The following is a 72,089-nucleotide window of genomic DNA, read 5'->3' as shown; positions in this document are numbered from 1 at the left end:
TCGAAATAGGGATGCCAGGCACAGCTGCAGACAGGGTCACAGGGCGGACTCAACAGCAAGCCGCTCCCTTAAAGGGCCCCTCCCAGACACAGTTGCACTAAACAACACAAGATACACAGAGCTGACAACTGGTTGCAGACCCTGTGCCTGCAGCATAGATCCCCAGCTGCCGCAGAAGCAGCCAGAAGCCCTGGGCTAAGGGCTGCTGCCCACGGTGACCATAGAGCCCCGCAGGGGCTGGAGAGAGAGCATCTCTCAACCCCCCAGCTGATGGCCACCATGGAGGACCCAGCAATTTCGACGTTGCGGGACGCGGATCGTCTACACGGTCCCTACTTCGACGTTGAACGTTGAAGTAGGGCGCTATTCCTATCTCCTCATGAGGTTAGCGACTTCGACGTCTCGCCGCCTAACGTCGAAGTTAACTTCGAAATAGCGCCCAACGCGTGTACTCGCGACGGGCGCTATTTCGAAGTTGGTGCCGCTACTTCGAAGTAGCGTGCACGTGTAGACGCAGCTTATGTGTGCTCTGTATGTCCCTCTCTGTTCGTGTTCCACAGAGAAGGTGAGTCAGTTACTGACCACAGCTGTCCAATCTGCTTTTTAACTCAAGCACCAGACACTCAAGAGTGAAGTCCTGGTCCCATTGAAGAGCAAGTCAAAACTCCCAACAACATCAATGAGGTCAGCATTTCATTATGTGCTTAGCCTTGTAGGTCCCTGAAAGTGGTCATCACACTACGACAGCAGAATAATGCTTTGCCACTTGAGTAAATGGCTAGCTGAGCTATAAGGTTGAGGACAATCAGGTCCATCATCTCCACAAAAAGCATTACTATCAAAAGAAGTAAAACCTAACTCAACAAACATTTCGGAAGCCCTGTTTGCTGCCATTTCTTAATCTTCCTGACCACAAGAAGCAGCTTAGTCTACTAAAAGCGCTCCATGTTACAGTCTTGTCATTGCACAAGATCAGACTCTTTCCTCCAAGATCATTGCTACAACATATTACTGAATATTTGTCTGTTTGCTGATGTTCTACATTTTTCTGACATGAAGTTTCTTAACATGTCTTTTAAATTGCCTTTATACTCACAATGTTGATGCATATTTTATTTCCTAGAGAGGTTACTGTAAGTAGCTTGTGAAAAAGATGAGATGAAAGCTTTCTTTCCTGCCAATCCAGCTTGCAAGGCTCTGTTTGTCACCTGCAGATAAAAGCTCAAAGATGTTGTTTAGCGATAGTCTAAGAAGTAAAGACTCACCTTAAGACAAAGGCAGGAAAAAATATTTTCAGAGTACCTATCTAATTTGGGGCTCTCCAGCTCTAGCAACTGAAAGGCCTTCCCCATGGGCAAATTTGCACTGAGTTACTTGAAGCCACTTCCTTAAATCAGCGACAAGTCCGAACCCAGTGATTATTTCCCTCCCTTGATATTTTTATGATAGATGAGCTAGGGACAATGCTAGAAACACACTTTTAAATGCTGTTTGTAGACCTTCTGGGCAGCCGTTCAATCGACAGAGGACAGGGCAGTCTGGCCGCTCTCTGTTGACTGAATTTCTGTCGCCACAACTCTGTTGACAGACGTTACTGTCAACAGATGCTTCTAGTGTAGACATAGCCAGAGAGTTTATTGTTATCATCAGTCGACCACAGTGGCAAAAAGAAAACCGCTACTCAGTATCAAAGAAGCCTATTACCAGGAATCTTTGGTGACCAGCAATATTCCAGGTCCTTGAGTATTAATCCATCACAGAGATGGACAGCTTGCATCACTCTACCATTCTAGGAAACCAGATCCTTATAAAAAAGCCTTTGAGGAGCAGGAAGCTAGAGCTGAGAAGACATCTCTCCCTCAGCCACCCACCTCCAACCTTAGTGGATGATCTGAAACAGTTTTAGTAGCTGTCAAGAGACTTGCAGATCCCTCCTGATGAGGCTGTGTTTCAGAGACTCTCTGTTCCTTTTTTAAATTGTTTGCAGGATAGATACCATTGTTGGTTTATTCATTTGTTTGAATAAAAAGCTGCTAAAAATTTTGAAAATTATCATTCTACTTCCAAACAAGGAAGCTGAGGAACCCTACTTTTAACTGTTGTTGGGGCTTTTCAGTTAGGGAGCATGATAATTTGGATACTAAAAGGCAGACAAAGAGTTCATTTTTTTTCATAGTAGTCCACTCGAAAAGACAATCTGGCATGGAAGAGAAAGATCAGAACACTGGAAAAAGGAGAAAGCTGCAAGACACAATATGGCACGAGAAGTTTGACAGCATTTGAAAGTGTGTTTCTAGCTTTGTCCCTAGCTCATCTCTCTTAAAATATCAAGGGAGGGAAATAATCACTGGGTTCGGAATTGTTGCTGATTTAAGTAAGTGGCTTCAAGTAACTCAGTGCAAATTTGCCCATGGGGAAGGCCTTTCAGTTGCTAGAGCTGGAGGGCCCCAAATTAGATAGGTACTCTGAAAATATTTTTTCCTGCCTTTGTCTTAAGGTAAGTCTTTAGACTATTGCTGAACAACATCTTTGAGCTTTTATCTGCAGGTGACAAACAGAGCCTTGCAAGCTGGATTGGCAGGAAAGAAACTTTCATCTCATCATTTTCACAAGCTACTTACAGTAACCTCTCTAGGAAATAAAATATGCATCAACATTGTGAGTATAAAGGCAATTTAAAAGACATGTTAAGAAACTTCATGTCAGAAAAATGTAGAACATCAGCAAACAGACAAATATTCAGTAACATGTTGTAGCAATGATCTTGGAGGAAAGAGTCCGTTCTTGTGCAATGACAAGACTGTAACATGGAGCGCTTTTAGTAGACTAAGCTGCTTCTTGTGGTCAGGAAGATTAAGAAATGGCAGCAAACAGGGCTTCCGAAATGTTTGTTGAGTTAGGTTTTACTTCTTTTGATAGTAATGCTTTTTGTGGAGATGATGGACCTGACTGTCCTCAGCCTTATAGCTCAGCTAGCCATTTACTCAAGTGGCAAAGCATTATTCTGCTGTCGTAGTGTGATGACCACTTTCAGGGACCTACAAGGCTAAGCACATAATGAAATGCTGACCTCATTGATGTTGTTGGGAGTTTTGACTTGCTCTTCAATGGGACCAGGACTTCACTCTTGAGTATCTGGTACTTGAGTTAAAAAGCAGATTGGACAGCTGTGGTCAGTAACAGACTCACCTTCTCTGTGGAACAGGAACAGAGAGGGACATACAGAGCACACATATTGAGCTGTTGGCTTTAGCGGCAGCACATTGTGGAAGCTACAAGAATAGAAATAGTAAATAAAAATAGTACTTCAGGGGCTATTAAACAATACATTGCATTGAACTGTACATGTCTATTTTTTATTTAGGGGACATGGTTTACGATTTCTGTTACCAAACTTTTAAATATACTTTCTGCCCATATAGAAAGCATGCAATGAAAATTTGTGTTCACTTGCTAATAGGAACGTCTATAAATAACCTACTAATGAAAGTTTCCATAACCTTCTCCATTGAAAACACAGCAAGAGAAGCATTGTTGGGTCAAGACAATGCTCTCGTTTACACTAATAGAGTCCTGCACATGCACAAAATTTATGTCCACTAGTGTGCAAGTGGTTTGCACAGCCCTGGAGAAGAGATGCAGATCACTGGGGGGGGGCGGGGTGCAAGCCATTTGCACACACTTGCACGACCAGGGGCAGTAACTGGTGAGCCGGGTGCCCAGGGCCAGCGGTGGGGGAGGGGGTCAGTGCAGCTGTGCTGGAGGAGCTGCCAGCATGTGGCAGTTGCCCTTGGGAGCAGTGGCCTGACAGTTTCCAGGAGAGCCCAGCTGCTTCGAAGATACCCATTTATATCACAACGATCTGCACCCACGGATATAAATTTTGTATTTGTGCAGGACTGTATGTACTAGCACTGCACGTGGAGCATGGCCCAGTGAGGCTGTGGAGATACGGCGTCTTCAGCCCACAAGGAGTTAACCCTTCGCCAGCCAGAACAGGGTGAGCGCACTCTGTTACCTGCTTTTCACTCATGCACTCACACATGAATCCTGTGCGCCACTTGCTGGTCCAGTAGTCACTGTAATCATTAATCCATCATTTAAGGAAATCTGCAGGTCGTATGGTCTTACTGTTTCAAGACGGGCGGTAGCTGTGAATTCCCTGAAGGTCTCAGATACTGCAAGACAAAATGTTTGTCCATACAAATTTAGCAGCTGCAAACAGTCTCCATATCACTAGTAACAGAGAGGGAGCCGGGCTGGTCTACACACTATCAAAACAAAAAGCAGTCAAGTAGCACTGTAAAGACGAGCAAATAAACTATTTTGCGAGTCTTTAACATGCTACTTGACTGCTTTTTGTCTCCATATTACTGTTGACTTTAGGGCTTCCTTCATCTTTTCGTAGCCCTGCTCCCTTGGCAGCTTTTGAAGATGCACATTGTGATTCATTTCTGCAGATAGGTTTTGAAAGCCAATGTCCATAGCCAGCAGCTCATGGTAAGAGACCTTCTGTTGAGCTTGTCTTCCTCGTTAATCCCATTGAAAGCACATATTTCTCTGTACTCAGCCCCTGTATTGGCCACCACCATTTTCCTCCTCTGCAAAGCAATTTATGAACTCTAGCTGAGTCACACAGTTTGCGATCAGCATTTGTTTCTATTGCTTTTACTCTTTGGTGCAACATATTACATATATTCTTGGTGTCGACTTTTTGTTATGTGTGTGCAGCACCCAGAACAGCGGGAATCCTGCGTAGTACCTTAATAAACGCATTTTATATTAATAATGTCATATTGAACGGTGCTCAAGGCTACCATGAAGAGCTCTTTGGATTCAAAACCAGACTTGGATCAAGCCGATGGCTACACTAAGTGCCCTTTCTTCAGACACAGTGAAAGGTGCAATTTTGGCCTTCTGAATAGCAAGGGAGCCATAAACAACGGAAGGTACTATTCAAGGTTATGGGTTATGTGGCAAGGCTTAATCAGAATTAACCCATGTGGCCAGAAGGAGGGTTGCTGATTGAAAATTCAGGGGCTAAGTGTTTGGCATACTGTGTATGAGAGGCTGAAAAGCTATCACAGAAGACGCTGTCTCTTAAAAGAAGGGGCCCTTGGGAGGAATCAGACAGCTTTTGGGGCACAGAACTTGCTGGAGAGAGAGAGCGCGTGAGAGAGAGAGAGACAGGCAGAGAGAGAGACTTGGGGATTTCTCTGCATGCTGACTGGTTGGTGGTATTTGTTTCTCCTATGTTGGTTGTAAATAAACGGGATTGCGCGATAGGAATACTTGACTCATACCACCACTTTCTCTTCCTAATAGAAACATTCTTGCAAGGCTCCAGATACTGCTTAACTGATCAGCCCAAGAGTGGCTGAGGACAGACTTCAATGGGCCTGGGGGTGGCGCCCCCCCCACCCAGAAGGGGCAAGGTCACAAGCAAAAGGGTTGGGGCTACCCTCCCTATGCAGCTTTTCAGCACCGCCAGGCATGCACCTCCCAGAGCCTGGGGCTCTGGCTGTTGCCAATGCCTTTTAAATCTCCGGGCCCTAAGTCAGCTGAGCTTCCCCTCCCCACACGCACACTCACCCAGCGGCCCTGAGTATAGAGTGTATTTGCTAGCTTGGCAACATTTCATTTGTTTGCTGCTGCGCAGAGCCGGAACATGTGCTACACAATAGCATAGTTCACTTTTTTTTGGCTGCCCCGCATCCGGCTCCAGCCCAGTGTGTTCTGGTTTTGGAGAGAAATGCCGGGAAAATGCAATGTGTTTCATTGAACACTTAGGCCTTGTTACCTAATGCCCTTGACCCTGGTGAGAACCATGTGGTCCCCTTTATTCAAAATACCTTGAATCTAATCACAAAAGTGCTTCAAATGGTTTACATGCCAGCCAAATGCTGCTTGAGTCATACTTGCTTTCAACTGTGGGGCTAACTGCAGGGTTAGTCTGAACCATTGCATTCTGTACTGGCTCAGTGCCTGCGAGGGTGTCACCAATACGATTCAGACTCACATTGCTGTGATAGCCATCCTGCTCCTGCTCCTGCTCCTGCTTCTGCTCCGCAGCGCTCTCGTTCCCTTCCAAAATCTCCTACAATCCACCGTCTCTGGAAACTGAGACAACAGCAGCTCTTGGTTGGGCCCACAGGGGCAAGTCAAGTGAAATGGTTCGGATGCGGCTAGCAGGGATGAAGGGTACCTGTGTGGGAGCACAGGCATAGTGGGCGTGCACGGCAATATTGGCACTTAAGCCTCGGATTTGTTAATTGTTTTGTGAGTGACAAAACTGTAATGCCCTAGTTCTTCCTCTCTAGAGGAAACTGGAAACTGGAAACCAAGAAACTGGAAAAGAGCATAAGTATATGACCCTTCCTGCCACCAACAGCTTTTCCCAGACGAGTTAACTCAGTTGTCAGCTGGGGGATAAAATATGATTGGTTGTGAACTAGAGTGCACTAATTCATACCTTGAGCATTGTCAGTCACACGACTGAAGACTGACTGCTGTCTACGCAAGTTGGCATTAATTAGAATCATAGACTCATGGAATCATAGAATTCTAGGGCTGGAAGGGTCCTGATGAGGACCTGAGTTAGTTAGTTGCTGGATTTTATACATAGCTTATTGTTCTCACATATTTAGTTAATTTAAAAAAAGAGAGAGAAAGAAGAACGAGCATGGAGACTTCCCTCCTCTTGTCAGTTTCATTTCACTTGTAGCCAGTTGGCTGACGCAGCTGATGGGAAAAGAAGAAGAAGAAAAAGAAGAAAAATGAAACAACAGGGAATTACAACAGGCAAACGCAACTACTGAAAAACCAATATAACATGGTGCTAGTCGGCTTTAAGAAATGCTTAAAGCACTGGAACCGTATGCATGCTTCTGACGGGCACTCTGAATGTGCCCAATGCCTCGGAGAGGCACATATATATATACTGCAGCACTGCTCTGACTGTAAAAGTTTAACAGCCAGAGCGAGGAAGGACGGGGCGTTCAGCCTGAAAATGCTCCTGTTTGATCAAGCCCTCCAGCCCCTCTCAGAGCCACTATCGTCGGACAGTGTCCTTTCTGTCAGGGATGCTCCCCCCTCCTCCGCTGGGACCCCAGACTCACTCAAAACTATCCCCTGTGTGCTTCTTGTCCACAGTGAGCATGGGGATAAGCCGGGCACTTTCGGCTCACAAGCTGAGCCCAAGTCTGCTGCTACCGTAAAATCTGAAAGCCACTCCCCTGTTCTCCCCTTCCACTGGCCTCAAAACAGCAGGTTCAAAGTTTTGGTTTGAGGGTTTGTTGAACCTCCCACACTCTCCAGTGCACAGCTATCAACTTTTTCACCACCACCCACATCTCTTTTACCATCAGTGGACATCAATCACTACGGACAGATGGGTGCTAGACGTCATCGCCCAGAGATACGCTATCCCTCTACTGTCCATTCCTGCAACATCCCCACCTTACCTGCCCCTCTCAGGGCCCACTCCCACAAGAACTTACTACGCATTCAATTTAGGCCTGTCCATCAAGCCAGTTTTCTATCTACCTTGCAGTCCGTGTATCCAAGCCTCATTTCCTTAGCTTATGAGAAAGAATGTTTTGGGAGACTACCAAAAACTTTGCTAAAGTCAAGGTATATCATATACACGGACTACCCCATGTCCATAGAGCCTGTTACCTTGTCACAGATGCTGATCAGATTGGTCGGGCACGACTTGCCCTTGGTGATTCTATGTTGACTACTTTTGATCACTTTCCCCTCTTCCAAGTGCTCCAGAATGGATTCCTTGAGGATCCCCTCCATGATTTTTCCGGGGACTGAGGTGACGCTAACAGATCTATAGTTCCCTGGTTTGTCCTTCTTTCCTTTTTTAATGATGGGGCACTCCATTTGCCTTATTCCATTCTTCTGAGACCTCTCCCAATCACCACGGATTTTCAAAGATAATAGCCCTGCAATGATATCTACCAATTCCCTCAGTACCCTGGGATGCATTAAATCCGGACTCATGGGTTTGTGTGCGTCTCGGCTTTCTAAACAACTCTAGCCCGTTCTTTCCTCACCGAGGGCTGCCAATCTCCTTCCCATACTGCATTGCCTAGTGCCGTAGTCAGGGTGCTGAGCTTGCCCGTGAAGACTGAGGTAAAAAAAAGCATTGAGTGCTTCAAGCCTTTCCCACATCATCTGTCACCACATTACCTTCCTCATCCAGTTAAGGCCCCACACCCTCTCTGACAACCCTCTTATTGTTAACATACCTGTAGAAAACCTTCCTGTTGCCTTTCACATTCTTTGCCAGCTGCAGTTCCAATTGTGCTTTTGCTTTCCTGGCAACCCCCCAGCATTCTCCAGCCATATATTTATACTCCTCCTTAGTCATCTGTCCAAGTTTCCACTTCTTATATGCATCCTTTCTGAGTTTAGTCTTGCCAAGGATTTCCCTTGTAAGCCAAGCTGGTTGCCCAGCATAGTTGCCTTTCTTATTGTGCAGTAGATTGGTTTGTTCCTGTGCCTTCATCAGACCTATTTAAAATACTGCCAGTTCTCCTGAACTCCTTTCCCCTTCATATTATCTTCCCAGGGGATCCGGCCCATCATTTGTCTCAGGGAGTTGAAGTCTACTCTTCTAAAATCAAGGGTCTGTATTTTACTGCTCTGCCTTTTGTCAGAATCCTGAAATCCACCATCTCATGGCTGGTGCAGCCCAAGTTGCCACCCACTTCAATTGCTCCTACTAGTTCTTCCCTGTTTGTGAGCAGCGGGTCAAGCTGCACATGTCCTCTGGTCGGTTCCTTCAGCACTTGTACCAGGAAGTTCTCCAAAAACTTCCTTGATTAGCTGTGTGCTCTTGTATGGATTTGGCAATAAATGTCTGGGTGATTATAGTTGCTTATTTCTATGTCACTAATCTTCCTGCTCACAGATGCTTTCTACACTTGGCCCTCAGAGGACAACACTACCAATATCGAGGCCTGCCCTTCAGGCTTTCAGCTGTCTTCACTGTAGTCACCAAGGACCTTGCTCCAGTAGCTGCACACCTCAGATAGGAAAGCGTTACCATACTCCTATACCTTGCTGACCGCCTCCTTTGAGGAATAGCTCAAGACATCACCAGCGCCATGGTCCAATCCACAAAACATCTGCTACTATCCATGGGATTCTTATCAACATTTCCAGGTCAACCTAGGAACCATTGAATTCATAGGCGCGTGGCTCGACTTTACAACTGTTCGAGCATCTCTCCCTACACAGTGTCAGAAGGCTATAAAGGGCTTTATATCAGCTTACCATCACCCCATGGTTTCTGTGCTTATACGCCTTCACCACCTTGCCCACATGGAAGCCACCACTTACCTTGTCCCCAGTGCTCAGCTACATTTTCACTGCCTGCAGCATTGGCTGGTGTCAATGTATATCCCTGGCAGATGTCATATTCACAGTCGAGCAGCAGTACCTTGAAAGGTAATTTACTCCTTATGCTGATGGACCCAAGAACAGACCATTCTAGTGGAGGTCCTGTTTCAGCACAACCAACCAGCCTATCAAATTACAATGGATACTTTGCTTCTTGGCTGGGGCGCACATTGCCAACAACATCACACCCAATGTGGAAGGACCAGGCATGGGGAGAGTTTAACAGATCAACCTCCTTGAGGTAAGTGCTGTTTTCAATGCCTGCAAGCATTTTCTGATGTACATTCCAAACAAGACTACCTGGATTCTCACAGACAGATTCTCATGATGATGTTCTGTATCTATCATCAGGGAGGGGCCTGGTCCCAATCTGTTTGTGCAGTTGCAGAGCTTTGGAACTGGTGTATTGGTCACAATGTCATCCTCATGGCATCATAACTAGTGGAGAGGAGCAAAACACATTCCTAGATGTTCTAAGCTGCCACTTTTCCCTGGACCACAAGTGGGAGCTGCACCATGAAGTGACCCAACACCTCTTCCAGATGTAGGGCCAGACTCTTTGCAATACAGGATAATTCCAAGTGCAGTCAGTCCTACTTGAGAGCAGGCGAAGGACACAAATTTGTAGCAGATGCCTTTCTCCCCTCCTGGAATACTCACCTGCTGTTTGTCTTTCCACCCATTCCTCTGATAGACAGAGTCCTCAGGAAAATCCAGAGGGATGGGGCACAAGCCATCCTCATTGCTCCAGCAACGGCTAGACAAATCTGGTTTCCTTTATTCTCTGTCTCATCGTCCTTCTTACTTGCTTCCCAGACATCTGGATCTACTCTCCCTGAACAACAGTTCCATGGTGCACCCCAGGCTGCATACCTTCCATATGATGGCTTTGTATCCCTGTGGATCTATTGGGGTGTACAGGGAGGAGTAGCACCTTTGGTGTGGGGATTTGTCATGTCTCTTCGGGGCAGTTTGTGCACCTTTGGTCCCCACTTGGCACCCAGCTCTCACCTGTGGCTCCAAGAAGCTGTCGCATGCAGCGGCCACACCCCGATAAACCGCTTCGACAGGCGGGCTAAAGCAGGTAATGGTAGCCAGCAGGTCTGAAACCTGCGGTGAGATAGGGAATTGCCTATCCCAGGATGCAAAGTTGGCCCTGGCGGACTGGGCAGATGAGATCAACAGCAAGATCCAACGACCAGGAAGGCGGTTTTGCAATGCTCTGTGGAGAGTGAAGTGCACGACAAGGCATCAAAGATGGCATAGCCATCCACTGCAGCCTAGGAAGTCCCAGCCATGATGACTTTTTGTACCACTCCAACCAGGCTTCTGAGGTCGAGACAGTGGAACTGCCCCCATGCAACAGCTTTTCCCCTTTACACATTTTCCCACACTGGTTCTTTGCACATTCTCATTGACGTCATCATCAGACCACAGACTACCTACCACTATACTCTGTGGATCCCAGAGCTCACATGCCACTACTCCCAGCAGTGAGAGATGTGCTCTTACAGAGCAGATGAAAAGCAAACCAAAAAATTTACCTTTCCAAGTGAAAGCGCTTCCCCTTGTCCTGGTGCTCTGAAAGGGGCATGCAAGCCACAGAAGCTCCCCTACCTATGATCCTCGACTATGTCATTTACCTAAAAAATAGTAAGAGAGAGCTAGCTATGCTAGTCTATATAGTATCAAAACAAAAAAGCAGTCCAGTAGCACTTTAAAGACTAACAAAATAATTTATTAGGTGGTGAGCTTTCATGGGGACAGACACGCTTCTTCAGATCATAGCCAGAACAGAACAGAATAGGAATAAGGGGATTTTGAAGTTGACAGGGTCCTTTCGAAAAGGACTCCCATCTGGATGAGCTGCGTAGCAGCAAAAAGCGGCAATTTCGAAGAGCCACAGCTGGCAGCATGCTAATGAGATGCTGAATATGCATGTCAGTGCCTCAATCGTAATCTTCAAAGTGGCCACGTGCATGGACATTTCAAAGACGTGTCCTTGTGTAGACACAGCCATAATATTCTTCTCAAATGGAATGAATGGGTCTGTCTGTCTACTATCAGGGAAACTTAACGTCAAGGCCACTAATGGCTTACTAACGATGGGATAGAAGCATGCATTGCACAATACATCATTTGCCACAATTTATACATCACATTTCTCTGTGGACATGGTAAGCTATAAACAATTGTCTGCTTTTCAGGGGCAGAGTGGGTTGGAAAACAGGGGAAGCTGCCAGGTGTCCTGGCCAGGTGTCCTTGGGGTGTCTTGCAGTAGGAGAAAAAAAATGTTCAGCCATTGCTGGAGCAATCCTTCCCAATGATCAAGCCGCATTTTGGGGATAGTGGGGAAGGGTTTCAATTAGCCGCACACAAATCTGACCAACAAACTGTTGATGAAACATGGTCCAGTCGGAGAGAGGCAATATACAACTGTGTCAAATCAGTCTTTGAAACATGTTAAATGCTCTAAAAAAGACTGGATAGATGAAAATGCTGCCATTCTTGAAGAAAAACACAAGGCACATCATAAGGAACCCATCACAAAGCACAAGACATCAACTTCGACATGCAAGATCTGTTCTTCAGCGAGAATCCAGGCAGTATGCAAACAACAATTGGGGTGATCTATGGTCTAATATTCAAAAGGCATCTGATTTGGTTGACCTGAAAACTTTGCATGATAGACTGAAGAAAGCACTCGGAGCAAACATTACCAAAGTCACCCCAATGAAGCCTTTAAATGGACAGGTGATCGGAGACAAAAAGCAGCAGATGTCCAGATGGGTGGAGCACTACTCAAGCACATAGACTAGCACGGCTTACTCTCTGTTACTGCTCAAGTGTGTATTCCCACAAGTGTGCAATTAAAAACTGACCTTGACAGCCTTAACCCAACTCTTTTTCAGCTTCTGGATGCAATCTCTCCAATGTAAAAGCACAAGGAAATGACAGAATCCCAGCTGAAGTGCTGAAGCAAACAAGGCTGTGCTCATCCCCTTCCTCTACGATTTACTCCTAAACTGGTGGTGGGTGGGAGATGTCCCAAATGACATGAAGCAGGCAAACATTATCACTCTCCATAAAAACAGAGGCAACAAAGTTGAGTGCATCAACTACACAGGCATCTCTTTATTGATCATCAAAGGAAAAGCATTTGCCCATGTCATTCTCAAACGTCTGCAAAAACTCGCAGATCGAGTTTATCCAGAAACACAAGGTGGCTTCAGGGCTGGCAGGTCAAAAATGGGCATGATTTTCCTTTCTTCCACAACTACAGGAAAAATGCAAAGAACACTGTTAGTCATATCATTTGTGGGCTTAACAAAGGCGTTTGATAAAGTTAGTAGATCAGAACAATATTAACCAAAATTAGTTGCCAACCAACCCTACTCAAGCTCATAACATCCTTTCATGAAAACATGAAAGCAACAGTACGCTATGATGGATCTACATCGGAACCTGCAATATTCTTCTCAGCAAGTTAAAGGAATGTGGATTGTATGAATGGATGGTAAGGTGGGTAGAAAGCTGGCTAGAAGGTCGGGCCCAGCAGGTAGTGATCAACAGCTCTATGTCAGGATGGCGGTCGGTTTCTAGTGGAGTGCACCAAGGTTCGGTTCTGGGTCCTGTTCTGTTCTGTTCAACATATTTATCAGTGACCTGGATGAGGGATGGATTGCACCCTCAGCAACTTTGCAGATGACACTACGCTAGGGGGAGAGGTAGATACGCTGGAGGGTAGGGACAGGGTCCAGACTGACTTAGACAAATTGGAAGACCGGGCCGCAAGAAATCTGATGAGGTTCAATAAGGACAAGTGCAGAGTCCTGCACTTGGGCTGGCAGCATCCCAAGCATTGTTACAGGCTGGGGTCCAACTGGCTCAGTAGTAGATCTGCAGAAAAGGACCTGGGAGTTGTAGCAGATGAGAAGCTAGACATGAGTCAACAGTGTGCCATTGTAGCCAAGAAAGCTAATGGTGTACTTGGCTGCATCAAGTGGAGCATTGCCAGTAGATCCAGAGAAGTGATTATGCCTTTTTATTCAGCTTTGGTGAGGCCGCATCTGTAGTACTGTGTCCAGTCCTGGGACCCCAGTTATAGGAAGGATGTGGACACACTGGAGCGGGTCCAGCGAGGGCGACCAAAATAATTAGGGGTTGGAGCATATGACCTATGAAGAAAGGTTGAGGGCATTGGGACTGTTTAGTCTGCAGAAGAGAAGACTGAGCAGGGGGTACTTGATAACAGCCTTCAACTTACTGAAGGGAGGCTGCAAAGAGGCTGGAGACAGGCTGCTCACAGTGGTCATGGTGGCAGAACATGGAAAAATGGTCTCGAGCTGCGGTTGGGAAGGTCCAGGTTGAACAGTAGGAAAAGCTTTTTCACTAGGAGGGTGGTGAAGCACTGGAATGGTCTCCCCAGGGAAGCAGTGGAGTCTCCATCCTTGGAGGTGTTTAAGTCTCGCTTCGACAAAGCCCTGGCAGGTGTGATCTGATGGGTTTGGTCCTGCCTAGGGCAGGGAGCTGGACTCGATGGCTTTTTTAGGTCTCTTTCAGCTCTATTGTTCTATGATTCTATGAACCGTTTGCAGTGAGCAGCGGAGTCAAACTACGATGTGTTCTTGCCCCTGCCCTCTTCTGCATAGTCTTGTCAGTTCTACTAAATTGCGCATTTCAAAACTCTGGCAGTGATGTGTTTCTCCACAAAAGATGAGGCGGCTCCCTCTACAACCTGGCAAGACTCAAGGCCAAAACTAAGGTCAAGAAAGTCCTCAATTAGGGAACTGATAATGAAGACATGCTACAGTCTCTGATGGATTCTCTGTACAGAGCCTGCAAGTTGTTTTCCCTTGACATAAGCATGAAGACAGTACAGTTGTATTCACTCCAGGTTTACCTTACCAACCCAATGCCATTCTGGATAACATCCCATGAGATGTGTTTCAACAATTCTCTTACCTCGGACCAACTATCACCACAAATCTATCCATGGACGAAAAACTGAACAACAGAATCTGGAAGGCAGCTACTATTTTTGGCAGACTTAGAAAATGAGCATGGACCAATACTAAACTGGCAGTAAAAACAAAGCTATTAATCTACCAGGCATGTGCATTGAGTATCCTGTTACATGGATCTGAAACATGGACCACCTACTCAAACCAGGAGAAAAAAATGAACGGAGTCAATCTTCACTCCCTCAGCAGAATGATGAATATCAACTATCAAGATTCAAATGCTAATGGCTAATCAAGATCTGGCATACACAGCCTCATACAGATCCTCAACAGCAGAAGACTACATTGTGTTGGTCATATGACAAAAATGGGTGACAAACATCTTCCCAAAGAAATGCTCTTCCGTGAACTGTCATGTGGGGTGACAACAAGAGGAAGACCAAAGCTAAGGTTCAAGGATATATGCAAAAACGCTATGAAAAAAATCCAAAATCTATCAAAACTGAGAATCCACATCATTAGAGCTAAATACCTGGTGATGCTTCCTATGAGAGGGCACATCATCCTTCGATAGTATATGGGCAAGTCACACAAAAGAACTTCGTCTTTGAAAGTGCTCAGTCTCAAGAATTTGGAAATAGATTGACATGTCTTTATTGCAATCGATCATGCAAATCCAGTATTGGACGGATAAACCATGAGAGACGCTGCAGACTCAAACACGCCTCATAAAGCCTCACCGCCACTGCTAACCACTATCGCTCGAGATGAAAAAGGGCCATATTATACCTAAATACACATATTCCTGTTGTATGTCACTTACTAATGTGTACATTGTGAATTTGTAGTATCTTGGAGTAGGTAACATTAACAGAGATTATCCCTAATCGGTTCTGTGTTGAAGCGAATCCCATAATCCTGTCCAGCCTTGGCCCTGTGAGTTGAGAGAATCCACTTATACAATCTATCCTTATTTAACTTGCTGGCAAGAATACATGGGAGACCCTATCAAAAGCTTTGCTAAAGACAGGGTATATCATGTCCTCTCCTTTCCCCATATCCACAGAACTCTCCACTACTCTGATTGGCTGTGATTCTGACCAATCAGAGCAGCTGAATGAACCTTCTGGGAGATGCTGCTACTCCCCCTCCTGCATCTTGGGCAATGGAAGCAAGCAGCAGTGGGACCACATGGAGCCACTTCCTCTTCTTCCCCCGCGCAGGCTGGTTACTGGGGTGGGGAGCTCTGCGATTCAAGCTCCAGATCCAGGCAAGCCACAGTCTGGATCAGAACTGGGAGCCAGGGATTCCCACCCTGCTCTAAATTGAGCAAAGAGGTTGGTACAAAAGGCTGAAAAACTAAAGGCAGGGAATGCAGAATAATCCCTTGCCAAGGGGGTCAGTGAGACAGGACTTCACTGGGTGACAGACTTTAAATCATGGGTATATTATGGGAGACTGGGCCAAGCCAAGAAGCTAGAGACCAAACCAGGGAAACACCCCTAGAGCATTTATACATGCACAAAGACAAGGTAGCAGCTTTTTTGTTCCTATGTATTATTTTATTTTTAAATGATGAAATTGCTAATTATAATATTCTCTGTGCATTTTTCTTTGGAAAAATTAAAAATGTATAAACCCCTCAGTGTGTCTATGTATATTTTATTGCTGTATAATTGGGATTGTTGTTACTTCCCCGGGTGGCACAGTAACAGCCTTTTCATCTGATATAGATACTAATGCAATGAGATACAGATTTCCTGTTTTGCTAAAATGCTCCTTCCCAAAAAGGATATCTCTCCTTAATGAGAATTAACATACAAAACCTCTTTAGGTGGGGAGAATTAGCTGCTGCAGAATAGTTGAGAGCTGAGACTCCAATTGTAACAGAACGGGAAAAATTTGTAAACAGAAACTGTGTTTAATCAAGTTACTCCCAAGCCCCAGGGTACAATTGCTTCTGCTCTCAGACAGAATGTTATTTTTATCTAACTTGCTAAAGTGGGAAAGTGCAATCCTGTCTAATTTAGCACTGGTGGTCCCAAACACACACACACCAAGGGGCTCTGGGGAGATTTGAGCAGCAGGAGGCCTCAACACAGTCACAGCTTTCTTTGCTGAGAACAGGCAAGGTTGTTGCCATCATTGATAGTGCCCTGTAGAGGGAGTTGGCCCAGGGCATGCTTCTGCTGAATTCAGAGGCAGAATCTGGTAGATGGGTGCAAGGGATAAGAATTTAGGAGACATGGGATGTCCCTCCTCTGCTCAGAGGTGAGCACACTAACAAAAATAACAGGGAGCCGGTCAGGGCTTTATCTCATTTTCCGTTTCGCTGGGGCATAATCTCCACAGACAGCTGAAAAAAGGACTCTGATCACCAAGCTGCTGAGCTAAGGGAGGAGTGATACTGGGCTAAAGGGGGTGAGATACAGGCAAGTTGTAGATTTATCTGGCAGATCATGTCCCCCTTATGGGCCAGCTCCCCAGCAGATGGCTAACTGCATTTAAGTTTCTGAGGCTGATTTTTAATAAATTTCATTATTTCACCTTGACATTATGAACTTGAATTAAGCGCCCACAAAGCTTCTTGAAATTCGACCCACCTCTTTCTCTGTGTGGAGTCTCCACATCCTCATTGCCCCATGCAAGTTCGAGGGCGTAAGCAGTGCATTGTGGGTACCTATCCCACAATGCCTTACACCTAGTTGCTTGTGGGTGTTTCATGCCTGAAACCCAGATTTCAAAGCACTGTCCCATAATTCAAAGCAGTACCTGTAAAAATGAACTGGAGATCGCGCCATTGCGTGCTGTGGCATTCCAGCACAAGCATGGATCCCTAAACACGACAACTCATAGCACATATTTTGGCAACCACGTTGGCTGTTGTACAATTTGCCTTAAAGTAAAACGTTCAGTGACAGTTTAGTATCATAATGGTGCTGCTGATGACGATGTTTTAAAAGAGCAAATATCACAACTGTGGTCCAACAACTGACACCTGCTGGCAGCCATGAATGCATTGCTAACAGTGAAGCGGCAGTTTTCAACTCATGAGACCAAACACGAGTAGGGCCACATCGTTTTGGAGTCCTGGGACGACCAGCAGTGAGTGCAGAACTTTTGCAGGCACAAGTCCACTTTTATGGACCTTTGTGATGTGCTGGTGTCCCCCCTGAAGTACAGAAGCACAAAACTGAGGCTGGCTTTAACGGTTTAGAAGCAAATGGCAATTGCACTGTGGAATTTTGCAAAAGGCTGACAGTCAGTTGTAAATCATTTCAGGATGGGCAGATCTACAGTGGGGTCTGTGGCAATGGATGAGGCCCATGAAATCTGGTAGCATCTCCTCCGGAAGCCTGTGACCCTGGGAGATAGTGGATGGCTTTGCTGCCCAGGGGTTTTCTAAGTGCGGTGGCAATGGATGACCCACCTGAGCTCAGAATATATAAACAGAAAGTGGTACTTTATGATGGTGTTGCAGGGGTTGGTAGATCACAAAGGTCATTTTCCCACTATCAGTGTTGGCTGGTCAGGGAGGGTTCACAATGCGTGCATATTCCAAAATTCTGGATTGTACTGAAAGCTCCTGGACGGGACTTTTTTCCCCAATTGGAAGATCAAGATTGGCAACATGCAGCTGCTTATTGTTATATTGGGCGACCCTGCTTACCCTCTGCTCCCCGGCCTTATGAAGCCCTAAACAGGAGCCCTGGACCTCAGCAAGGAAAACTTTAATCCTAGATTCAGCAGGTGCAGAATGGCAGTGGAATGTGCCTTTGGCTGTTTAAAAGTGAGGTTCAGCTGCTTATTGACACATTTGGACTTTTCTGAAGGTAATGTCCCTACTGAGCTTATAGCATGTGCTGTTTTGAACAACTTATGTGAATCCAGGCAGGAGACCTTCACATCCAGCTGGAATTCCAAAGCTGAGGCCATAGGTAGAGCTTACTCCCAGTAGCTTACACAACCATCTACCAGTAGCCATACTGAGGCAGCAGCAATAAGCAAAACATTAAAAAATAGCTTCATGAATGACCTGCAATGCATGTGCGCCCTACTTATTTCTCTGCTATACTGACACTAAATCATACCCTGTCATAGGCTACGTCTACACGTGAAGCCTACATCGAAGTAGCCTATTTCGATGTTGCGACATCGAAATAGGCTATTTCGATGAATAGCGTCTACACGTCCTCCAGGGCCGGCAACGTCGATGTTCAACTTCGATGTTGCGCAGCCCAACATTGAAATAGGCGCAGCGAGGGAACGTCTACACGCCCAAGTAGCACACATCGAAATAGGGTTGCCAGGCACAGGTGCAGACAGGGTCACAGGGCGGACTAGCGCTTCCAGGGCAACAGCTAGCCACACCCTTAAAGGGCCCCTCCCAGACACACTCAGCCTGCACAGCACGCGGTCTGAGGAGCCATAGGCACACAGACCCCGGGCGCCGCAGTCATGGACCCCCAGCAGCAACAGCAGCAGCAGCAGCTAGAGGTCCACCCAGCCCTCCCGGCAGGAGCAGGGCTTGCCCTGACCCATGCCATGTGGGAGGCAGCTGAGCACCTCCTTGCCCCAGGGGAGGAGATGCCCCCAGGGCAGCAGGGCTCAACCCCTACCCCTGCAGCACCCCGCTCCACCCCCGCCTCACACGCCAGTGGCTGTGGAGCTACCCCACCAGCACCGACTGGTGGGAGCAGCTGGTGCTTGGGGAGTGGGACGACGACCACTGGCTCGGGAACTTCAGGATGACCTGGGAGACATTCCTGGAGCTGTGCCAGTGGCTCACCCCGCACTCAGGCACCAGGACACTGCCATGCAGCGTGCCCTCACGGTGCAGAAACGGGTCGGCATCGCTGTCTGGAAGCTGGCCACTCCGGACAGCTACCGATCCGTAGGCCAGCAGTTTGGTGTCGGCAAGGCCACCGTCAGGGCTGTCTCCATGGAGGTAAGCGAACCCACGGGGGAAGGCCAGGGCAGGGGGGCCAGAGCAGGGCAGGGGAGCCAGGGCAGGGGGGCCAGAGCAGGGAAGGCCAGGGCAGGGCAGGGCCACGCACACCCTGCTCACCCTTCATTGGTGCCGTCCCATGTGCTTTCTCTGCAGGTTGTGCGTGCCATCAACTCCATGCTCCTGCACATGCTCGTGAGGCTGGGGGACCCAGATGCCACCACCGCCGCCTTTGCCACCCTGGGCTTCCCCAACTGCTTCGGGGCTCTGGATGGGACTCACATCCCCATCCGCGCCCCGCATCACAGTGGCGGACGATACCTCAATCGAAAGGGCTACCATTCTGTCGTCCTGCAGGCCTTGGTGGACAGCCGGAGACGTTTCCAGGACATTTACGTGGGCTGGCCTGGCAGCACCCACAACGCCCAGGTTTTCCGGAACTCGGGCCTGTGCCGCCGGCTGGAGGTGGGGACCTACATCCCCCAGCGGGAGATCCCTCTGGGGGACACCACCATGCCCTTCTGCATCATCGCAGATGCGGCCTACCCTCTCCGGCCGTGGCTCATGCACCCCTACACGGGCCATCTCTCCGCTAGCCAGGAGCGCTTCAACAAGCGCCTGAACCGTGCGCACCAGGTGGTGGAGCGCTCATTTGGCCGCCTGAAGGGACGCTGGAGATGTCTCCTGACCCGCCTGGATGCGGGCCCCAACAACATCCCCCAGATTGTGGGTGCCTGCTGCGCCCTGCACAATTTGGTCGAGAGCAAGGGGGAGACCTTTCTGCAGGGCTGGGCTGCGGAGGCCGGCAGGGCAGACGTCCAGCCACCTGCTGCCCCCAGTCGGCAGGTGGACCCAGAGGGGACCCGGGTCCAGGAGGCCCTGCGGGCCCACTTCGACCAACAGGCTGCGGGGTGAACTCTGCCCAGGCCCCCTACTGCCCTCCCCTTCCTCCCCCACACTCCTGCCCCAACGCCCACACCATGGAGCGCCCCACCGCCCCCCCCCTCCCACTTGTCCTGGACAAATGACAGCACGAACTTGTGGCTGAACGTACATTTTTTTTTGTCTTTCCGAAACTTTTTTTTTTGGATGTAAAGAAATATGTGAACCACAAACAGAAAACTAGGTACAAACGTTCAACAAAAGCAATATGTACAAAAATAAAACAATGCAAAGAAACAACTGTGTGCCATAAATAATAATAATAAACCAGGGAGGATAAAGGGGAGAACTATTTACATGGGGGGGACGGGGCAAACGGGGGGACCAAAAAAACATGGTGCAACTATATACAAGGTGGGGGGCCACGTCCCGGGCCCCTCGCCCCTATAGCCCGGCACTGGGCATGGCCGGCTGGGAGCCCCGCCGCGGTCGCAGCCTGGTCCGTGGCTGGGTGGGAGCGGGCTGGACTGGAAGGTATGGGGGCCGGTGAGTGTCAGGTGGCTCCAGGGGTCCCTCGGCGCTCTGGCCCTCGTGGGTGGGTGGCGGGGCGACGGCGGACGGGCCGGCGATGGGCGGAGCAGCTGGTGGTGGGGCTGCAGGAGCGGGCAGGGCGGGCGATGGTTCGGCCGGCACGGCATGGGGGGCCAGGTAGTCCACCAGACGGTTAAATGTCTGCATGTAGGCCCCCCATGCCTCCTGGCGCCAGGCCAGCGCCCGCTCCTGCAGCTGGAGGTGCTGCTCCGCGACCTCCAGCTGCCGACGGAGGATGGCCAGCAGCTGGGGGTCCGTTGCCGGCGGCAGTTGTAGGCGCAGGGTCTGCCGTCTAGCCTGCCGCGGGGCCGGTCGGTCCTCAGCCGAGGGGCTGCCCTGGAGCGATGGTCCCGGAGGGCTCTCCGGGACGACTGAAGCCTCGCCGGCGCTCTCTTCCGGTCCTTGTGATGGTGCAGGTGCAGGACACAGGAGAGGAGGGGGGAAAGAAGAAAGGAGACAGGCGTTAGTGTGGGCCCCGAGCCGTGGCCTTTGTCCCCCCAGCCCTGTGCTGCAGGTTCCCCATCCCCGTCCCCGGGAGATGCTGCTGTGATGGATGGGGTTCAGGGGTCCCCCTGCCCTGCACCCCGTCCCCTGGTGGGAGCGACTCTCACTTCACCCCGCAGGGTCTGAGAGCAGGAGAGGTTTCTTAGGCCACAGATGGCCAGTTTCTGGCAGGAGTGACTGCACCAGCTGTTGGAAGAGACAGTCCTTCCAACCCGTCGTGGGGAGAAGACCCCAAGGGGGGCCCCTCTGGGATGCAGCTTTCCCCCTCCTCAGGCTGGCTGCCTACCAGCTCTCCCTTCCCCTAGCCTCTACCTGTGGCCCCCGCCCTCGCCCCCCAGTTCCAAGCCAGCTCGGCTCCTCCCTCCTCTTTGTTCAGGGCAGAGGTGTCACCTGCCAGCTGTAGCGCCAGGATCCTCCTTTGGCCCTGGGAGCTATTCGGCTCTTGTGGCTCATATGTAGCCTGAGTCTCCCTTTTGCACTCCCCCCACTCCATCACATGCTGCTGCTGCGGGGTGTCCCACCCCCTCCTCCCGGGGGCCCCTCAAGGTTCCGCTCCCCCCTGGCCCGGGGATGGGGCATGGCACTGTCATGCGGGGTTGGGGGGGGGCACGGGCTGATGGCTGCAGTGCTGTGAGGGCCATGGCCCTGGTGTCCTTGGGGCCATGGCCATGTGAGCATGTGGGGGGCCCAGGACACATATCTCTTACCCCCGCCCCTCAAGCCCAGGGGTGTCCACCAGAGAGGGGTACCTACCTGTCGGTCCGCTCCCACGGTCCGGAGATCCCCGGAGGTCGGAGGCCCTGCTGCTGCTCCGGGATGGCAGGAGGAGGATCTGCAGGCTGGATTCTGCGGAGGAGGAGCCCCCCTCCTCCTCCTCCTCCTGCCGCGATGCCCCCGGGGTGCGGGGCTTGCCTCCGGGGCGGACTCCGGCTGCAGGGCCTGCTGGGGCTCGTCAGCCGAGGTGTCAAGGGTGGCCGGAGGGGAGGAGGTGGGCCGGGGGCCCAGGATGTCCCTGAGCTCCCTGTAAAAGGGGCAAGTGACGGGGACAGCCCCAGATCGGCTGGCCGCATCCCAGGCCCGGGAGTAACCCTGCCGCAGCTCCTTGACCTTACTCCTAACGTGGTCAGGAGTGCGGGCAGGGTGACCCCGGGCAGCCAGGCCGTCGGCCAGCCGAGCGAACGCATCCGCGTTCCGCCTCTTGCTCCCCATTATCTGGAGCACCTCCTCCTCGCTCCAGAGCCCCAGTAGGTCCCGCAGCTCGGCCTCCGTCCAGGAGGGGCCCCGCTGCCGCTTCCCAGCCTGGCTGCCCTGGCTCCCCTTGGGGGGGGTCCCCTGGGGGCGCTGGGGGGGCTGCCGGCCAGCCATCGCCGCTCTGTGGGGCTGAGGGTGCTGCAGGCTGCCCGCGTGTGCAGGCTGCAGCCTGCACGTTCCCTCAGCTTTCTGCAGAGGAAGGGAGGGGGAGGGGACCTTTAAGGGGCCACTCCACGCAGCCACCAGTGAGCTGAGGGGCTGGAGAGAGCGTCTCTCAACCCCCCAGCTAATGGCCGCCATGGAGGACCCAGCAATTTCGACGTTGCGGGACGTGGATCGTCTACACTGTCCCTACTTCGACGTTGAATGTCGAAGTAGGGCGCTATTCCTATCCCCTCATGGGGTTAGCGACTTCGACGTCTCGCCGCCTAACGTCGAAGTTAACTTCGAAATAGCGCCCGATGCGTGTAGCCGCGACGGGCGCTATTTCGAAGTTAGTGCCGCTACTTTGAAGTAGCATGCACGTGTAGACACAGCTTTAATGAATGAATGCTTTTACATGGTGGGAAGGGGTTAAGTTGCAGTTAGTAGAATACATGTGGTGGGCAGCTGTGCCTTCAGCCCACCCCCAACCCACCAGGTTTCCTCAGCAGCGCGTCTCTTAGCCATGTATCTGCTGTGGCCCAGGGAGTATCAGCCAGCAACTGTGCCTTCAGCTGTCCCCCAACCCGCCCGGTCTGATTTGTGTGTCCTCCCACTCTTGCACGCCACGAAATCACACTGAGCTCAAAGGAATGGTTTTATTTTGCAGGGAGGAGAAGTTTAAGTGGCCAGGAAAAGAAGCCTTCTTTAAGGGTGCTTGAATAGCCTTTTGCAGTGATCCTTGGGGCTACAGTGGCAGGCTATCCTTGTCCTCTCTCCTCGTGTGCAGGGACCATGATGAAGGGGAGGGAGTTCGTGACTTCTCCTCAGGGGACTCCAGCCAGCAGGTGTTGGCTGCTGTACTGCTGGGTTGGGAGTCCCAGTGTAGCTGCAGCAGGGAGCACAGGACCTCCATTTACTCTGTAATTGCTGATATGAGTTTCGCTGTGGCCTCACTCAGCTTTGCCACTTGCTGCTGCTGGAGGTCAAGCATTTTCTTGTTAAACTCTGCTTGACTCTGACACCACTCAGCTGTACTATGATGCCAATGAACAGCATCCTTTGTCAGCCTGGTGTTCTCTGCCTCAGTCTTTTTCATATGCTGCAGGATAAGATCTTGTTTGCCTTTTTTTCATCTACAGTTCGTCTCTGCTACGCTGGGCATTCGTTCTGGAAATGAAGGTCAAAATTAAGGTACAATTCAGAGGAGTCTCTGTGTTTACTGTCAGTGAATATATACTTTTGAAGGACACATGGTTTATTAAGGATGGGACACTAAGCGTGCATTGCACAATACATCACTTATCCAGCACATTGCTTTGCGGACATGGTAAGCTATAAGCAAGTGTCCCCTTTTGTGTGTGTGCGGGGGGGCGGGGTAGGGGAGGGCTGCAAAGAGGGAAAGCTGCCAATTGTCCTGGCCAGTTGTCCTGGGACTGTCCTGTGGCAGAGAAAAATATTTTTGGCCATTCCTGGAGCAATCTTCCCCAAAGATCAAGCTGCATGTAGGGCATGATGGGGAAGGGTTCAATTATAGCTGCATGGATGGCTGGAGGGGGCAGGGTTTGATGGACAATAAAAGTAATGTAAAATAAAAAATAAATAATCCAAATAAAGGTTGGCTATGAAGGGACATGGGAGGAGACAAGCCCAGCAGAACCCTGTAACCATGGGGCATGGGGAATTTCTGAAAAATAAAAACCAATTCTGCCTGGAAAGGGACATGGATGGGAAGCGCCCAGCAGCGTGGCACTGGGGAGCCCTGAAAAAAATGAAAAGAAATGCTTGAAAACAAATGCTGGAGGAAAGGGACATGGGTGGGGGAGCACCACTGAGCCTTCAAATTGCACTGAGTGGTGCAGAAAGGAGCGTCTGTTGGATGCTGCAGACAAAAGTTAAGGTGCATGAAATGTGAGAAAAAAAAAAGATGCAAATTCCCATTCTTCTGTAGGTTGCCCAAGAAGACATCACCCACCTAAAACTAACATATATGGAGACTACTACTTCTTGTTCGGTCATCTGTCACCACAGAGAACAGCCTGGCTGGATCTTCATTGGATCTTCATTCAGGTAGTTAAAGACTGCTATCAAATCCCCCACCCCCCCATTCTTGTCTTATGAAGACTAAATAAGCCCAATTCCCTCAGCCTCTCCTTATAAGTCATGTGCCCCAGACCATAATAATTTTTGTTGCCCTTTACTGCAGTCTCTACAAATTGAATCTACCAAGATAATATGGCGGTGAGGGGGAACATCTTTTACTGGATGCCAGTGTGTCTCAAGTTGTGCACCCAGAAAGTGCATGTACCTATGGGCAAATCTACACTTAGGAAGAAAGTTGACATAAGATACACAACTCCAGCTACGTAAATAGTGTAGGTGAAGTTGATGTACGTTAAGCCAAAGTTCTGAACTGTCCCCACAGCAGGACATTGACGGGAGAAACTCCTCACGACCATGTGGAGTATAAAGGTTGACAGGAGAGTGAAAAGCAGTCAGTTCAGCACTTTCCTACTAGACCCACTAAACTGACTCTGGAGTGTCACTCTCCATTTAGGTGTATACAAGCCCTGTGTGCGCGCACGTGTGCATGTGTAGGCATGTGTGTGTGTAAAAATGGTTAGATATTCAAACTTACTAGAACTATATACACAAGGGCTGTGTGAAGACATAAGGTGTGCCAGATAAGGTGATGTTTGAGTATAATGGTGTTGGTACAGAAGCTATGACTGATCATTTCTCATACAAGCTGCTCCAAAGAGAATACATTTTCCACAAAATGTTAGTAGCTCAATGTCTTTTCAGACTTCACTCTCAAGGAAAATGTGAACACTTCCTCGACAGAAGGCACAGCAGGCTGAGCAACCAGTCATGGCAGTACAAAACAAGGACAAAAATTGGAAGCATGTAATGAAGAAAGTCATTTCAGGTATCTCCAATTCCGGTCGAGATAAGCAACCACTTTCAGGGTTTCTGCATGGGTGATAAAGTGGAGATTGCTGTGGCAAGGACCTCTCAGGGATCAGAAGAATATAGCCCAAGGGATGGTGGTTCTATGACTGCCACCCCTAAAAGAAAAAGATGGGTGATTGTGGTCAGGGATTCCTTCCTAAGAGGGATGCAGTCATCCAGCTACCCTCCAGAACTGGAATCTCAGGAAGTTTGCTGCTTACCAGGAGCAATCCAGGATGCAACAGAACAAGACTTCCAAAAATTATCAAAGCTGCAGATTATTACCCCTTCCTACTTTTCCATGTAGGATACAATAATTCAGCAAAGAATGACCTTCAGCAGCTCACCATGGATTATACAACTCTGGCAAGGAATATCAAGGACTATGGAGCACCAGTGGTGTTCTCGTCCATCCTCCCTATTGGAAGATGGTGCCCAGGTAGAGATCATAGAATCATGGAAGTGAATGCATGGTTGTGCAGGTGTTGTCAGAGAGAGGGCTTTGGTTTCTTTGACCATGGGAGTCTGAAGGCAGGCACAGACAACCTACGTAGGTATTGCTGAATCATGGAAGTCCGATATAGGGCTTTGGTTTCTTTGACTATGAGATTGCTAAGATGAGCCAGGATCCACCTAAGAAAGAAAGGGAAGAGCATCTTTTGCAGGCAGGCTTGCAAATCTAGTGAGGAGGCCTTTAAGCTAGGTTCATTGGAGGATGGTAACACAAGCTCAAAGTTCCAGTATATGAAGAGAGCGAAAGACAGCTGAGAGTCTCTGGCTTAACCTTAGAAGTGGAAGCAACAGAGGTGATGTTGTGGTTGCTATCTGCTAGAGACCACATGATCAGGTGTATGAGGTAGATAAGGATTGCTTCAGACAACTAAAAGAAGCTTCCAAATCACAGGCCCTGGCTGTCATGGGAGACTTTAATCGTCTGGATATTTGTTGGGAGACCAATACAGCACATACACAATGCAGGAAGTTTTTGGTGGGGATAACATCCTAATACAAGTGCTGAAGGATTTTAGGATTCTGAAAAAGGAAGAAAGGTGAGCAATAAACTACAGACCCTTGATTTCAGAAGAGTAGACTTCAAATCACATTTAATCAAATGTGCCACGGACACACTCCTGGAACCCCTACATGAGCTACTGTGCCTGTGCTGGAAAGAGGGTGAGGTTCCACAGGATATGTGTGACGCTAACATTGTAACCTTGTATAAGAACAAACGAGACAGAAGCGACTGCAACAACTACCGTGGAATCTCCCTCCTAAGCGTCACTGGTAAACTGTTCGCTCACGTCATCCTTGGCAGACTCCAGAAGATTGCTGAGAGGGTGTATCCCGAATCGCAGTGCGGATTCTGCGCATAGAGGTTTACCGTTGACATGGTCTTCTCTCTAAGGCAGCTGCAGGAGAAGTGCAGGGAGCAGAGAAAGCCACTCTACATAGCCTTCATCGACTTGACCAAGGCTTTTGACTTGGTCAGCAGGGATGGTCTGTTCAAACTGCTCCACAAGATAGGCTGTCCTCCACGGTTACTCAAGATGATCCAGTCGTTCCACGAAGACATGAGAGGAACCATCCAATATGACGACGCATTATCGGATGCTTTCAGAATCAGGAGCGGCGTCAAACAAGGATGCGTGCTTGCTCTGACATTGTTCGGGATCTTCTGCGCACTCCTCCTGAAGCATGCCTTTGGATCTTCAACAGAGGGCATCTTGCTGCACACAAGATCTGATGGGAAACTGTTTAACCTTGCAAGGCTGAAAGCTAAGTCTAAGGTGCGAGAAGTCCTCATCAGAGACATGCTGTTCGCAGACGATGCTGCTGAAGTGTCTCACACAGAAGACCAACTTCAAAAACTGCTGGATCAGTTCTCCAAAGCGTGCAAGGACTTTGGGCTTACCATCAGCCTAAAGAAGACAAACGTACGCGGTCAGGATGTTGCTGAATCCCCATCAATCAGCATTGACAACTATACATTAGAGGTCATCCACGAGTTCGTTTACCTCGGGTCCACCATCACTGACACCCTGTTGTTGGACACTGAGCTAAATAGGAGGATCGGAAAAGCAGCCACAACTCTGTCCAGACTCAGCAAGAGAGTGTGGAATAACAACAAGCTGTACACTCACACCAAAATGCAAGTCTACAGAGCCTGCATCCTCAGCACCCTCCTTTATGGCAGCAAGACTTGGACCCTGTATGCCCGCCAGGAAAAGAGGCTGAACGTCTTCCACTTGCGCTGCCTCAGGTGCATTCTTGGAATATCATGGAAGGACAGAGTGACCAACACCGCCGTCCTCGAGCAAGCTGGAATCCCAACCACGCACACCCTCCTCAGGCAGCGTCGACTCCGCTGGCTTGGCCACGTCCACAGGATGAATGATGGAAGGATTCCAAAAGACATTCTGTATGGTGAGCTAGCCTCTGGCAGAAGACCTCCCGGACGCCCCCAGCTGCGTTACAAAGATGACTGCAAGAGAGACCTCAGAGAGGTAGACATCGAGCTGGATGGTTGGGAAGAACTAGCAGACAACCGCAGCAGATGGAGGCAGGGGTTACACAAGGGCCTTCAGAAGGGCGAGTTGAAGATCAGACAGCTAGCAGAGGAGAAGCGAGCGCACAGAAAGCACAATAAGGACTTGCCAGACACCCACCACATCTGCAAGAGATGCAGCAAGGACTGTCACTCTCGTGTGGGTCTTTATAGTCACAATAGACACTGTAAATGAAGTCCTCAATTGAAACTTTAAAGGGCGCGATCCATAGTCTATGCAGACTGAAGGATGCCTACTACTACTACTACTAGACTTCAACTCCCTGAGAGAACTGTTAAGCAGGATCCCCTGGGAAGATAATATGAAGGGAAAAGGAGTTTAGGAGCACTGACAGTATTTTAAAGGTGTCTTATTGAAGGCACAGGAACACACCATCCTGAGCAGCAGTAGAAAAAGCAAATATGGTAGGCAACCAGCTTGGCTTAACAGGGAACTCCATGATGAGCTTAAACTCAAAAAGGATGCAAATAGGAAGTGGAAACTGGGACAGATAATTAAAGAAGAGTATAAACACTTGGCTGGAGAATGCCAGAAGGTAATCAGCAAGTGAAAGCACAACTGGAACTGCTGCTAGGGCAATGAGAAGACAAACAAGAAAGGTGTCCACAGACATGTTAACAATAAGAGGGTGATCAGGGAGGGTGTAGGGACATTACTGGATGAGGGAGGGATGGTGGAAAAGGCTGAAATACTCAATACTTTTTTTGCATTCGTCATCACAGACAAGGTCAGCTCCTAAATTACGGCACTAGGGAATGCAGTATGGGAAGGAGAGGGCACACCTCGGAGGGGGAAAGAACAAATTCAGACCTATTTAGAAATTAAATCCATGGCTCTGGATTTAATGCATCCAATGGTACTGAGGGAATTGGCGAATTTTATTGCAGAGCCTTTTACCATTATCTTTGAAAACTTCTGGAGATCAGGGAGAGAGCCCAGAAGAATGGAAAAAACACAAATATAGTGCCTAGCTTTAACAAAGGAAAGAAAGACAATCCAGGGAACAATGGACAGTCAGCATTACCTCAGTCCCTGGAGAAATCATGGAAGAGGTCGTCAAGGAATTTATTTTGGAGCACTTGGAAGAAGGCAAAGTGATCAAGAGTAGGTAACAAGAATTCACCAAGGGCAAGTCATGCCGTGACCAATCTGATTAGTTTGTGTGAGGCCGAAACTGGCTCTGTGAACATGGGAAAGTCAGCGCACATGATATATCTTGACTTTAGCAAAGATTTTTAATACAGTCTCCCACAACATTCTTGCCCCTATGTTAAGGAAGCATAGCTTTGATAAATGTAAGGTGGCTAGAATGCTAGTTAGTGGGTCAAAACCAATGGGTAATTATCAACAGCTCAGTCTCTGGTTGGTGGTCAGTTTCATGTGGCGAGACTGCTGGATCAGTTATAGGGCCAGCATTGTGCAACATCTATATCAATGGCCTGAATGGAGTGTACCCTCAGCAGATTTGCAGATGACACTAAGAGGGGGGACAGCAGATACGTTGTACAGTAGGGCAAGGTCCAGTGTGACCTAGAGAAACTGGAGGATTCAGCCAAAAGAAATTTGATGAGCTTCAAGAAAGACATGCGCAGAGTCCTGCACTTGATAGAAGAATCCCAAGAAGCTTTGTGTGTTGGGACCCAACTGGCTAAGTAGAAGTGCAGCAGAAAAAGACCTGGGTATTACAGTGGCTTGATGTGAGTGGCTTGATATGAAGTCTCCAATTGAAACTTTTAAGGGCGCGATCCATAGTCTATGCAGACTGAAGGATGCCTACTACTATATGAGTCAACAGTGTGCCCTTGTTGCCAAAAAGGCTAAAGGCATATTCGGTGCATTAGGAGCATTTCTAGCCTCTCTAGAGAAGTTATTTATTCCCCTCTATTCAGCACTGGTCAGGCCACTTCTGGAGCATTGCATCCAATTTTAAGACCCACCCCCCCAGCACAGAAATGATGTGGATGAACTGTACCAGTTTCAGTGGAGGGCAACAAAAATGATTAAGGGTCTGGAGCAGATGACCTATGAGGTGATGCAGAGGGATTTGGGGTTATATAGTTTGCAGAAGGGAAGAATGAGGGTTACTTTGATATCAGCCTTCATCTCCCTGAAGGGCGGCTCTAAAGAGGATGGAAAGAGGGTATTCTCAGTAGTGATTGATGGCAGAACAAGGAGCAATGGTCTGAATTACAGAGGGAGAGGTGTAGGTTGGATATTAGAGAAAACTATTTCACCAGGAGGGTGGTGAAGCACTAGAATGTGTTATTTAGAGAGGTGGTGGAATCTCCATACCTAGAGGTTTTTAAGTCCTGGCTTGACAATGTTCTGGCTGGAGCTGATCCTGCTTTAGGCACGGGGCTGGACTTGATAACCTACTAAGGTCCCTTCCAGCCCTAGGATTCTATTATTCCATAATACTGTGATACTGTTTTGACTTATTATCAAGCAGAAGTCAACATCAATATGGATTCATGCACTGTTCTGACCCTCTTTTACAAATCTAGTGAGAGAACTTATAAAAACTTCTCTGCATATGTAGACGAATATTGAAAGACCCTTCTCTTCAAGCCAAAATTCAGCACTGGACCTTTTCAAAACTAAGACACTGGGACTTGTTTTAGGATTAGAACATACCTATGTTTTTCCTACCCTGCCGATATTTCTTGGCCCCTGAACCTTTTTTTACATAAGCTTCCAAGGATAAACCAAATGATGCATGGAGACTAAGGCCAGGAAGATGAAGACCCAACCCCTCACCTTTGCATATCTGATGTCAGTGTTTGTTCTTTTAATTAATCAAACAAACTGCAAGATAAAAAAGCAGTCCTGTAGCACCTTAAAGACTTACAATATTATTTACTTGATAATGAACTTTTGTGGGAAAGACCCACTTCTTCAGATCTGGAGAACAGCAGTTCTTTTTATGTCAGTTATGACTTATTCTCCAGATCTGAAGAAGTGCATCTTTCCCACAAAATGATATTGTTAGTGTTTAAGGTGCTACAAGACTGGTTGTTTTTTGCTTTTGTTTAGTGAAGATACAGAATAACACGGCTATCTCTCTGAAGCTACAAGATGTTAGGAAAGAACAAAACCAGGAGATGAAGTGTCCGCTGAATGACCAGCTCTGTGCTCAACCTCTGATGCCTCTCGAAAGTCTCAACATAAACTGTACCAGATACCTCGGGCTCTTGTTCCATTGGCTGCAGAGTTCCATTAAACATGCTTCATCACACGCCAAGCATCTGATGATCAGCCTGGTTACATGTGCTCAGGTGGATTCTTCAATTAATTTGTTTTTTGGTTAGATTGGTCTTTACGTGCTTACTCTCAGCATGTCAGCAGCATGCAGCCTTTCATTTTCCAGCTCAATGTTCCTCTTCAATACTTCTGAACAAGCCTGATGTGCACTGCAGGGATCAGGGAGTATTTTGCACTGTCTGCTTTGGTTTCTTCCACTTCAATTTTGTTTCAAAAAAGCAGCTCATCAGAATAGCATGTTAAGGTTTGGTTTAAGCACAGTAGTTTGGCAGGTATGACAAGTTGTGAAGCTCAGACTTTTGAGTGGTCTATTATAATAACTGGTTTTTGGATTCCACAGCTGCTCTATCATACATGCTGTTCAACACTGCCCAGAAGCCTGAAGTGGAACCCCCTGTCCTGAGACATTTCTGCCAGCAAACATTTATTTTAACAAGTGGCACTGGGGGACACTTTCTTACCACAGTAAAATGTGGAATGTCCAGCGAGTTTGCACAGTCCTTTTACAGTTGCTGCACTTTCTCACCAAAGCTATGCTGCAGAGCAAGCGCTCTGTCCATATCATGAAATGGAGTCAGGGCACTTTCAGAGGTCACGGAGGGGAAGAGAAGAGAGAACAATACCAGGCATCTAGCTGCTCTCAGGAGCTTAGAGGGCTGAGTACCATCCTGGACAATACTGACAGCTTCTACAGAGGTACTGCTTCCTAGTCAATATGATATTGGCATCTTGTATGGCCAGGTATGTGCACCATGTTACGGGGAATCCAAGTGTTTACCTGCTCAGGAGGAGCAACGTGTCCTCCTGAATGTAATAGGCATATGCAATAGATGAGGGGACTTTCTTGTCTGCAGATTAGCAGTCTCCTAAAGAAATGCTACAATAATTTATGTATTAGCCAGCCCTCTCTGTTACCATGTGCTTGAGAGCAACATAGATAGCCTTCCTATATGCTCAGGAAGGAAAGCCTCCTGAAACCTCTTCCTCCCAGGGCACTAGGCCAGGGCAACATGTTACCACAAGACCTTCCATATTTGAAGGCTGAAGAGTAGATGATCTTCTTCCTCAGAAGCCTCAGATATGGCCACAGCTAGAGGTGGATGTGATGCTGGCAGACGCAGTGCCAGTTCTTTTCAATGCACTGAGCCCCAGTGAACACTGACAAATGCGTAACTGGAACCAGTCTGGCTCACCTGTGAGTTAGAATGGGTAGAACAGATATCAGTGCTAACTAAATGTGGTAAGTCTTTAGATTTTATGAAATGTTTGTAGGATGCTCCATGGGTTAATTCTACGTATAATATCAGCATCCTATATTGTAAAGTACTACTAAGTGTTTGCTTTGTAACTACAAAAGGTAAATTCTGGAACTGTATAAATCATCATAAGGAAAAAAAATACCCATTCACCTAATACAAAAGAAGGTGTTATCTTCTGCCCACCAGGAAGGACTGTTCAATCCAAATGGGCCACTGTGGAACAAGACTGTCAACTGCTCTCCCTACCCACCTTTGAACAAGTTATGAGCAGAAGCTTGGCCTCTAATTAATCTAGTCCCACACAGTGGCTTCTGGTGCAACATTAATGGTTTGTGGACCTCTTGAATGCTCCTCATTGCAAAGAATGATGCTCATTTTATTCTCAAATTTCTCTGTTCTGCACACATTTATTGTCACTCATGTCTATTATCGAAGAGGCTTTACATCAAATGTTGTGTCTACACTATTAGATAAAATCGAATTTAAAGGAGTTAGCTTGATATTATTCACCCAGACACCCATTACACATACAACAGATGCAGCAAGGACTGTCACTCTCATGTGGGCCTTCACAGTCACAGTCGATGCTGCAAATGATGATTCCAAATGGAACTACAAAGGGTGCAATCCATAGTCTACGTAGACTGAAGGATGCCTACTACGACTACTATGCATCATACATACATTCTTAGATCAATACAAAAATACTACATTTTGGCTACAGAGAATATCCTCAGAAGTCTTCCTTGGCATGTTGGGAATTGACTCAAGAAAAAGATTCAGATGATATATGACCCCCCCCACCACCACCATTCACTTTCCTTCCTCACTGCATGTGCACAGAAAAGGAGACAATTTCTCACAGCTTGATCCCAAAATTTTTCAAGAATTTTTAGTGTTTCAACCTGCCAGCGTGGATTAAATCCAGATCTGTGCTAAGGGCCAGAATAAGGGATACTTTCACCCTCAATTTATGTTTACTACTCAGACTAGTGGCCACAGTATCCTAGTTCATTAGTCATTGACCTAGGCAGATTCTCTGAGATGAACACAAGGCGCCCACTGATGTTAGTGGGCTTTCCCCCTTAATGAGTGTTTGTAAATTGCAGCAGGGACTGTTGGATGTTTTGTGTTGTAGTCGGATCAGTACACATTGTGTGTGCTTAAAGAATAACATCCACTGAGGAGACAATGGGACTAGGATGAGAGATTTTTGCTCACCAAGCGCAGCAACCCTATATCCAGCCCTGTTCAGAGCCAAACTGCAACAAAGCAAGGCAGATATTTACAGAAGCAGTTTCACAAGATGAGAATGAGATTTCTTGTGCAATGGCCAGAGATGCTGGACTTTATTTTTAGTCACCTTTTCCATTACAAGGAGGAAATCATGTCATTTAGACATGCCCAAAAAACGTGCTAAGGAAACACTAGGTTCCCAAATTCAGCCACTGCAGTATGTTAGTACATTCACCACACACATTTTTAACAAGTAATAATGAGTGACAAAAATAACTGACCTATTTACGACTCCACAAGTACCTGTATCTCGTATTTGGAGGCATTGAAATCAGCATGGAGATATTTAGAACAAATCTATTCTTGAATCTCATTTTTTTAACTCTCTGTAAATCATTCCAATGTGAACAGTTTTTAATGGAGATTTTTTACATTTTTTCAAGCCCTCTGGGGGACATTTTTATGATTTTAGACCTGGTCAAAGATAATTAGTATTTTAACTGTTTCAGATGAAATTCCATTCCCTATAGTATACATAGTTCATCAAGCAAACTAGAAGTGACCTGCTTCCCAAGCCAAGCCAAACCTAAACACCTTGTCCAGAAATGATGGCTCTTCCCCAGTGGGAAGAACAGGCTTACTCCCTGCAGGGAAAAACAATCCCACAAAGGCAACACTCAGATTTTCTATTGTGGCAGAAGTTTCCCCAGTTCAGGAAACCAGCACATGACCTTGGCCCCTCTTGAGCTTTACTACAATGATCTAAGCAGAACTGAAGTGTTAGCTGCACAGGGAGGGCTCGTGCTGAGAAATTAAAGTCTAGGAGCAAAGCCTCCTATGGAGATGCAGGAAGCCACTCCCTTCTTATTTGGGGGTCTGACCCATAGCTGGACAGGGAGGCCTTCTTGTGGAGCTAAGAGCCAGCTCACTATGCAGGACAGAGACAACAACTAGTCGCTGCCTCTCTCCTGAGATGATGTCAGCTGAGTTAAACTACCGAATAAAGATGTCCCTTCTGCTCTGCCCAGTAGTCCCACAGCAGCTTTCCTTTGTCCTTTGACTAAGCTTGCTAAACTTGGATAAGCTTTGAAAATTGCAGAATGGAAAACTGAAATTTAAAAAGGAGACACAGAGCACATCCCTCTCCATCCCCGCTTCCTGACATTCATTTTATGGCACAGCGTGGCAAGCAAAAACGAGATGGCGGGTGGGGGATGCAAAGCAGCTAGATGGTAAGGGAGCTGCTACAGCAGGTAAACAATGGCCATGTGGACCCGGTATCTCCACCCTGCAGGCCCCTCTGCCCAAGTCCCCCTGCTCTGGTGCTCAACCACTGAGCTGCACAGGGGAAGCCCTGCTGCCCCCATGCCCTCAATGACCCTCCCACAATCAGCCCCGACCCCCAAAGACGCTGATGCCAGGAACCCCCGAGCTGCCCCCTCCTCCAAACCCAAGCTCAGCCTGGGGCTGGGGAAAGCATCCCAGTCCTAGCCACCTCCACCCCCGCACCTCTCAGTGGGGCAGAGAACATGGTCATCCCCAGCCCCACTCCTCTATGGCAAGAGGGGTACTAGGAGCCACAGCCCAAACAAGCTCCCTCCCCAAGAACAGGAGGGGGGCAGGGACCCTTTGACCTGACTCACCCCCCTCCCTGGAGACAGGCAGGTGGAAAACTGGCACCTTCCCCAAGTACAGGCAGGGGGCCAGGAGCTGCGGGCTGACCCACTCCCTACCCAATATCAGTTGGAGGGGCTGGGAGCCATGGCCCAGTCCAGCTTTCCCCACAATACAAGCAGGGAACCAGAAGCTGCAACCCAAACTGGCCCTCTTCTGGGGCCGGAGTGGGAGGAGGGCTGGGAGCCACCGCACAAATCAGCCCCATCTCCAAAAACAGGTGATGGGGGCAGGGAGCTGCAGCCTGACACTCCCTCCAACCCCCCACCCCCCCCACCCCGCAGAACAGAAAGGGTGGCAGAAGCCACAACCAAAACTGCCCCCCCAGGACGGGGGGTGGTGGTGGTGGGTGGGCACCACAGCCTGAATTGCTCCCCCCCCCAGGAAGAGGGCAGGAGTTGCAGCCCAACCCACCCTCTTTCCCAAGAACTCCTGGTGGGGGTGGGAGCTATGGCCTGAGCCACCGCCCCCTGCTCCATGGACAAGGTGACAGCGAGCCATGGCCCAACCCACTAGCCTGTGCTCTGACTCCTGCATGCCACACTCCGAGCTGAGCCCCATCATTTAAATACAGAATGTGTATTTTCCTTTTTTTGCTTGAATATGACGACAGCTTGTCTATTATTTTGTACAGATTTACAAAGGATTACCAGGATTATTTTCTTTTTCTTTCTGAATGTAAGGAACTGAACCCAGCCCTTTTGGCAGTCACCTGCCATCAATATATGGGTTACAGAACATTGAAACAACATTCACACTTTTTCAGCTTAAATTCAGAGACCCATATAGCCAACATTTTAGGACAGTATGTGGAAGTCATCCAACCTTGCTGGCTAAATTATTTTATTTTACCCCTAGTACATGTTATTTAAGAATCTTTCTGCGCAACTAATGGGCTAGAAATATGTTCATCATTGTCATGTGGCATGAATTCAACATTTCATTTCTTTCTACATACAGAAGATAAATAATTACTGAATTCTTCTGCCTTTTCTACCTCATTATTGACCCTATGACCAATTCCATCTACTAGTGAGTGAATTGCTAGGATTTCTTTTGTTCCTGATATACATAAGCCCATGGTCATGTTTTTTTAAACGGCCTAAATCCACACACAGTAAAAAAAATTCAAACTCATCCATTCTAATGGCCAAATAGAAGAATACTAATGAGGTGCTGAAATGCATAGGCAGCACCTCATTTGCATGCCGGTGGCCGCGACACTTTGAAAGGGCCATGGTTCGCTCTTGAACAGCTAGTCTACATTGGGGTCCTCTTGGAAAGGATCCCGAAAACATTGAAATCCCCTTATTCCTATGAGGACCCCGGTGTAGATGAGCCACACGGGAGCGAACATTTTCAAAGTGCCACGACTGCCGGCTTACTAATGAGGTGCTGGATATGCATTTCAGCACCTCAATAGTATTCTTCCATTTGGCCATTAGGATGGCCATTTCGAAATTTTTACTAAGTGTAGACAAGGCCTTGATGTCTTAGGCCTCCCTTATCAATCTTCTGCACTTCATAACTTCTAATTTGTGATTGTTATCTAATTTATCTTTTTCATTTTTTTTTATTTCTAGTAAGTAAAATAGCCATTACTTCCCTTCATAAGTGCCTTCACCAGTTTGTGACAACAGTGAAATTGTGGCTTAATAGCCCTCTAGTAAACTCTTTATGAGCAGCTCCCATTCACATTTGCCTCCATATTTTTCCTCCCAGTCAATTTTGCTTATAATGTTTTCAGGTTTTTGCAATTAGCCCTTTTAAGCCACCAAGCATATATTTTACTGGTTGGGACTGTCTTCTATTAGGCCATAATGAATGTAATGAGGTCATGATCATGGTCCCTAGGCAACCACCAATTTCTAGGCCAGTGATCAATTTATCTTTATATGTAATAATGAAGTCTAAAATAGAGTTATTTCATACTGTGTGCAATACCTTTTGTATTCAAAAATTATCATCTATAATTTTTAGACACTGTAATAATATTTTGGCATGAACATATACCACAAATGAACATAATTTCTGGTATACTTCTTTGAATAATATTTTGCTACATTTTACTTTTTTTCCCCTATTTTATTATATCTCCACTAAGGTTTCTCAGACATTTATGAAACTTTATCTAAATTATCAAGTGTGAACTTAAAGTGAATTAGTTAAACTGAATTTAACTTCTGGGTAGATAAAGTAGTGCCTCAGTTTACGTGAGGGTTGTGTTTCAACGCACCCTCACGTAACTGGAATTTTGCATAAGTCGTGGGGCTGCTTTTTCCCCAGCAGAATGCACCTTCTGCAGCCACGACAGAAGCAGGAGTACCTGGAGCTCTTTTTGAAAGGTGAGTTCTTGGGTTGGGGGCAGTTGGAGAGAGTTAAGCCTGTCTGTGGGCTGGGGCCATGGGAGGGGTGTTAAACCTGGGGTGGGTTAAGGCTGCCGGGGTGGGGGAGGGGGAGAAGAGTTGAGCCAGAGTCATGCACAGGGGTTCAGCTGGACCTGGGGGGGGAGGGGGTTGAACCAGAGGGGGAGAGGGTTGAGCTACAGCCATGGTCGGGTGGTGAGCTGGGCCATGGGGCGGGGTGGGGGGAGGTTTGAACTGGAGTTGGGGTGGGTGAGCTGGAGCCATGCATGAGGGGTGGTGAACTGGAGCCAGAGCCGGAGCCGGACATGTGGGGGGGTGAGGAGTGAGCCAGAGCCACGCACAGGTGGTGAGTGGGGCTGGGGGTAGGCGTTGAACTGAGGCTGCGTGGAGCGGGGTGGGTTGAGCCAGGGCCACGGGGGGGGGGGGTGAGATTTTGAGATACACATACGTCACATTAATGCAAGATTAATGCACCTCAAATTCATGCATTCCAAAGGTTCACCATACTTTCACAAAGAATTAGTGACCTTAATTTGGTTTATTTTAATTCACTCAAAGTAAAGGAAGCAAGGGCCACTTTAATTCTAAATGGCACTGACCATGCTAGGATTTAGTTTGGTTTAACTAACTCACTTTAAATTCACAGATTGGGTTAATGCAGATTAATTTCCTGAATGTTCCTGGGTAGACACTCCTCACATCTGACACTGAATCAAGTGTTATGACCTCTAGGTAATTGCATAATGATTTAGGTTTCTCATTACAGGGAACACAGCTTGGGGTAGAGGATTGCAGGGGATATGGGGTTGCAGGAGTCAGAGAAGGGGCTGGGGACTTTGAGGGGTGCAGGAGTCAGGGTTGTGGTTTGTGAAGGGCCCACTGACAAACTCCTTCCCCTCCCAGGGCAAAGGCAGGCTCCCTACCTGCCCTAGTTCCATGGGGCTCTTGGGAGCAGCTGCCAGGTCTGTGCAGCTCCTACTGAGTGCTGGCTCCCATTACTTGGTAACTGTGACCAGTAGGCACTGCAGGTATGGTGCCTGTCGGTGCAAGGACATTGTCCATCGCATCCCTGGTTACCCATGCACCTAAAAGTGCAGGACCTGGTGGCCTCTTCTGAAGAACCACAGAAAGCATCTCTGGGATCCTGCACCACCAACCTCCTCTAAGATCCAAGCCTAGAGTTTCCTCCTGAAGCCAAATTACTTCCTGGAGCCCTCATCCTGTCTTCCTCCAGCTATCCAATCCCTTGCCCCAGCCTGAAGCCCCCTCCTGCACCCCACCCACTCATTCCTGGCTCCACCCCAGAGCCTGAATTCCCGACGGTAGCCTTTACCCTCTGACCTTAATCCCCAGTTAGGATAAGGTTCCAATGAAACCACATTAGCACGTGACCTGTTTCGTTCTTATTGGAACTCATCAGATGTGCACAAACTGTTGTCTATAACGTGATTTTTAACCCTGGACACCTTCACCGTAGTCAAGGACGATACCATATCTCCATGGGGGTCACAGCATTGGTTGTGGAAAAGGGGTAGATGTAGATGAGTTGGATTGATCGCTTTCCCAGATAACTGGACCAACAACTGTTGGCCATGTGTGCTACATTCACAAGCGAGTGAACTGTAAGCGCACCCCAAATGGGGGCTGACTATATTTCTTATTCCAAAAAATTACAGTATTTCAGAAAAGCTTGGAATGAAAGGTCACAACACTATACAAAAATGCCTCAATGACTGTACAGAGTAGACACATGACAAGACAATGAGGATCAACCAGTCCAACAACAACACCATCACACTGAGAGGGGGTGACCTGGAGGAAGTGGAGAAGTTCAGCTGCCTGGGGAGTATTATGGTCAGAAATGGAGGAACATAGGACAGCAATGGCAGGAGATGGAAAGCAACCGCTGCATTCAAGACTCTCCATCCTATATGGAATTCACAAGTATTATCTGTGAGTACGAAACTGTGGATCTTCAACACAGATGTGAAGAGTGTACTCTTGTATGGATGTGAGACCTAGCATGCTAAAAAGTCTTCAAATCACAGACACTCATAAACAGATGCCTGAATTACAGTCCTCACTTCAAATGGCAAGACTTGGTCAGAAATGAGGAGCTTTGGAACAGAACAGGACATGAACCAACTGACTTTCAAATTAAGAGAAGAAATTGGGGAGGGCTAGGCTCTCAGAAACCATCATTCAGCATAATCGGTCAAGTTCTCACGTGGAACCCACAAGGAAAACGCAGAAGAGGAAGAGCTCTGGAGAAGGTCTGCTGAGACTGAAGAACACCAACCGGGGTACTACTGGGGTCACCTAGAAGTTTTGTCCTGAGACAGAGTGAAGTGGAGGAGACTTGCCAATAACCTAAATGCCAAGCTGGTACTCTCAACATTCAATGTCGAAGTAGCGACAAGGACTGTTGAAAGGAGCCACCCCGGAAGGAAACACGGGATACGTCTACACTAGCACACTACATCAAAGTAGCGTATTTCAAAGTAAGACCATCAAAATAGGCTACTTCGATGCATACCGTCCACATGTCCTCCAGGGCTGGTGCCGTCGACATTCAACAGCAAAGCAGTGATGGGGACCATCGAAAGGAGCCACCCTGGAAGGAAATGTGGAGAGTGTACATGTACACACACATACACACACACGTGCGTGCTCCCTGTCAAGCTAAGGGGCCAGACACACCTGGCCTGCACAGCACGAGGTCTGCAGAGGACTATCTGTGCTCTCACAGACCAAGTCACAGCAGCAATGGATCCCCAGCAGCAGCAGCAGCAGCAGCAGGAGGAGGCCCTCCATGTAGTCGTCCAGGGGGCAAGCACCCTGCTAGATGCTGCCTGGGAGCCTGCCCAGTGATTCCTGCCAGAGGAGCCCTCCCCAGGGGCAGAAGGGGATGCCCCTGACCACCGGTCTCCCCTCTTCCTCCCCTGCTGGGTGCTCCCCCACCTGTGGAGCTCCCCCACTAGATCTGAGTGGTGGGAGCAGCTGGTCATGAGGGAGTGGGATGATAACCAGTGGCTGTGGAACTTCTGCATGCGCTGACAGACCTTCCTGGAGCTCTGCCAGTGGCTCACCCTAGCACTGAGGCACCAGGACACCCGGATGCGCCGCGCAGTCCACATCGAGAAGAGGGTCGCAACAGCCATCTGGAAGCTGGCCACGCCGGACAGCTACTTCTCTGTGGGACACCAGTCTGAAGTGGGAAAGGCCATGGTCGGGGCTGTTGTCATGGAGGTAAGGAGCCCCGGGCATGCACCCACTGGTGGGGCGGAATGGGGGCGCTGGGCGGGAGGGTACCCAGGGAGGTGCCTGGGAGGGGGGCCTGAGGGGCGGGGAGGGCCTGGGGCACCCTGCACACCCTCATGGGCACCTGCGTTCCCTCCCTACAGGTGGTCCGTGCGCTCAATGCCATCCTGCTCCACAGAGTCATCCGACTTGGGGACCTGGATGTAGCTGTTGCCAGATTCGCTGCCATGGGGTTCCCGAACTGCTTCGGGGCCCTGGATGGGACCCACATCCCCAGCAACACCCTGGACCACAGCAGAGGAAGATACATCAACTGCACGGGCTACCACTCCATGGTCCTGCAGGCCATGGTGGACAGCCGGGGCTGCTTCCAGGATGTGTATGTGGGCTGGCCCGGCTGCACACATGATGTCCATGTTTTTAGGAACTCAGGCCTGTGCCACCAGCTGGAGGCAAGAACCTACATCCCCCAGAGGGCGATCCCTCTGGGGGACACCACCTTGCCCCTCTGCCTTGTGGCGGATGCAGCCTACCCCCTCCAGCCCTGGCTCATTCACTCGTACACCTCAACGCCCACTAGGAGCAGCTGAACACCCAACTGAACCATGCCTGCCATGTGGTGGAGAGGACCTTCAGCCACCCGACGGGCCTCTGGTGGTGCCTCCTTGCCCGTCTGTACGTTGCCCTCCAGAACATCCCCCAGGTTGTGGACGCGTGCTGAATGCTCCACAACATTGTGGAGAGCAATGGGGAGGCCTTCACCCAGGGGTAGGCAGTTGGCGCCTTCACGGGCTTCCCCCAGGTGGCCTCCACACCCAGCCTCCAGCCCCACCACAAGCGATAAGGCTCTGTGAGGCACTGCGGGCCCCTTGCGATCAGGGAGAGCCGTGAGCCCCTCCCTGTCCTTCCCTGGTGGACCGTGCCCGCCCAGCACACTTCTCCGGTTCTTTGGAAAAATAGAACTGTGATGTTTTGAAAATTGTTAACTGTCTTATGTGCATAACTAAAACCGCAACCAATATACAAAGGAGGACAACTATATGCAAGGGGGACAACTATATACAAATGGGAGCCCGGTGGATAGCTCTGCCATTGGCTCATCAGTCTGGGGTGGGGGTGGAGGGGCATGACCCACCAGCAGGTACAGCTCGCGACCACCACCCCCACATCCATGGTCCCTGGCGCGGCCATCTGGGGGCTGGGATGACCTGCAAGTATGGCCAGGATTCCTTCACCAGCTGGTCTTCAGCCCCAGTGAGCTCCACTCCTGGGGTCTGGTAGGCAGCACAGCAGGTGGGGCGGCAGGCAGCGAGGCAGGTGGGGGTGGCAGACAATGTAGCAGGTAGGGCATTAGGTGGAGTGGCAGGTAGGGTGGCATGGGAGGGCAGCAGAGGGTGGCAGCCAGGCGACGGCCTCCCGGATTGACCCAGCTATGTTCTGGAACAACCCCATGAAATTCTCCCATGTCTCCCAGTGCCGGGTGGACTCCTCCCTGTCAAAGTGGAACCTCTCCTTGGCCACCTCCGTCTGCTACTGGAGAGCTAGCAGGAGCTGGGGGTCGACAGGGGCCATCCCCACGATCTGGCGGTGGCGGGCCCATCCCACTGCCCTTGGTGGTGTCTCCGGGCTCTCACAGTGGCTAACCTACAGCAGGCTGTCAGGAATGACGGAGGGTGCCTGGCTGCCTGGGTCATCGGATGGTACAGCTGCGGAGAGGAAGGGACAGAGGGGAAGGCTGTTAGTACTGTGCCCTGGCCTTTGGCCCTCCCCCCCAGGCTCTCTTTGGGTGCTGGGTCTCTATCCCCATCGGTGGGTGTGATGTCCCTGTTGGGTGTCCCCATTGCATGGTCCCCCCCACCCCCGGGTTTAGGGCACAGTGCTGTCAATGGGTGCTGGTGCTAACGGGTGCTGATGGCCGTGCTGCCATCCTGGGACTCTGCTGTGGCTGGGTGGTTTCAGGTCAGGGTCCACTGAGGGGTACGTGATGCTCCCAGTCATGTCTGGTGCCCCCACACCGGGGCTCAGGGGTGTGTCCCCTGTGGGGTACGTACCTGGTCGTCCATTGCTGGGGTCGGGGGTGGGGACACCGATGGCACAGGAAAAGCTGAAGCACTCCATGCTTTTTTTGCCTCAGTCTTCAAGGACAAAGTCTACTCCCACATGACGGTCCTAGACAATGCAGTGTGGGAAGGTGGAGGGCAGCCATCTGTGGGGAAGGAACAAGTTCTGAGCTTTATAGAAAAACTAGATATACAGAAATCCAAGGGTCTGGGTTTAATGCAACCGAGGGTACTGAGGGAACTGATAGATGTCATTGCTGAACCTTTTGCCGTTATCTTTGAAGAATCTTGGAGATCAGGAGAGATCCCAGATGCCTGGAAAAAAGGCAAACCTAGTGCCCATCTTTGAAAAGGGAAAGACTGACAATCCAGGGAACTATGGCAGCAGCGCAATGGAAAGGGAGCTAGGGGGTATGGTGGACGACAGGCTGGATACGAGTAAACAGGGCGCCCCTGTAGCCAAGAAGGCTAACGGCAGCACACTGGGGTGCATTAGGAGGAGGAGTTCCAGCAGATCTAGAGAAGTGGCTGTTCCCCTCTATTAGGCACTGGTGAGGACACAGCTGGACTATTGTGTCCATTTTTGCTCCCCCCCCATATAAACAGATGTGGATTTGCTGGAGCAGGTTCAGTGGAGGGCAAGAAAAATGATTAAGGGGCTGGAGCACAAGACCTATGAGGACAGGCTGAGGGATTTGGGCTTGTTTAGGTTACAGAAGAGAAGACTGAGGGGTGATTTAATAGCAGCTTTCAACTTCCTGGCAGGGAGCGCTAAAGGGGAGGGTGAGAAACTGTTCCCAGTGGTGTCATACGGCAGAACAAGGCGCAATGGTCTGAAGCTGAAGAGGCTGGCTAGTAGGAAAAACTATTGCACCAGGAGGGTGTGTAGCACTGGAACGTGTTGCCTGGAGAGGTGGTGAAGTCTTCATTCTTTGAGGTGTTTAAGTCCTGGCTTGACAAGGTCCTGGCTGGGATGAGTTAGTGTGGGGGTGGGGGTGGGGGGCGGTTGAAGCTGGTTGAAGCTGCTTGAAGCGGGGCGGGGGGCAGGTGGACTAGATGACCTCCTGAGGTCCCTTCCAGGCCTAGGAGTCTATGAACAAAACTCGCTAATGTAGCCCCAGCCATAGTGAACTGTTTCCCTGGAAGCATCTTAACAGCTCTTTGGAATAAGGTGAGAAGACTCACCATGGATTCACTGGAAATTATTTCAGTATAGCCATGTCAATCAGGAGTGACTCTGTGTGACAAATATTACTGAGCTAAGCAGTACAAACTGGCCAGCTTCACGTCATAAAGCTTCCGTTCCCCAGCCTCCGCAGTCCTCGTATCCCTCTCCCACGCCCTTCTAGCCTACTGAGACCTGCGTCACTCAGCCACCCGCACAGAAGTGGGGTTCAGCAGGCCACAGCAAACGAGAGCAGGCTGTCGCTTGCTCTGTGCAGTGTGTGCAGAGCAGTGGGGAGGGGAAGCCAAGGGTTGGTCACTCCCTGAGGCTGCTGCTGCCACTGCTTGCCCCAGCCGCCCCTGCCCAGCCGCAGGTAATCCTTCCTCACTGCCTATACTGAGGTGGCTGCAGAAGGTCCCTCAAAAGCGTGAGGCCTAGGGCAGCCACCCCACTTGAGCTCATGGAAGGTACCGCTCTGATCCTGCCCTTCCACTCCCACCGCTGCAGCAGTGCGTCTGTCGGTGCGACTCCCGGGGGTGGGGGGGTCCCTCTCCCTTTGGAGTGGTGACCTAAGGTGGACAAATTGGGAGCAGCTGCTGCCCTGCACCTAGCTGTCCCCGTTCACCTGCCCCTTCGTTCGGTGCAGCACTGACACCTGGTGGCCAGTCTGGGTAATGCACACAGTCTGATTCCTAAGGGGCAGCACAGACCCTTGGTCGCACACAGTGTTTCCCTTGCTGCGGCAGCAGCACGCCATGGCCAGCAGAGCATAAACGGAGCTATACCCATCTCATAAAACTGGAAGAGACCGTGCGAGGTCATGGAGCTCAGGCCCTTGGACTCACAGCAGCACCTATCACCATCCTTGACAGATTTTTTTCATTTGCTTTAAAGTCTGTTTGCCCCAGCTCCCTCAAGGACTGAGCTCACAACCTTGGGTTCACAAGGCCCATGCACCAGCCACTGAAATATCCCTCCCCACAATATAAACGGGGCTTTCATGGATATGCGGTGACAGCCACTCATCAGCAGGGATCCCTCTATTTTTTTTTCTATCCATGCTTGGAATAAATTTTGTTGTGTGCACCAAGACATGTTCCAATCTGTTTTCCCATTAGAAAAACATGCTGCCAGCTTTGGGCCCTCTGCAGATCAGATGGGCTGCACGTGAATCTCTCCTGTGTGATTCCCTCACCACTTGCTTTACAGGGAATACCTGTTGCCAAAAGAAGACTGGTGGTGGTGGTCGGGGACTCCCTCCTAAGAGTGGCGGACTCTTCCGTCTGCCGTCCGGACCTGGAATCTCGAGAAGTTTGCTGCTTACCAGGAACTAGAATCCAGGATGTGACACAGAGACTTCCAGAAATCATCAAATCTGCGCATTATTACCTCTTCCTACTTCTCCGTGTAGGAACCAACACACATCACCGAACAACCTTGAGCAGATCAATGTGGCTTATGTAACTCTGGGAAGGAAGAGGTCAGGGTAGACACTGTAGAATCATGAAAGTAAATGCGTGTTTGTGTACTTGGTGTCAGAGAGAGGGATTTGGTTTCTTCGACAATGGGATTGATTCTGCTTTAGGAAAAAGGATTGCTGGGAAGTGAAGGGATCCACCTACCAGAGAAAGGAAGAGCATCTTTGTGGTTAGGCTTGGGAACTTAGTAAGGAGGGCTTTAAACTAGGTTCATCATGAGATGGTGATGCAAGCTGTTTGTACACAATGCAAGAAGCCTGGAAAACAAACAGACGGAATTAGAGAGCCTGGCAAAGTCATAGAGGTATGAGCTGATTGAAATAACAGCAACTTGGTGGAATAACTGGAGCACTGTCATGGAAAGGTATTAACTGTTCAGGAAGGGCAGGAAGGGGAGAAAAGAAGAGGAGCTGCAATTTATGTGAGAGAGCAGGTAAAAGATGATTGCTTCAGAAAACTAAGCGAAGCTTCCAAATCATAGGTCCTGGTTCTCATGGGAGACTGTGATCACCCAGACATGTGCTGGGAGACTAGTACAGCAGCACACAGAAAAATCCATGAAGTTTTTGGAGAACGTTGGTCATAACTGTTGCATATGCTGAAGGAACGGAGCAGGGGCCGTGGGCAGCTTGATCTGCTGCTCACACACATAGAACAACTGGTAGGACAAATAGAAGTGGGTGGTAGCCTGGGCTGCAGAGATCATGAGATGGTAGATTCCTATATTCTGACAAGAGGAAGAAAGGTGAACCGTAAAATACAGACCCTCGATTTCAGAAGACCAGACTTGAACTCCCTGAGCACTGATGGGTATGATCTCCTAGAAAGATAATATGAAGGGGAAACAACAAGAAGTCCTGTGGAACCTTATACACTAGCAGATATTTTGGAGCATAAGCTTTCACAGACAAAAACCCTCTTTGTCAGATGCATGGGGGTGGGAGGAAATCAGAGGAGTGTTTAAAAGGGGGGAGGGTCCCAGTAAAAGGGCGGGCCAGAGCTGACAAGGTCTATATAGTCAGGGTGGAAATGGCCCATTAACAGTAATGTACCTCAAGAGAGGAGAAAAACAAGTCAGCTCAGTCAGGGAGTGGGATATGGCCCATTGTCAGATTCTAATGTGTTTTGCCCTTCCAGGGCAAAGACTGCTTTTCTAAGGGGCTAAACACTCCCAGTTTCTGTTTAACCTTTGGTTGATGGACTTAAATTTGCAGGTGAATTGCAGCTCAGCAATTTCTCTCTCCATTTTATTTTAGAAATATTTTGGTGTAGGGCTGCTACGTTTAAATCTGTTAGTAAGTGTCCAGGGCGACTGAAGTGCTCTCCTACAGGTTTATGTATTTTACCATTCCTGATGTCTGAATTATGTGCATTTATTCTTTTACGCAGAGAAGGAGGAAGGGGAAAGGAGTTTAAGAGAACGGGCAGTATTTTCAAGAGGCCTTATTAAAGGCAGAGGAACCAACCCTCCTGAGGCACAGTAAGAAAAGCAAATATGGTAGGCAACCAACTTAGCTTACAAGGGAAAGTCTTGGTGAGCTTAAACTCAAAAAGGATGTGTTCAAGAAGTGCAAACTTGGACAGATTGCCACGGAGGAGTAAAAATATATATATCTGGAGAATACTTGGAAGTAATCAGCGAAGTGAAAGCACAGTTAGAACTGCAGCCAGAAAAGAATTTAAAAGGCAACAAGAAGGACTTCCACAGTTATGTTAACAATAAGTGGGTGGATAGTGTGGGGCCGTTACTTGCTGATGTAACCTGGTGACAGATGATGTGGGAAAGGCTGAAGTACTCAGGTCTTTTTTTTGCCTCCCCTCTTATAAGTGCTCCAGTAAATTCCTTGAAGATCCTCTCCATGACTTTTCTGGAGACAGAAATACGGCTGACCAGGCTGTAGTTCCCTGATTGTTCTTCTTTCCATTTTTGAAGATGGGCACTACATTTGCCTTTTTCCAGTCATTCAGGATCTTTCCTGTTCTCCACGATTTTTCAAAGGTTATAGCCAAGGCTCTACAGTGACATAGAACACTAGAACTGGAAGGGACCTTGAGAGGTCATTGAGTCAGGGCCTCAGCTCTCATGATAACACCAAGCACAAGCTAGATCTTCCCTGATAGATATCTCTCTACCACTACTACTACTCTGCAACCCGTGTACTCCAGGTGGAGAACAGGTCATCTACAAGTCGCCTCCATTTCACTCTGTCTTAGGGCAAAACTAGCTGGCTCAGGAGAACCTCAGTAGTTGTTCATCATTCTCAGTATACCTTCTGAACATTCTCTGAGGTCGTCTTCTTTTGCATTTTTTTTCTTACGGGTTCCATGTGAGAGCTTTACAGGCTATGTAGGATAATAGCTTTCTGAGAGTGTGGCCTAGGTACCCCTCTTTCCTCTCTTGATTTCAGTGTTAATTGGTTCTTCCATAGCTCCTTATTTGTGATGAAGTTTTATCATGTGATGTGAAGGATGTACCTCAGGCATCTGTTTATGAAAGGCTCTGATTTGAAGACTTTTTAGTATGATGGACTGTACATCCATACAAGAGCGCAGGCTTCACATCTCTTTTGAAGGCATACAGTTTCGTCTTCGCAGACGGTATTTGTGAATTTGATATGGGCTGGAGATTCTTGAATGCAGCTGTTGCTTTCCCTACCCTGGCATTGATGTCCTTATATTTCCCTCTAAGGCTGCCCATAATACTCCCCAAGTAGGTGAACTGCTTCACCTCTTCCAGGTCATCCCTTCCCAGTGTGCTGGTGGCATTATTGAACTTGGTTTATTCCCTTTTTAATGCTCAGTCCAGTCACTGAAGCAGTTTTGTTTAGTGTTGTGAGCTTTTATTTCAAGCTTACATGTTGGTGTGACAGGAGGGTGACATAATTAGCAAAAATCAGAGTCCTCTAGCTGTTTGAAAAGTGTCCACTCAATGCCTCATCTTAAAAAAAAATCTCTGGTGATGGAGATTCCACACCACCCACAGGCAAAAATTTCCAGTTTAACCACCCTGGCATTTAGGAAGTTTTTCCTAAAGTACAACAAACTTCCCTTGATGCAGTTTAAGCCCAGAATGTTTGTCTTTTTTGCACCAGTATCACACTGTTGACTCATATTTCGCCTAAATCCCTTTCTGCCGTACACTAGATAGGCGCATCCCATGTGAAGCTGATTGGGCCTTCCTAAGAGGAGTACTTTCCATTTGTCCTTAATAAACTTAATCCTGTTTACCTCAGACCATTTCTCCAGTTTGTCCAGATCATTTTGAATCCTGCCCCTATCCTCCAAAGCCCTTTCAAACCCTTTCAGCTTGGTATCATCTGCAAACTTAATAAGCATACTTGCTATGCCAATATCTAAATAGTGATGAAGATATTGAATAGAACAGATCCGAAAACAGTCCCCTGAGGAACCACACTGGTTATTTCTTTCCAGTTTGATTGTGAATCATTAACAACTATTCTCTGAGAACAGTTATCCAGACAGTTATGATCTCACCCTTCACAGCAGGCTTCAGTCTGTCTACACCTTTGGGCCAACTACCCCACCCTTGCCCGCCGCTCCTCCAGTCCCAACTGGGGCCATGACCACTACTACCATCAGTGTTGAGTACAAAGTGTTCAGTACAAAGCATCTGGGTATTTCTGGCACATGATGGCATATATGATGTTAGTTGAGGAGCATGAGAAAGTGCCCGTGATTGTGTGAATAACCTGGTTAGGTCCAGTGATGGTATTGCCAGAGAAGATATGTGGACAAAGCTGGGAGTGGGCTTTGTTGCAAGGAAAGGTTCCAGGACTGGTATTCCTGGGGTATAGACTGTGGCTGTTGGTGAGGATCCTTATAAGGTCTGTAGGAGAGAACAGGCCTGTCACCTTGGGCCTTCTGGAGTGTGGCATCTTGATTAAGGATAGGCTGTAGGTCTTTCATAATTTGTTGCAGTGGTTTGAACTGGGGCTGTAGGTGATGACCAGTGGTGGTCTATTCTTGGCTTTTTTGGGCTGATCTTGGAGTAGATGGTCTCTGGGTATTCTTCTGGCCCTGTCGATTTGTTTTTTTATTTCTCCTTGTGGGTAATTCAGGTTTATGAATATTTGGTGAAGATCTTGTAGTTTTTTTGGTCTCTGTCAGTTGGAGTAGAGCAAATTTGGTTTTGGTTCTCTGTGCCTTAAATATTGAGTCTCTTCTGGGATGGCTATGGTCTGAAGAAGTGTGTCTGTCCCACGAAAGCTGAACTAATAAATTATTTTTGCTAGTCCTTAAAGTGCTACTTGAATGCTTTTTTTTTTTTGCTAGTATATAGCCTAGCACGACTCCCTGTCTGTTACTATTCAAGAGGCAGGAAGGTAGGCCGGAAACAGTTTCCTTCAAAGTTACTCAGAGAACTATATGAAAAGCTGAAATGAGAAATAATTTCAAACATATGCAGAAAAGTAGGGAGAAAACTGAGCTACATTCAAATATAGCAAGACGATTATATTGAAAGCTAGCCTGAGGAAGAGCTGAGAAGAGCCTGAGCTGAGGAAGAGAGGAAAGGTCAGGTTAAAACTGACGAAAATGATTAAGGGGTTGGAGCACCTATGAGGGGAGGCTGACGGATCTGGGTTTATCTAATTTGCAGATGAGAAGATTGAGGGGTGATTTAATAGCAGCCTTAAACTTCTTGAAGTTGTGCTCTAAAAGAGATGGAGAGAAACTGTTTCAGTGGTGACAGACAGCAGACAATGGTTAATAATCTCAAGTTACAGGAGAAAAGTTAGTTGTTTATTAGTATAAACTACTAGGTGCGTGGTCAAGCAATGGATTGAGTAGCCTAGGGAAGTGGTGGAATCTCCATTCCTAGGGGTTTTTTAAGTCTCTGGCTGGGACTACTTAGCTGTGGTTGATCCTGATTGGGGCAGGGCTGGATGATCTCTTCCAGATCTGATATTCTATGATTCTATGCGACTATGAAAATAAGACTAAACATAGCTTCAAAAATAGGCAGGAAGTTGGTTGGAAAAACTAAGCTAAAGTAACACAGCGAGACTCAGTAGACAATAAAAAAATAGTAAGCATGGACGGCTGTAAATTGAGGTACATTCAAAGAGAGCGGGAGGACTTCATTAAAAGCTTGACTGTGAAGTAGATTCACACGTAGGCAGCACTGCAGGCTAAAAACTCAGCAATGTTAAATTATACTGAGAGGAATATTTTAAAAAATAGACTGAGATGTAGGTTAAGCACTGACAGGATGTTAAAATGTAAACTGTAACATTCAATATGAGTAAGATTAAAAGCTAGACTGAGAAGTAGAGTCAAGAATAGGGCAGAAGTTAGAGTGAAAAGTGAGCTACTTTCAAACATAGCAATAGTATTACATTGAAAATTAGCTTGCCAAGTATGACCAAATATAGAACTGAGTCAGTTCAGAGAAAGTGATAGGACTGGATTAAAAAGTAGACTGAGAAGTACGTTCACACAAAGACAGTTATATAAGGTGAGAATTGAGCCACACTCGAAGATATTGAGAGGACTACATTAAAACCTAGAGTGGCAAGCAGGTTCAAAAATAAGGAGAAATTAGGCTAATACAATTCAGCTACACTAAAAGATAGTGAGAGGACAACTTTAAAACGTGGGCTGAGAAGTATGTTCACACATAGGAAGGAAATTAGGATGAAAACTGAGGCACATGCAAAGATAGCGAGAGGATGAAATTGAAAGTTGGACTGAGAAGGAATGCGAAATATATAGCGAAAGGCAGTCTATAAAGTAAGCTACTTTCAAGATAGCAAGAAGCCTACATTGAGGTCAAGACTGAGAAGAAGGTTGTACAATCAAGGAATAATATGCAAAGACAGCGAGAAGAGTAACTGGAAGTACAGGCAGGATGCTAGACTGAAATCCGAGAGCTATTCAAAGATAGCAAGCCGAAAATATTAAAAGCTAGAGTGAGAAGGAGCTTCAAACATAGGCAAGACGCTACTCTGAGAACTGAGGACCACACTGACAATTAGATGGAGAAAAGCTTCCAACCTGGGTAGGAACATAGCTGAGAATGTTCAAAGACAGGGAGAGGACTTATTTGCAAGTTAGAATGAAACCTTAAAACACAGGCAGGAAGCTGAGGTGAAATCTGATCCACATTCAAAGATAGTGAAAGGAGTATATTAAATGCAGGACATGGGCAGGAAGATGGGCTGCAAATAAATCCGTTCAAAGACAGTGAGAAACCTGGACTGAGAAGTATATTCAAACATAGGCAGGAAGTTAGACTGGAAACTGAGCCACATCAAAGATACAGAGAGGTATACATTAAAACTTGACTGAGAAGTAGCTTCAAACATTCGAAAGGTTGGCCAAAACTCTCATACGCAATTATACTGAGACAAATACGTTCAAAATTAGACTGAGGAGTAAGTTCAAACACAGACAAGAAGTTAAACTGAAAACTGTGCCACTTTCATCCTTAGTGAGAGGACGACTTGACAAACTGGAATTAAAAGAAGGTTCAACAAAAGACAGGAAGCTAGTCCAAAAAATACAAACAAAGCAAAGGGACTACATTAATACTATACTGGTTAATCGGTTCAAATATAGGCAGGAAAATAGGCTAAAAATTGGGCCACATTAAAAATAGTGAGAGGATTACATTAAAAGGTAGACTGAGTGAGAGTGTGCTAGTGTGGCAAGTAGTTAGGCTGAAAACTTTGATATATTCAAAGATATCAAGAGGTCTACTTCAAAACCTTGATTAAGAATTAGTTTCAAAAACAGGCAGCTTGGTGGGTGGGCAACTCAGCAACACTCAATCATACTGAAAGACAGCACTGAAAGCTCATGGGAGAAATAGCATCAAACATAAGTAAAAAGGTAGGTCAAAACCAAATACATGCGTAAACATATAGAGGGGACATTGACATATAGAAAATAAGTAGCTTCAAACACAGGCAGGAAGGTAGGTTGAAAACTAAGCTACAGTGAAAGATAACAAGAGGACTACTTTAAACTTTGAGTGAGAAGCAGCTTCTAACATCATCATGACACTACTCTGAAAAGTCAGCTACACTTAAAGATAGCATCAGGGCTACATTAAAAGCTAAGCTGAGACTCAGCGTCCAACAGACTGGATGCTTGTAAAAAAACTGATCTAAATTGAGAGGAAAATCAAACACAGGTTTTAAACTGAGCCCCAGTCAAAGATAGCGAAAGGACTACTTTAAAAGCTTCACTGAAAAGTAGCATAGCATGTAAGTAGGCCATACTGAGAGTAATACGTTTAAAACTTGACTGAGATGTAAGATCAAACACAGAAAGGAAATTAAACTCAAAACTGGCAAATTCAAACGTAGTGAGAGACCTACATTAAAACCTAGACTAGCAAGGAGGTTCAAAGACAGGCATAGGAAGTCAGGCTGAAAACTGAGCCACTTTAAAAAGTTCAGCAATAGAGAGGAAGTTAGGCTGAAATCTGAGCCACACTCAAGATAGTGAGAAGACTACAGTAAAAACTAGACTGAGAAGTAGTTTCAGACATAGGCAGAAAGGTTTGCCAAAAATCTATTGACATTCAAGGCTACATTCAATGACAGCGAGAGAACTACATTGAAAACTGGATGGAGAAAAGTTTCAAACATAGGTAGGAACATAGATGAAAACTGAGATACTTTACCTGATAAGTAGAGGACTGAATGGAAAATAGCTTCAGTTGCAGGTAGAAACCTGTGGTGAAATCTTATCCACAGTCAAAGATCAAGTAAGGGCTATATTAAAAGCTAGAGGGAGAAATACTGTCTACCATAGCGGGCTCAAATAAAGGCAAGTTCAAAGCGAGTGAGAGGACTACATTAAAACCTAGAGAGAGAAGCAGGTTTAAACATAGACAGGATGCTAGGACGAAAACTAAGCTACATTCAAGGATAGCGAGAAGATAACAGTCAATTATACTGCATTCCTGAGAAGCAGATTCAAACACAGGCAGGAATATAGGACAAAAAAAAGAATTATTTTCAAAGATAGCAAGAGGACCCCCATTACAAGCTAGAGTGAGAAGCAGCTTTAAACTTAGGCTAGCCTAAAACTGAGCTACACAGGAATAGGGTGAGAGAACTAATTTGACAGCTAAACTGATAACTTCAAACATTGGCAGGAAGCTGGGGTAAAATCTGAGCCACAGTCAATGATGAAGAGAGGACTACACTAAAAAGTCAGACAGAGAATTAGCTTCAAACATAGGCAGGAAAATTGGCCAAAACTGGGCTATACTGCAAATTGACAAGTGGACTACACTGAAAGTAGACTGCGAATTAGCTTCAATCATATTATGGAAGGAACGCCAAAAAGTAACTACATTGCATGATATATTCAAAGACAGCAAGAGGACGATATTTGAGAGCTAGCCTGAACAGTAACTTCAAACACAGGCAGAAAGGTAGTTCAAAACTGAGCTAAACTCAAAGCTAGGAAAGAAGGGTTCAATGAAACATATATGGAAAATAAGCTTCACACATAGGAAGTCTTAAGCTAAAAAGTGAGTTACATTCAACGACAGTGAGAGAACTAAGTTCACAGATAAACTGAGCAGTGTCTTCAAACATATGTTGGAAGGAGGCACGAAAAATGAGTTACCTTCAAAGATAGCAAGGGAACAATATTGAAAGCTTGGATAAGAAGGAGCTCCATGTAGTGGCAGAAAGATAGGCTGAAAACTTAGCTACATTCAGTGACAAAAGAAGACTAGAAAGAAAGCAAGACTTAGATGTATCTTCAAATAGCACCTTGAAGGTAGGCAGAAAAACTGACCTAGATTCAAAGAGAGCAAGAGGACTACATTGAAAGTCAGACTAAGATGTGTCTTCAAATATAGGAAGGTAGAGTGAAATCAGAACCACATTTAAAGGTAGAAGGAGGACTACATTAAAAGGAAAGATTAGCAGTAGCTTCAAAAATAGACAGGAAATTTTGCCAAAAATTGAAATACATTCAAAGAAAATGTGAGGACTACATTGAAAGCTAGACTGAGAAGTTGCTTTAAACATAGGCAACAAGCTAGGGTGAATACTGATCCACATTTAAAAATAGCAGCTTCAAAATAGGCAGGAATGTAGGCCTAAAATTTTGCAATATTCAAATTTAACGAGACAATTATATTGAGAGCTACAATAAGAAATAGCTTCAACTGCAGATAGGAAAGTAGGCTGAAAACTGATCAACATTCAATTTTATTTAGAGGCTGATATTGACACCTAGACCGAGAAGAAGCTTCAAACATACGCAGGCTTTCAATTCAGCTGGATTCAAATCTACTGAGATGATTGCTTTAAAATCTTGAGTGAGAAATATCTTCATATATAGGCATGAACTTCAACCCAACACTTAACTTGTTTCAATGATATTCGGAAGATTAAATTGCAAGCTAGACTGAAAATGAGGTTCAAACATGAGCCAAAAAACAAGTTGCAATCTCAGCTATATTAAAACTTAGTTAGAGAGTAACAAAGGCAAACAGTGACGTACCTTAAAAAAAAAAAAGGCAGGAAGGTAGGCTGTGAAGATTTTGGGCCAACTACATTAAAAGCAAGATGGAGAAATATCTTCAATCGTAGGCTGAAAGCTTCATTCACAGGTAATGACAAGAACTGACTGAAAGAGAGACTGAGAAGCAGTTTCAAGCAAGCAAGTAGGATGAAACCTGAGCTACATTAAAACATAGTGAAACATTGAAACCTAGATGGAAAAGCAGGTCTGCACAGAGCCAGAAAGGTAAATTGGAAATTGAGGCAGGTTGAAAATTAGTGAGAGGACAATTTTGAAAAACTAACTGAGAATTTGGTTAAAACAAACAGGAAGGTCAGCCTAAAACCGAGCTAGCCATGGAAGAAGCTTCAAACATGAGCAGCAACGTTGGCCAAAAACTGAGCTAAATTCTAGGATAGTGAGAGTAATGCACTGAAAGCTAGACTATGCGGGAACATAGTTTAAAATCAATTGCTGTTAAAGATAGCGCGAGGACGACATTGACAGCTAGAATAAGAAGCAGCTGCAGCCATTCCAAGGAAAGTAGACTGAAATCATAAGACAGCAAGAGGACTGCCCTGAAAGCTTGATCAAGAAGTAACTTCGAAATTAAGGATAAGGGAAGGATTAAATTTGAACTATATTCAATGATAGGGAGAAGATGGTATTGAAACCGAAACTTCGAGGTGGCAGGATAGGAAGGGGACTCCAAAGGAAAACTGGAAGGAGAGGGAGCATGGTTATTGCTGAAAAACAACACTGAGAAGTAGAATAAGGAGGTGCAGACATACCAAGGAAAGTAGGCTGAAATCCTAAGCTAGCAAGAGGACTGCATTGATCTAGCTTCGAAATTATGCGCGATGGAGGTCTGAAATTTTAGCCACATTTAACGATAATGAGAAGATGATGTTGAAACCTAAACTTAGAAATATCTTCAAGCTTTGGCAACAGAGTAGGCAAAAAGTGCACTACTTGCCTGACTCATGAGAGAGAGCTATCTTAAAATTTATTGAGAGAACGCTAGTGAAAGCTATACGGAGTACTAGCTTCAAAAAAAGGCAGAATGGGAGGCTATATGCTGAGCTACAGTAGAAGGCAGTGAACGAACACCTTGGAAAGCTAGATGGAGAAGTAGGTTCAAAAACAGGAAGGAAAGTAGGTGGAAAACTGAGAACGGCACTGAGACCTAGACAGAGAAGTAGCTTCAAACCTAAGCAGACTGTAAATTGACCCACATTCTATTATAGCGAGAGGACTGCATTGAAAGCTTGACTGTCTTGAGAAACGTCTTCAAATGTAGACATGAATTTCAACTCAAAACTGAGCTATTTTCCACTATAGGCAGAAGACTACATTGCAAGCTAGACTGAAAATGAGGCTCAAACATAACCCTAGGAATAGGGTTAAAGATGAGGTACATTAAATATTAGTGAGAATGATAGTGAAAGCTAGAACGAGAAGTAGCTTTAAAAAAAAAAAGGGGGTGGGGGTTGGACGTCTGGAAGGTAGGCTGTAATCTGAGCTAATTTGAAGATACCAGGAGAAATTCACTGAAAGCTAGATATAGCAGTAGCTTCAAACACAGGCCGGAAGGTAGACCAAAAAAAGAAAGAGAACTCTATTTAAATATAGGTGACTATGTATATTGAAAAGAACACTGAAAAGGTGGGACGAAATTTCAGCTAGCTTCAATGATAGGCGGAAGAGGACATTGAAACCAAAGCCTAAAAGTAGCTTGAAACTGTGCTACATTCCAGGATACTGAGAGGACTATATTGAAAGCTGTATGGAGAAGGAGCGTCAAACTTAAGTAAGGATACCGCTGAATTATGAGCTACATTCAAAGCTAGTGGGCCGACTACAATGCTAACAAGACTGAGAAGTGAATTAAAATACAGGCAGGAAGGTGGCTGAAAACTGAGTACAATTCCAAGATTAGACAATTATACGGATAGTTGCATTAAAATAAGTTCCAAACGTATGCGGAAAGGTAGGACAAATACCGAAGTAGACTGGAAGATCAGCTAAGAAAGTGAGCTGATTCAAAGAGAGTAAGAGGACTACATGAGACGTTAGACTGAGTACCAGCTTCACGCATATGCAGGCTGCTCGGCTAAAATCTAAGCTACAGTCAAAGAATCATTCAAAGATAGTGATCGTATTCATGAAACTGGACAGAGGAGATTTGAGGCATAGGAAAAAAAATTAGAATATAGGGAAAACAACAATATAAGCTAGATTCAGAAGTAGCCAAAACTTATTCAAAGATAGCTATAGACTGCGCTGTAACTTCAAAAAAGGCAAGTAATTAAGCTGTAAAGTGAGCTACATTCCTGAAAAGTGAAACTGAGAAGAATATTGAGGTATAGGCAAAGATAGTGGGAGGATTGCATTGGGAAAAATGAAGTGAAAAGTGCCCTGCAAATAAAGACGGCTACAGAGGTTTAATTCTAGTAGAATTCAATGAAAGAGCGAAGACTGCATAAAAAATTTAGCTGGTGAGAAACCTTCAAAGACTGAGACTGGAGACTCAGTTCAAAGCTCACCTACATTCAAACAAAGTGAGATGCATACATTTTATATAGAGACAGTGAGGTAGTTTCATACACAGGTAGGTGGCAGGGCTTAAAACGGATGTGCGCTCAAAGGTAGCGAGAGGAGTACATTAAAAGGTTAAGCGAAAGTGTCCAACAAAAGAAGGCTACAAAATAAAAAAATCCTAGTGATGTTCAAAGAAAGAAGGAAGACCACATAAAAAGTTAGATGGAAGGAAAGGTTCAAATACAGATAGGCGACTAGGTTCAAAACTGAGCTATTTGCAAAGCAGGAGAGAGAGAGCTGCATTAGAATATATACAGTGACGTAGTCTCTAACATAGGCAGGTGGCAAGGTCTGAAAAGGAGACGCATTCAAAGCGACTGAGAGGACTACATTAAAAAGTAAACTAAAACGCAGCTGCCAACATAGGAAGGACAATGGTATGAAAACTGATCTACATCCTACAATAGAGAGAGGCCCTCTTAACAGCCTGAGCAGGAGCTTCACATAGAGTTAATAGGTTGGGCAGAAAACGGAGCAACATTGAAGATTGAACAAGGTCTGCATTAAACTATAAACTGAGAAAAAGCTTCAAAGGAAGGCACAATGCTGGAATGAACATAAATTACAATGAAGACAGCATGAACATTACATGAGAAATTGAATGGAGACGTCCCTTCCAATATTGAAAGGCCACTATGTTGAAACTTGAGCAATATTCAAAGATCGCTAAAGGCCTGCATTCATGTTTTGTGAGAAAAGAAGGTTCAGGCATAGTTACCACCCTATGCAGAACATGGAGCAATGTAACACAATACTGAGAAGAATAGAGTAAAAACTTTCCTGAGAAGTAGCTGAATAATTGGACAAATTCTCAGATGAACATTGAGCAGAATTCAAAAATAGTAAGAGGGCTACATGAAAAGCAGCCTGGCTAGAGATTTACAGGCTGGTACACTTAAAACTGAGCTGCATTCATATATACATTAAATGATAATGAAATATATTAGAAGCTAACCTGAGACGTAACTCCCAGGGTATAAGCAGAAAACCTGGTCCAAATGGAAAGGATTGCATTGGAAAAATAAAGTGAAAAGGAGCGTCCAACAAAAAAAGAAAAAAGGCTGAAATCCTAGTATCATTCAAGAAACGATAGAAGACTACATAAAAAATTTGATGGAGAGATTCAAAGAGAGACAGGAGGGTTTGTTCAAAACTGAGCAACTTGTTAAGCACGTGACAGGGACACATTAAAATATACACAGCGAAGTAGTTTTTAATATAAGCAGGAAGCAAGTGTTACAAGTTTGCTGTATTGAAAAGCATCAAGGGGACCACATCAAAAGGTAAGCTGAAAAGCAGCTTCATACATAGTCAGCACATTTAGATGAAAACTGAGCCATTTAGCAGGTTAGCCAGAAAACTGAGAAATGTTGAAGCTAGCCAAAGGCTGCATTTCAGTCCAGAGTGAGAAGTGGTCATGAGTGCTACATTTAAAACATGTCTAACAAGAAACTTCAGACATAGCCTGGATCCTTGGCTGTGAACTGAAGAGGAATTAAAAGCTAACAAAAGGAGTGCATGAGAAGCTCCAGCGAAAAGGAGCTTCCAGCAGCAGCAGGATACTAATGTAAAATTTGACTCACTGTCAAAGCTATAATCAAAGCACTTGAGAGGACGATATTAGAAGCTATACTGAGAAATATGATCCAACACAAACAAAAGATGCTAGGAATGAAAACTGAGCAATACTCAAAGATAGTCAAACGACTTAAATGCTAGACTGAGATGTATCTTCAAAAGAAAGCAGGATGCTAGACTGAATATAAGGAACAAACAGGGCTACAGTCAAAGACGGCGCGAAGACCATATTAAAAGAAGGGGTTTCAAACATAAAAAGGCCACACTGTTAAAAATTAAAGTACAGCAGGACAGAGAAGACAGTTCAGACATTATTAGGACACTAGGGAGAAAATGGAGCTGCTTTCGAAATTTAAAGAGAGCTAGCGTAAAAACTTTCCTGAGAAGTCGCTGAATGATCTGCCAACTTCTCAGCAGAAAACTGAGCAGAATTCTAACATAGTAAGACGCTAAACCGAGTAGCGCTTTACATTTGGACAGGCTGGTACACTACCTTCATAGAAATATTAAATGATAACGAGAGAAATACATTAAAAGCTAAACAAATAAGCAACATCCAGGACAAGAGCATGAAACCTGGGCCACATGCAAAGGTAGCACTAGGACTGAATTGAAAAAATAAAGCGAAAAGAAGCAGCCAACAAATGAAGACAAAAGGGTGAAATTCTAGTAATATTCAGGAAAAAGAAAAAATTTTACCACAAAATTTAGATGGCGAGAAATTGTCAAACAGAGACAGGAGGCTAAGTTGTAAACTGAGCTAAGCGCAAAGTGAGAGATGTGAATTCAAATGTAGAGAGCGGAGTAGTTTCATACATATCAGGCAACAAGGTATTAAAAAGTAGATGCATGCAAAGAGAGCGAGAAGACCACATTAAAAGGCAAACTGAAAAGCAGGACATTAGCATGTAAACTGAGCTATATTCTAGAATCGCGACAGACTTCTAAAAAGTTAGTCTGAGAGAGATGTTCAAACGTAGTTAGATGGTTAGGCAGAAAACGGAGCAATGGTCAAGATAACCAAAGGACTGCATTAAACGCTCAACTGAGAAGTAACTTTAAAAGTAGCCGCCAGAGCTACTTAAAGCTTTTCAAATACTCATCTTCACACATAAGCTGAACCCTCAGCTTGGAAGTTTGGAGAAAGTCAAAGATAGAAAAAGGATTGCTTGTGAAGCCCAAGTGACAAGGCACTTCCAGCACAAGAAGTATATTCAGCTAAAATCTGAGTTACAGTAATAGATATATTCATAATTATTGAGAGGCACACATAAAATACTATACAGAGAAGAATGTTGAAATTAGGCACAAACCGAGCACCTTCAGATTTAGTCAAAGGATTACCTGAAACTCTAGCCTGAGAAGTAGCTTCAAAGGAAGGCACAACTCTAGACCGAAAAGGAGGTAAAGCTAGTTGCATAAAAAAGTAACTGTAGACGGAGACTTCAACATTAAAAGGCCACAATGTTTAATCATGAACAACATTCCACTTTAGCTATAGGAGTACATTCAGAGCCTCTGAGTGAAGAAGGTACAAACATAGTTAAGACGTTAGGCACAAAATGGAGCTGTGTTCAATGACACCCAGAGGACTAGAGTGAAAACATTCCTGAGACGTAGCTGAATAACGGCTAAACTTTAAGCATTATTAAAAGTAGCAACAGTGCCACATGAATTGCTGGACTGAGTCTAGATTTAACATTAGACAGGCTGGTATGCTGATACCTAAGCTTCATAGATATAGCGGGAGGAACATATTTAAAGCTAAACTGAGAAGCAACTTCCAAGACAGGACCATGATAACTGTGCCAAACGCAAAGCTTGAGATAGGCCTGCATAGGAAAACAAAGTGAAAATAGCATCCAGCAAAAGAAGGGTGAAATCCTACTAACTTTCAACAAAAGAGAAAAAAAACTACATTAAAAAAATGAGAGCGTGTGAAAGAGTAAAAGACAGACAGGCGGCAAGGCTTAAAATGGAGCTGCATTGAAACTGAGCCACAAGACCCCCCTATGAAATGGTAAACTGAAAAGCAGCTTCCAACACAGCAATAATAGTATCATGAAAACTACATTCTACCATTGCAACAGGCCTTCATAACACTTAGCCTGACAATGAACATCAAACTCAGTTAGAAGGGTTAGGCAGAAAGCGGAGCAATGTTCAAGCTAGCCACAAGATAACAATAAACTCTTGAGTGAGAGCTACATTAAATCTTGCTGACAAGATCTCAAAACAAGCTGGATGCTCGCCTTTGAAGTGTGGAGGAATTCAAAGATAGAGAAATGAGTGCATGAGAAGCTGAAGTGAAAAAGTCCTTCCAGCATAAGGTTTTCAGGTTGAAATCTAAATTACAGTAAAAGCTATATAAAAAGCTGTTGAAAGGACTATATTAAATCCTATATGGAGAAGTATATTCAAAGACACTAGGCAGAAAATAGAGCAAATTTGAGAGACAGTCAAACGACTACATGAAACTCCAGCCTGAGAAGGAGATTTAAAGGAAGGCATGATGCTAGACTGAAAATGAGGTAAAATCAAAGCTAATTTCAAAGACAGCGAGAAGACAACATCAAAAACTAGATGGAGATGGAGCTTCCAACATTGAAAGAAAACTATGTTGAAACATGAATAACATAGAAATTTAGCTACAGGACTACCTTCAGAGCCTGTGACAGAAGAAGGTTTGAACATAGTTAGGACCCTCAGCAGAAGATACAGAGAGGACTACTGTAAAGGCCTTTCTGATAAGTCGGTCCATTAATCGGCAAACTTCTGTGCTGAAAACTGAGCGCAATCCAAAAATAGCAAGAGAACGACATGAAAAGCTAGAGTTAGTGGGAGCATTACACTTAGAGCTGCTGGTACCCTAAGAACTGACTTGCATTAATAGATACATAAAAAGTTGAGTGGAGAAGAAACTTTAAACAGAGACAGAAGCTAAATGCAAAACTAAGCTGCATTCAAAGAAAGTGAGAGGGATTCATTAGAAGAACGAGAGCAAAGTAATTTCAAACTTAGGCAAGCAGCATGTCTGAATAATGATGTGTATTCAAAGATAACGATAGGACTGCATTGAAAGGTAGACTATGAAGGACCTACAAATCTGGGCGGTAAGTTAAGATGAGCTCTGAACTACATTGAAATCTTTACTGAAAGATAGCGAAAGGAGTATATTGAAAGCTACTTTGAAAACTAGCTTCAACAATAAGTAGGGGAAACCTGAGCTGCATTAAAAGATCACGAGGACTACCTTGAAAACTATACTGAGCAGCAGCTTTAAAGAAAAAGGTGAATGAAATGTACTACAATTGAAGCTACAGTCAAAGATAGTGAAAAGACTACGCTGAAATCTGGACAGAGAAGTAGCTTCACACACAGGCAGGAAGGCAGGCTGAAAACTTATCTCCATTGCAAGATATTTTGAATGATTAATTATTAAGTGACTGCCGTGCATGATCGATGAGGATAGGGTGAGTGCTTTGGGCTTATTTTGTTTTCAGAAGAGAAGACTGAGGGGTGATTTAATAGCAGTCTTCAACTTTTTGAATGGGAGCTTTAAAGAGGATAGAGAGAAACTCTTTTCAGTGACAGACAGAAGAACATGTAACAATGGTATGAAGTTAAGAAAGAAAAGGTAGGATAGCAGGAAGAAGGTGGGGAGGGTGTTGACGCACTGGAATGTGTTGCTTAGAGAAGTGGTGTAATCGCCTTCCCTAGAGATTTTTAAGTCCCAATTTGACAAAGTCCTAGCTGGGATGACTTAGTTGGGGTTGACCCTGCTTGAAGCAATGGGCTGGCCTTGATAAGCTCTGAGGTCCCTTCCAGCCTTTAGCTAATATGATTCTATCATAACAACAGGAATAAACTGAAAGCTAGACTTAGATATAGCTGCAAACTCTCGCTATCTTTGAATGCAGCTCAGGTTTCAGCCTAGATGCCTCCCAATGTTCAAAGCTCCTACTCTCTCTAGGTTTTAATGTCATCCTCTTGCTGAACCTCGAACGTAGCTTAGAATGTATCGCTGTTTTCAAACTACCATCCTGTCTGTCTGTGATGTTACTTCTAAGTCTAGATTTTAATATAGAAGTCATGCTATAGTTGACCATTGCTCTGATTTCTGCTGAAAATCATTTATATCTTGGAATATGCTTCTCAGTCTAGGTATTAATGTAGTCCTCTTGCTATCTTTGAATGTAGCTCAGGTTTCATCCTAGCATACTACCTATGTTGGAAACTACTTCAGTGTACCTTTTAATGGCGGTCTCTCACTGTCTTTGACTATCGCTCAGTTTTCTGCCTAGCATCCTGCCTATGTATGAAGCTACTTCTCAGTGCCACTTTCCACACATTCCTCTCGCTATCATAGAATTGGAGGGCTGGACAGGACCTCAGGAGGACTTCGAGTCCAGCCATCTGCTTGGTGCTGGATCAACCACGTCATCGCAGCTAGAACTTTGTCAAGTCAGGACTTAAAATCCTCAAAGGATGGCAAGTTCCCCCACCTCTCTAGGAAACGCATTTCAGTGCTTCACTGTTTCATCATTTTCCTGGCAAATTTTTTTTTCCCCTCATTCAACCTACTGCTCTCCTGCCTATCCAGACCATTGCTCCTTCTTCTGGTGTCTGTCATCACTGAGTACAGTTTCTCTCTATTCCCTTTAGAGCGCCCCTTCAGGAAATTGAAAGCTTCTATTAAACCACCCCTCAATCGTCTCTTTTGCAAACTAAATAAGCCCAAGTCCCTCAACCTCTCCTCGTAGGTCATACGCTCCAACCCCTGAATAATCATCATCATTACAATCACGACTTATTATTCAAGCAATCTTTGTGTGCACATCAGTTTTCAGCCTACCTTCCTATCTATGCTGAGAGCTACTTGTCAGTCCAGCTTTTAGTGAAGTCCTCTTGCTAGCGTTGCATTTAGCTTTGAATGTTTTCAGCATAGTGTCCAGCCTCTATTTGAAGCTACTTCTAAGTCTAGCTTTCAGTGTATTCTGCTCATTATCATAGAATCATAGTATCTCAGGGCTGGAAGGGACGTCAGGAGGTTATCAAGTCCAGCCCCCCGCTTCAAGCAGGATCAACCCCCACTAAGTTATCCCAGCCAGGACTTTGTCAAGTCGAGACATAAATACCTCTAGGGATGGAGATTACACCTCCTCTCGATACAATGCATCCCAGTGCTTCACCAACTTCTTGAAATTATTCCTGGCATACAACCTACTCCTCTTCTTCCTCAGCTTCAGACCATTGTTCCTTGTTGTGCTATCTGTCTCCTTAGAGAACAGCTCCTCTCCATCATCTTTAGCGCTTCCCTTCAGGAAGAGACAGGCTATTAAATCCACCCTCAGTCTTCTGCAAACTAAATAAGTCCATATCCCTCATTCTCTCCTCATAGGTCATGGACTTGCAGTCCCCTTAATCATTAATCATCATTCAAGCTATCTTTGAATGGAGATCAATTTTCAGCCTACGTTCCTGAAATGTGAAGGTATTTCTCAGTCCAGTTTCCAATGCAATCTTTTCAATATCTTTGAATGTAGCTCAGTTTTTGGCCTAACTTCTTGCCTATTTTTGAGTGTAGCTTTCAATGCACTCCTCTTGCTGTCTTTGAGTGAACATTTGATTGTAGTTCAGTTTTGATCTTCCATCTCATGTTACTGTCCATTGTGGCTGAGTCAGTCTCATTCCTGGGCCCCAGGTCCTCTGTTTTGTCTGCTGATCCCACCGTATGAACCCCGTTACCCTTGTTGGAGCAGGGGGCCGGCTGGCAGGGGGGGCTGGGAACTGTCCCCCACCCACTCACTCCGGGTTCCAGCCCAAAGTTTCTGGACAGCTGGTACCCACAAGGGCTGACTCCCGTCACCTTGGCCCCTGCAGTTCCTCTCCCTGGGCTACTTTCCCTAGATGCTTCTCCCTAGTGGTAGACATGACAGCAAGTCCTCTCCTTAATTTGGCTCCTGACTAGGTTCTCAAAGACTCAGGGGTGGGGGGAGGGCTGCAGGCCCCCCCCCAGGTTTGGGGCTTCCTTCCTTCTCCTCACTCATCTCCCAAACTCTCCTTCACCACCCTCCCCTTGCACTGCATGGAGAAGAGCTTACAAAGGGAGCCCTGAGTAGGCTACGCTGGCCCTAATTGATTTAGGGCAGCCTACTCCTCAGCTTCTCCCACCTTGATTGCCAGCTGTTTTTCCTTCTGACCCCACGCTGTCACACCATATTTGTAGGTACTGCTTCGTCTAGCTTTCAGTGTACTCGTCTCATTAACTTTAAATGTAGATTTGAATGGAACTCAATTTTTGGCTTGCCCTCCTATGTTTGAAGCTATTCTCACTCTAAGTTTCAATATAGTCCTGTCCATATCTGTGAATGTAGCTTTGACTATAGCTCAGTTTTTGGCCTACCTTCCTGCCTATGTTTGAAGCTTCTTCTCAATCTAGCTTTCAATATAGTCTTTGAATTTCAATGCTATCTTTGAATGGCATGCAGGTTTCGGCCTACTTTCCTGTATATATTTGAAACTACGTCTCATTCCAGCTTTCAATGTTGTCCTCACATTATCTTTGAATTTTGCTTTCAGTGTTTCCCAATTTTTGCCCTACCTTCCTGCCTATATTTGAAGCTGCTTCTCAGGCTAGTTTCAATGTAGTTATTTTGGTATCTGTGAATGTAAGATTGAAATTAGCTCAGTATTCAGCCCTCTTCTTCCATATCCAACCATTTTTCCTTGTTCTGCTCTCTGTCAACACTGAGAACAGTTTCTCTCCATCCCCTTTAGAGCTCCCCTTCAGGAAGTTGAAGACTGCTATTATATCATTCTTTAGTCTTCTCTTCTGCAAACCAAATAAACCCAAAGCCCTCATCCGCTCCTCATAGGTCATGCACTGCAGCCCCTTAATCATTATTCAAGCTCTCTTTGAATGGAGCTCAGTTTTCAGCCTAGCTTCGTGCTCATGTGTGAAGCTATTTCTCGGTCCAGCTTTCAATGTTTTTTGATACCTTTGAATGTAGCTTTGACTAAAGCTCTGTTTATGGTTTACCTTCTTGCCTATGTTTAAAGCTACTTCTCAGTATAATTTTCAAGGTAGTCCTCTCGCTATCATTGAATGTAGCTGTCAATGTAGCTCAGTTTTTGGCTCACCTTCCTGCCTATACTAGAAGTTTCTTGTCAGTCTCGCTTTCATTGTACTCCGCTTGATATAACTTTGAATGAAGCTTTGAATGTAGCTCATTTTTCATCCTACCTTACTGTCCATATTTGTAGCTATTTCTTAGTCTAGCTTTCAGTGTAGACCTCTCACTCTCATAGACTCATAGAAGCTGAATGTTAGAATGGGCCTCAGGAGGTTATAGAATTCAGACCCTTGCTTCAAGCAGGATCAATCCCCACTAAGTCATCCCAGCCCTGACTTTGTCAATTTGGGACATAAAAAATCTCTTGGGATGGGGATTCTACCACCCCTCTAAGTAACATATTTCAGTGCTTCACCACCTGCCTGATGAAGTAGTTTTTCCTAATACCCAACCTACTGCTCTCCTTCTTTAGCTCCTTGTTTTGCCATCACCAGTGAGAACAGTTTCTCTGCATTCTCTTTAGAGCACTACCGCAGGAAGTTGAAGGCTGCTATTAAATCCCCCCCAGTCTTCTCTTCTGCAAACTAAATAAGCCCAAAACCTTCAGCCTTTTTTCGTAGCTCACGCAATCCCTTAATCATTAATCATCATTTAAGCTACTTCTCAGTCCAACTTTTAAAGTCATTATCTTGCTATCTTTGAATGTAGCTAAGTTTTTGTCTTACCTTCTTGCTTGTGTTTGAAGCTACTTTTTAGTCTAACTTTCAATGTACTCATCTTGCTATCGTTCAATAAAATTTTCAATGTAGCTGAATTTTTTTCCCTACCTTACTGCCCATATTTGTAACTACTTCTCAGTCTAGCTTTCAGTTTTGTCCTCTTGCTCTCTTTGAAAGTAGCTTTGAATGTACCTCAGTTTTTAGTCCATATTCCTGAGTACGTAGGAAGGTACTTCTCAGTCTAGTGAGAGGACTAAATTGAAAGTTAGACTTTTTAGAATTTTAATGTAGCTCTGAATGTAGCTGAGTTCGCTGATGACTGTCCTACACGTGTTTGAAGCTACTACTCAGTCCAGTGTTCAATTTAGTCATCTCGCTATCTTTTAAAGTAGCTTTGAATGCAGCTCAGTTTTCAGCCTACAGTCTTGGCTATGTTTGAAGCTACTTCTCAGTCTATCTTTCCATGTAGTCCTCTCACTGTCTTTGAAAGTCGCTTTGAATGTAGTTCAGTTTTTGGCCTACATGCCTGATCATGTATGAAGCTACTTCTCAGTCTAGCTTTCAATGTATTCCACTCACTATCTGTTAATGTAGCTCAGTTTTTGGCCTATCTCCTTGCCTAGACCTATGTTTTTGCCTCTGTTTGAAGGTACTTCTCAGTATAGCTTTCCATGTAGTCCTCCCACTATCTTTGAATGAAATGAAGTCAACTGTTTCTTCACTCAGCGCACAGTCAGACTGTGGAGCTCCTTGCCAAAAGAGATTGTGAAGGCCAGGACTTTAACAGGGTTCAAAAAAGAGCTAGATGCTTTCATGGAGGACTGGTCCAGCAATGGCTTGTAGATAAGATTGGTAGGAAGGGTGACCTTGACCTGTTTATTAGAAGTTGGGGATAGGTTGCACTGGAGGGATCACTTGATAAAGCCCTCTTGGGCACCTGGCGTTGGTCTCTGTTGGCCGACAGGATACTGGGCTAGATGGACCTTTGGTATGACCCAGGGTGGCCATTCTTATGGTAACTGTTGAAAGGATGAGATGTTACCATGCCAGAGAACCTTGTGATCCATGTTCACCTTCTCTATTCACTGTTTGCATCATTCATCAAATGTTTCCAGGTGTCCCCATCAGCCCACAAGAGAACTGACTTTTCACAGAGGCATCAATAAAGTGATAATAATGCCCAGAGTGGCACGTTACTCACTGTGCTTTGACAGTACATATAACAACCACACTGTTGGCATACACAGGGTTACACTCATTAGTGAGCAACAAGAGCACTTACCAGCAGCACCTGGGTTTTCATTTCTTCGCCCCTTTTCAGATCCAAAACCTCATCTCACTCTCTCTTCCAAAAGGCCAGTTGTCCCTGAGGGCAAACCTAGGAACTCAAAAAACCCATGTGTTTGGTGGTGGTTTAGGTGCCATATTTCCTGGTTTTGGTCCATTGGCAAGAGCAGGGGGTGCCGGGGGGCACAGCAGCAACAGCATTTCTGATGTGCTAGCAGGATGTGGATAAAAGTGGCAAATGTAGCTGGCCTGGCAGGACATTCACGAAGCCCTCAGCTGCACGCAACCCCCAGAGGTGACAGAATTAAGAGCAATGCAAACAACACATGGGCTCAGGGCTTTTATTTCCAGCACCTCTTTTCTCCAGTGCCACCATTTTCAGGGCCATAACAAGGGCGAGGCAAGGGGGAGGAGCTGAAGAAGATGGGCTCTTAACAAAGATAGTGTTCTGGTTGTCAGCTTTAGTGTGCCCTTTCTACATGAGAAAGTGGAACCAATGGGGGGGAAGGGCATGACTTCCCTTTACAAAAGCCATGCTGACTCTTCTGTTCATTACTAGAGTTTCAACCAGTTTTCCTGGTACTGAAGTTAGACTGACTGGCCAGTAGTTGCCAGGATCACTTCTGGAGCCCATTTTAAAGAGTGGCATCACAGTCATCTGGAACAGAAACTGATTTAACTGACAGGTTACAAACTACAGTTGGTAGCTCTGCAATTCACTTTCGAGTTCCTTCAGCACTCTTGGGTGAATGCCATCTGGTCCTGGTGACTTATTAATGTTTAATTTGTCAATTTGTTCAAAAAACTCTTCTAATGACACCTCAATTTGAGACAGTTCATCAGATTTGTTACCTGAAAAGAACTGCTCAGGTTTGGGAATCTTGCTCACATCCTCAGCTGTGAAGACTGATGCAAAGAAATCATTTAGTTGCTCTGCAACAGTCTTTTCATCCTCGAGTGCTCCTTTAGCAGCGCGATCATCCGGAATCCCCACTGGTTGTTTAGCAGGCTTCCTGCTTCTGATGTACTTAATTTTTTTTTTTTGCTGTTACTTTTTGACTCTCTGGCTAGCTGTTCTTCAATTTTTTTTTTGGCCTTCTTAATTATATTTTTACACTTCACTGGACAAAGTTTATGTTCCTTTCTATTTTCCTCACTAGGATTTAACTTCCATTATTTAAAGGATGCCTTTTTGTCTTTCACTGCCTCTTTTACTTTATTGTTTAACCACGGTGGCCCTTTTTTGGTTATCTTACTATGTTTCTCAAATTGGGAGTATACATTTAAGTTGAGCCTCTATTATGGTGTCTTTAAAAAGTTTCCATGAAGCTTGCAGGGATTTCACTTTAGGTACTATGCCTTTTAATTTCCATTTAACTAACTTCCTCATTTTTGTGTAATAAACCTTTCTGAAATTAAATACTGTAGTCTTGGGCCACTGTAGTATTTTCACAGCCAGGAACATTAAATTTAATTATATTCTGGTCACTATTACCAAGAAGTCCAGAAATATTCACCTCTTGGACCAGATCCTGTGCTCCACTTAGGACTAAATCAAGAATCACCTCTTTCTTGTGGGTTCCAGGACTAGTTGCTCCAAACAGCATTTGCTTAATGTGTCAAGAAATTTTACCTTGGCTTCCTGTCCTGAGGTGACATGTACACAGTCTATATGGGGATAGTTGAAATCCCCCATTCTCATTGGTTTTTTTTTTTTTTTTTTTTTTAAATTTTGATAGCCTCCCTAATTTCTCTGAGCATTTCATGGTCACTATCGCCATCCTGGTCAGCTGATTGGTAATATAACCCTACCTTTATATTATTATTCAAGCAAGGGATTACTATCGAGAGATTCTATGGTACAGTTTGGTTCATTTATGATTTTTACTTCATTTGATTTACACTTTCTTTAACATATAATGCCGCCGTGACCACTGCCTGCGCAATTTTTTCTGTCCTTCCAACAAATTTTGTACCCTGGTATTACTGTGTCCCATTGATTAGCCTCATTCCACCAAGTTTCTATGGTACCTACTATATTGATATCTTTATTTAATATGAGGCACTCTAGCTCACCCATCTTATTATTTAGAATTTAGCATTTGTGTATAAGCACTTTAAGAACTTGTCACTCTCTAGCTGCCTGCGATTACATGATGTGATTGAAGGGGACTGTTATACTTGACTGTTCCTCATCAGATACTGCCTGTGTTTTACCATGTTTCATCCTCTTCTCCTTACTAGGACATAGAGAATCTCCAGTAAGAGATCCTGCCCTAAGGGATGCCACTATTTGAACCATGTGTGCCTCCACACCTATCAGCTTTTCCTCAGCCCTTAGTTAAAAATCTGCTCTATGACCTTTTTAACTTTAAGTGCTAGCAGTCTGGTTCCATTTTGGTTTAGGTGGAGCCCATCCTTCCTGTATAAGCGCCGCCATTCACAAAAGTTTTCCCCGTTCCTTATAAATCTAAACCCCTCCCTCCTACACTACCAGCTCAGCCCCGCATTGAGACCTTGTAGTTCTGCCTGTCTAACTGGTCCTGCACATGCAACTGGAATCATTTCAGAGAACGCTACCATGGAGGTTCTGGACTTCAATCTCCTACCTAGCAGCCTAAATTTGGCCTCCAGAACTTCTCTCCTATCCTTCCCCAGGTCATTGGTACCAACACACACTTCAGACAACAAACTTACCCCTAGTCCTAGGAGCATCCTTCAGTCTACGTAGACTATGGATCGCACCCTTCGGAGTTCCATTTGGCATCCTCATTTGCAGCGTCAGCTGTGACTGTGAAGACCCACACGAGAGTGACAGTCCTTGCTGCATCTGTTGCATATGTAATGGGTGTCTGGCAGGTCCTTGCTGTGCTTTCTGTGGGCTTGCTTCTCCTTTGCTAGCTGTCTGATCCTCAACTCACCCTTCTGAAGGTGCTTGTATAGTTCCTGCCACCATCTGCTGCGATTGTCTGCCAGCTCCTCCCAGCTGTCTGGCTTGATGTCTACTTCCCTGAGGTCCCTCTTGCAAACATCTTTGTAGTGCAGCTGGGGACGTCCGGGAGATCTTTTGCCACAGGCTAGCTCGCCATACAGGATGTCTTTTGGGATCCTTCCATCATTCATCCTGTGGACGTGGCCAAGCCAGCGGAGCCACCGCTGCCTGAGGAGGGTGTGCATGGTTGGGATTCCAGCTTGCTCAAGGACGGTAGTGTTGGACACTCTGTCCTTCCACGATATTCCAAGGATGCGCCTGAGGCGGTGCAAGTGGAAGACGTTCAGCCTCTTTTCCTGGCGGGCGTACAGGGGCCAAGTCTCGCTGCCGTAAAGGAGGGTGCTGAGGATGCAGGCTCTGTAGACTT

The 72,089-nt window shown here is 46.1% G+C and overlaps 1 long non-coding RNA gene across 2 annotated transcripts; it reads right to left on the bottom strand.

Moving 5' to 3' along the window:
* Positions 1 to 42,713: 42,713 nt before the first annotated feature.
* Positions 42,714 to 71,793, bottom strand: LOC142023942 (uncharacterized). Of its 2 annotated transcripts, none has more exons than XR_012648344.1 (3): positions 71,428 to 71,793; positions 43,323 to 43,477; positions 42,714 to 42,977 (listed from the first exon to the last, which is right to left on the bottom strand). It is a non-coding gene; the product is annotated as an uncharacterized LOC142023942 (long non-coding RNA). The 2 variants fall into 2 exon arrangements; XR_012648345.1 differs by lacking the exon at positions 71,428 to 71,793 and adding an exon at positions 45,713 to 45,770.
* Positions 71,794 to 72,089: the final 296 nt, after the last annotated feature.

Source organism: Carettochelys insculpta, chromosome 21 (assembly GCF_033958435.1).
Source record: "Carettochelys insculpta isolate YL-2023 chromosome 21, ASM3395843v1, whole genome shotgun sequence".
Lineage (NCBI taxonomy): Eukaryota > Metazoa > Chordata > Testudines > Carettochelyidae > Carettochelys > Carettochelys insculpta.
This window is presented reverse-complemented; position numbering and strand designations above follow the sequence as displayed.